The sequence below is a fragment of the Eupeodes corollae genome, chromosome 1, assembly GCF_945859685.1.
Source record: "Eupeodes corollae chromosome 1, idEupCoro1.1, whole genome shotgun sequence".
NCBI classification, from domain to species: Eukaryota; Metazoa; Arthropoda; class Insecta; order Diptera; family Syrphidae; genus Eupeodes; species Eupeodes corollae.
In genome coordinates, this window is record NC_079147.1 from 25500045 (window position 1) to 25572133 (window position 72089).

General features: G+C 33.7%; 2 protein-coding genes across 2 annotated transcripts in view; both read right to left on the reverse strand.

Moving 5' to 3' along the window:
* Nucleotides 1-679: 679 nt before the first annotated feature.
* Nucleotides 680-32457, reverse strand: LOC129954107 (bromodomain adjacent to zinc finger domain protein 1A). Its single transcript, XM_056067790.1, has 6 exons — nt 31813-32457; nt 14344-16909; nt 13225-14267; nt 12908-13080; nt 1683-2130; nt 680-1621 (listed from the first exon to the last, which is right to left on the reverse strand). The coding sequence occupies exons 1-6, from the start codon at nt 31941-31943 to the stop codon at nt 1534-1536; spliced, it is 4449 nt and encodes a 1482-aa protein (XP_055923765.1). The 5' UTR covers nt 31944-32457; the 3' UTR covers nt 680-1533.
* A 9426-nt stretch (nt 32458-41883) lies between these two features.
* The window catches only part of LOC129954247 (M-phase inducer phosphatase-like), a 556280-nt gene continuing 526074 nt past the window's right edge, over nt 41884-72089 (reverse strand). The window contains exons 6-7 of the mRNA XM_056068027.1: nt 42961-44301; nt 41884-42734 (exon numbers count right to left, since the gene is read on the reverse strand). Coding sequence (XP_055924002.1) covers nt 42461-42734; nt 42961-44301 — 1615 coding nt within the window. The 3' untranslated portion in view covers nt 41884-42460. The remainder of the gene's footprint in view (nt 42735-42960; nt 44302-72089) is intronic.

Here is a 72089-nt window from a genome sequence, read left to right on the forward strand (position 1 = left end):
ACACCAAGGGTAATTTGAATCTTCTGATAAGATCAATTTAGAACGGGTTCGGATATAGTTCGTTCTTCTTTTTTATTTTATAATCTTAAAACTGTAATGCAAGGGGTCTTGGGTTCAATGCCTGCCTGTGCCACCTTAATTTAAAAAAAAAATAACAATTTCACGGGTACTGCCTCTTGCGAGGAATTGACAAATCCTTCAAGAGTAATTCTTGTCATGAAAAAGTGCTTTCTCAAACTAGCCGTTCGTATTCGGCCTAAAATTGTAGGTCCCTTCCATTCCTGACAACAGTATTCGCACACAGGAATGGCTGAGAGTTGTAAGTCACTAGGCCCTGGTTCACAACGGACTGTTGCGCCACCCCATTTGATTTTGATTTTGAATCTTAAAACTTAACTATCAAAAAAAAAAAAACCTGAAGTCTAGTCGACTGTAGCTGGTTCATTTATAGGGAATCAAAAGCATTTTTACCGTCTTTGATTCCACAGCTGATGCACAAGACTTAGTAAAGGAAGCCTAACAAAACTTCGAGCGGACCTAAACCAACTTGGCATGCAAATTAGAAACGTCTAGTTACATACCAAGCTTTTGAAGGCAGTTCTCAAATTCAAACCCCATAATTGCAGGCGACAAAAACGAGCATCAATTAATCAAATTACAAAGCTTAATAAAAACAACATTTAATTTGGAGTTGTTATAATTATTATATTATTTTTATTTTACGTTTACTCGTATCATTGTTCAACATATTACATATTACTCATACATATCCACTAAATTGTGTTGTTGTTGTAGAAAACTTAATAATTCCTCAAAGTAAATTTAAACTTTAATAATAATCATCAAATCTATGATCTTCCCGAAACGGAACGTGTATAACTTTAGTTTTGTTTAAATCCAACCAGAAAACGTTTTATTTTTTTATTTTTCAAAAATATAAAACAAAAAGAAATTTCGAAAACATTAAACAAAATAAAAAATAAACTTAATTAATGTATTTTCTTTTCAACTTGGATAAATAGTGATCTAACTTTTTATCTACTCGTATGCGTTAATATGCGCTATAGCTAATTATATTTAAAAATCTTAAAACTATCAATTTTGCTCTCTTACGTAAGTTTAAGGTTTTTTTTTTTAACAAACATTTGCTGCACTCATACAAATAGTTTCTTTGAATAATATAATTATAATATTTTATGAATACGTTTTAAATTTAAAATTTACTATATTACATTTAGTGTGTCGTACGTCCTTTCTTATTGTTTATAGAAATGAACATAATATTATTTGATCAACATAACAAAATCTATGAAATAAAAATGCTTTGGATTGATTGGTTTAATATGAAATCCCAATACGAGCAATATTTATGTAGGACAAATGCGATTCTCAAAATATTGGATGTACATACATATATGTTTCAATTTGCATTGACTAAATAAAAAACATCTTGTAATTTTGTTGGGGCTTTTCCTTTTGGGTGTTTTCAGTGTTAGGAGAAGAAGATGACTCCATAGCACTGGGCTCGTTGGCTCATAATCGATTCATGTCACTCGGTTGAAAGGGTAGATTTCGTTCCTTACATTGCTGCATAACGAATTTTTCCAATGCACTTCCAGCTCTAAAAAATTAAATCATTCATCAGTAACAACAAAATCATAAATAGTTTTATTAAAACTTACTCATAAATTTCATTTCCCTCCTGATTGTAAATGTCACAGTTTTTAAAGACCAATTCAATGTCCTTAAGAAGTTCTTCGTTAATCGTATACTTGCCCATATTGAGCTTTGATTTGACTTTGGCAAAGTCCATGGGTTCTTTTATTATCGTATGATAATCAGGAACTTCAGAATGTGTGACGGGTCTTAGGAATGGCCAGGAGTTTTCATTTTTCATAATGTCATTTAGAAGTTCGTACAGCAAGGAGCTGTTTAGTGGAAGATTTTCGCCAGCTCGTCGACGTCGATTGTTGTTGTTATTGGAACGAATTGAATCATCAGCAGTTCCATTGCTATTGAAACTGTCGTGCATTGAATTGCGAACAGACGAACGCTTGCTACCGCTGCTGGTTGATGAACGAGCACGTTTGACTAAGGGTTGATCGGAGTCTTCATCTTCTGCCGATGAATCTATAATCGAAGATAATTCATTTCTTTAGAATGTTTGAAGTATAATTGGATATGTATTTTTCGGTCATACCAATTAGTTAAGCGAACATTCATAAATGAGGTTGATGAATAAGTTAACATAATTCATAACACAATAAAACTTAAACACAGTTGGTTAATAACAATGTGAATGTGTGAATGAAAAAGCTCTGTAGTGCTTTCTGTGTAGGAATAGCTAAATTAACAATAATTTGTATCACCTCTTTTCCAATTTCAAATTGAGTACAAATTTAAGTCACAACCGATTTAATCTTAATTTGTGAACAATGTCTAAAGGTGGCAATTCCGATTGTTGTATCTCACTTGGTTCTTTAATGTAATTTGATGTTTTTGATAAAGCACGAAATTACTGCTGGAAAGTAAAATGAAAATCTCTTACGTTTGGAAAATAGGGATTGGCGACTTGGAAGTTAGAAAAAGATGTATGCATCCTCAATAATCTTTCTAACGGTTTGATGAACAAATTCTACTGAAATCCCATGACGTTGACGTTCCAAACCAGGAGCATAAGCTTGCTGGTATTTACATTTAAATTATAGACTCTAGATCAGACTCGGTCTAGCTCGGTAAATATTCTATTTTCAAGCAGACATTGTGAGGAAAACTAAGTTCAATGGAATCTGGTAATAGACAGGTTACCTAGGTCGAATGGAACGGACAAAGGTTGTACAAGTGAGTATGATGATTGACAACGACGTTTCAGAACCAAATTACAAGTGCAATTTGGACAAAGTATCTGACTATCGGTAACTTCGAAGCTGACATAGGCACGTAGTACACTTGAGCAAAAAAAAAAAACAATTTATTTTAGAAGACAGAAGAGAAGACCATATCTCCGCTCGAAGAAAGGCGTATATAAAATAATAATATTTAATATATACAGAATTAATATTTACAGAATTAGTTTAAAAGATTTACATGCATGGGTTATAAGCCGTCTGCCGAAAATGCAAACTATATGAATTAAATAAATACGTTTACAGCCTTGAAAAAAAGGAGACCCTCTAAACTGCACCAACTATAGAGGAATAAGTCTACTTAACATCGCCTATAAAATCTTCTCTGCCGTAATATGTGAACGTCTAAAGCCCATCGTCAACAAACTGATAGGTCCTTATCAATGTGGTTTTAGACCAGGAAAGTCCACATTTGATCAATATTCACTTTACGGCAGATCCTGGAAAAAATTCAAGAACACCAAATCGACACCCACCATCTTTTCATCGATTTCAAGGCCGCATATGACAGCATATACAGGGACGAGGTGTATAGAGCCATGTCTAGTTTTGGCATCCCTGCCAAACTCATCCGTTTGTGCAGGATGACCATGGAGAATTCACGCTGCTCCATAAAGGTTGGAAACAACTTAACAGAACCTTTTGGTGTCAAAAAAGGCTTTAGACAGGGTGATGCGCTGTCATGCGATTTTTTTAACATCGTGCTTGAAAGAATAGTGCAGAGCTCACACGTCAACACTAGAGGCACTATCTTTCAAAAGTCTGTCCAATTACTGGCATATGCTGATGACATTGACATAATCGGAAGAACTCAGCGTGATGTCAATGGGGCTTTTGTGAGTATTGAGGCAGAAGCGGCAAAAATGGGTTTAACGGTTAATGAGGGCAAAACAAAGTACATGCTGTCGTCTAGAAAGGACATGCAACACCGACGTTTTGGTAAAAACGTCACCATCGACAGACGTAACTTTGAGGTAGTCAAGGACTTTGTCTACCTAGGCTCCGCTGTAAACGCAGAAAACAACACCAGCGCTGAGATCAAACGCAGAATAGCTCTTGCTAACCGCTGTTTCTTTGGACTAAGAAAGCAATTGAGTGGTAAAGTCCTCTCTCGAGGGACCAAAGTGTTGCTATATAAGACCCTTATCATCCCCGTCCTGCTATACGGTGCAGAAGCATGTACCATGACACAAGCGGATGAAAGCACCTTGGGTCGCTTCGAGAGAAAAGTTCTTCGTGTGATCTACGGTCCCGTATGCATCGAAGGGGAGTGGAGGAGAAGATGGAACAACGAGCTGTACGGGCTATACAGCGACGTAGACTTAGCCAGAAGGGTAAAAGTCCAACAACTGAGATGGCTGGGTCACGTAGAACGCATGGAAACCAATGCTCCGGCCCGGAAAGTCGTCGAATCCGCACCCACAGGACAGCGCAGTACAGGAAGACCGCGGATCAGGTGGCGCGCACAAGTGGAAGGTGACCTCACCCAACTTGGAGCGCGAAACTGGAGACATCTAGCTAGGGACCGAGCTAGATGTAGAAGTTTGTTGGGTGAGGCCCTAGTTCACACAGGACTGTAGCGCCACCTTAAGTAAGTAAGTTTACAGCCTTGGATTCGGCCAACAACCGGGAAAGGTGGAAACGCATACGAAACCCGGATTACGTAATTAATTTTGGTTTCTTTCCATTCATTGGCTTTAATCTGATTTGTTTTTAGTTCCCCTTAAACACTTTCGTTCGTCTAGAATTTAATGAGCTAAACGAAATTTCATTTGACAATTAAAATAAGATGTGGAGCAACCTTCAAAAAACAGACCACATTTGGAACTGAAGAATAGCTTGTAAAAAATGTAACCTGTCTCAACGAATGTGATCCGGATAAGCTTAAAGAATGCAAATGGAGTAAGGAGCACACATTCCCCTTTTCTGGGTGCCGGGCGATAGAGACATTCCAGGAAATTGCAAAGCTGACGAACTTGCAAAAAGCGGAACAACTTAACCTCTGTTGGTTCACAATGTAAATTTATAAAAACTTATGCTTAAGGAAGATACCATAGAGAAAACACACTTCAGGTGGAATAACAGCACCACCTAATTAGCGACAAAACTAATTTGGCCTAATCTTAGCGCCAGGCGCCAGATTGCACATAAGCTACGTTATAGGTGTCCAGACTGGGCACTGCTTAATAGGAAGGCATGCTATTCGACTTAGAGCCCCTGCAAATGATTTTTGTATGAGTTGAATGGACGAGGAGGAGACAATCTCTCATCTTCTGTGCACATGCCCTGCCTTATCACAAAGATGTAGAATCCACCTGGAGACTACTACTTCAACGATACCAGCGATCTAAAAAATCCTGACATTTGTCAACTACGCTTTATGCAACATCGTCATGTGATCTGGAGATAGAGTCTACAGTAAACCTATGTAACGTTATTTGACCCATAACAATGTTAAGTTTTGTTGGACATTGGGTCATGAAATTGAAATGAAAAATCTTTTAAAAATTATTGAATCTAATCCGGTTTTGTCAGTTTATGACCCAAATAAGCCTGTGATCGTGCAAACGGATGCATCTAAGGATGGTCTGGGTTGTGTTTTAACACAAGATGGTCATCCTGTCGCATATGCTTCACTCAAGTGGGCTCAAATTGAAAAAGAGCTTTTGGCGGTCGTTTTTTCATGTCAGAGATTTCATTTCTTTTTATACGGTCGAGATTTTATCGTTGAAAGTGATCATAAGCCACTTGAAGTTCTAATTAAACGCAGTATTGATGACGTATCACAGCGATTGCAGCGAATGTTTATGTTTTTATTAAAGTTCCCTTTAATGGAATTGATTTATAAACCCGGAAAGCAAATGTTGGTAGCTGACTGCCTTTCACGAGCGCAATTATAGGTGGATTCTGAATTCAGTGATTTATCGGGTGTAATACATATGGTTACAAAATCTGCATGTTTATCAAAGCAAAACTTAGATCTGTATTTATCAGTTTTTGAACAGGATGAACAATATAGTCGTATACGAAAATATGTTACGAATGGCTGGCCATTCAAATAACAAATATAAAGATGAGTTACATTGTGAAAATGGACTCTTATTTAAGGATCATGGATTGGTAATCCCGTCTGAACTACAAGAAAAAATATGTAAGATGGTTCATGAGGCACATTTAGGTATCGAAAAAACACTTTCATCGGCAAGAATGAAGTATTTTTGGCCGGGAATGTCGCAGCAAATAATAGAAATAGTTTCATCTTGTGATATTTGCGAAAAATTTAAAAGAAACAATCAGAAAGAACCTTTAGTTCAAGAAATATCACCAGAATACCCATTTCATATAGTAGCTATGGATTTGTTCATTAATTGATTCATATTCCAATTTTATCTTTGCGGAACAACTTAAAAATAAGACATCAAAGCATATTATTGAAGTAATTTTACGTTTACTCAACATAATTGGTTACCCTACAATTTTGAAATGTGATAATAATCCATTTAATTCATATGAATTTGAATTATTCGCAAGGGAATGTAATATAAACTTAAAATTTTCAAGTCCTCGGTATGCTCAAAGTAATGGACTTGCAGAAAAGGGTGTAGCTATCTCTAAGAACCTTTTAAAACGATGTATTGAAACCGGAAACGTTGATCAATTCCGATATAAAATTTTGGAGTACAATTCGACTCCTATTGCAAGTATGCAATATTCACCATCTGAGTTATTCCTTGGTAGAAATGCAAAAACAAAACAACCAATTTCAAACGCACTACTGTGCCGAAACAATGTAAGTGAGCAGATTGTTCAATTTAAAATTGAAACGAAAAAGCAAAAACAAAAACACTACTATGAACACCACACCACAAAACGCAAAAACCTTGCCTGTCTTAAATATTGGTGATCGCGTTGTTTTTTAAAAAAATGAAAAAGGGTGGAACTATGGCACTGTAGTTGGTATCGTAAACAATAGATCCTATATTTTAAAATACTGTTTTGATAATCACTATAGAAGAAATCGTAGATTTATTGCTAAGACATTTAATAATAACTTTGATACAAGTGATATGTTACTTGAAGAGCATATCAAAAGTCCTGTTACAAATAATTTAGAAAATTTGAAAGACATTAGTATTGTGCCACCAGTAAATGGTGTTAAAAAATATCTAAATCAAAATAAAGATATCAATCATAGTGTGAATGCGGATGAACCTGAACCAACGGCTGGGCCTATGAATCCAAATGATTCTAATCAGTTGACTAGTCAACCCGTCGGTGATTTAGGGTCAGAAATACCTGTAGATAATAAACCTGATGATAATATACTTTCGAATAATGAAAATTATAGTACACGCAGTGGTCGAATTATTCGCCCACCCACTCGCTTTGGTTATGATTAGTTTTAGAAAGTTAAAAAAAAGCGTGTAATAAATGTACAAATAATTTATGTAATAAATGTACAAATAATTTATGTTATAAATTTACAAATAATTTAATGCTGGTAGCCCCATCAATATGCTATTAAACTAAAATGACATTTGTAAGTTTTAGTACATGGAGTTATTGTCTGACTACCGAACAAGAAGGACGCCAATAAAAAAGTAAACAACCTGCGAAGAATAAGTTTTTAATTTATAAAAGCCCAACGCTTACATTACTAGCAATAAAAAGACATTGCATGAGTCCCTTGTTTTAGTACTCGTGGCCATAAGTCTTGGGTTCGATTCCTGCCTATGCCATCTAAAGTGTTTTTAACAGGTACTGCTTCTTGCGAGGAATTGACAAATCATCCAAGAGTAATTCTTGTCATAAAAAGTGATTTCCTAAGTTTGCCGTTCGGATTCGGCTTAAAACTGTAGGGTTACTTCTATCCCTGACAACTCGCACACAGGAATGGTTGAGAGAGTTGTAAGTCTCTTTGCCCTAGGTCTCAACGGACTGTTTCGCCACGCAATTTATCGTTATGAGTCCTTTTTTTTTTTTTTAAAAAAAAGCGATATTAAAGTTTAAATCCACATATTTTAATATTCGTTCAAAAAAGAATTGTGTCTCAAAAGCAGTTTCATAGGTGTTAAATTATGAATTGCTTTAAGTCTGAATACATGCAGCATTGCGTTTCATGAAAAAACAAATCAAACAAAAGTTGTTCATGGTTTCCTTGCCATAATTGTTCATGTAGCCAACATACCAATTGAGGAACGCTAGAATGACAAATTCAAAGTGCTTTGTAGTGCAGTTGTTTGCTGGAATTCTTTGGTAAAATAAACCTATTTCAGCTTTTAAAACGCAATCACAATTGAAACAACTGAATTTTTGTCACATTTTCTTTTTCCTAAACAAAAAAAATCAACTTTTTTGATCATGTTTTAGAGTTCTTTTCCACGTAGTAGGAGAAAATGTAAAAAAAAAAAAAAAACGAGGCTGGAAAACGAGCAAATCTCGTTAGACCTCAATGTCGATAACATTTAAATGTTGGTAAGTAAATTTGTCTGTTTTCTTTAGAAAGTTTTTCCCAGTATGGGAAACGCTGTTTGTTAATCCCGCTAGAACTCGGGAACGGTTAAACCGATTTCGCTAATTTGGGTTTGGGTTTTATTGTGAAAGTCGATAAAAGGTTTAAAAGCTGAATAAATATGAAAATGCTTCGGGTATGCATTCACGGGTTGCAAAAAGAACATACGGCACTGAAGCATTGGTCAAAACAGTTCGTAGAAATGTTCCACAATTTTCAAATCAACAAAAAAATATTGCGTACGACACTTTGATAGAAGCAAATTGATTGTTCGTTTGCACAATGGCCTATTAGAAAGATCTTCGTGACAACGAAAATATTTATGTCTGATTGGGCTATGATTCTGTTGTCAGGTTATTTTCGTCATACTTTTTCAGTTATTCCTGGATCAACTGTTGCTGATAAACTAAAAGAATGTCTAAAATAATCATATTTCTGGCGGTACGTAAAGTTATTCCAATTAACAACTAACATGCGAGTATTTTTGCAACTAAATGAAACTGAAAATGTGTTTGGGAAGCAGTTGAAAGACGTTGAAAATCATAAAGTGGCAGTTGGCACCTCGACCAGATTCATCGCATTACCCATCAAAAAATCAAAAGAGGAGCTTGGCTTGGAGAACGTTCAATATTGCCAGCAAAAAATTAAGATGCCGATTATCTCAACTTAAGCAGATTTTTATTCCGCGACAGTTGGATTAATTCAAATCAGTCGACACTGTTATGAACCAGGGGGGTCATTCCGTAAAACGATAATCGCTAGACGATAGCGTTTCGACGATAGTCTCACTTCACGTAAGACGATAATCGTCAAAGTGATATCGTCAAAACGATAGCGTTTGCACGATAGCTAAGTAGGTATCGTCTGCTATTAATTTCCATTGATAACTAAGCAAATCGAAGTAAAAAAATGTTCAGTGTAGTTTACTTCTGTTAAAAAATGAAAATAAAACCTCAAAAAATACAATGAATTCTGTTTCGAAGAAAATTAAGAGATGAATGGGAACTTCTATCTATTCTAATCTCTCTTAGTTGTTGTAAAATAAATAAAGCCAAGTTATGTTTTCTGTGGATAAAATGAAGTCTTCACTTCCTTCCCTTGGACCAAATTCAAATTGGGTTTATTACTGCAGCTGATTTACAAAAATATCAGACAATGGACAAACATTTTGATATTATTGTTTTATCTTCGGCGGCAACAAATTATAGCACAAAAAGTGACAATAACAATAAACATTACAAATAGGTGGCATGTTTATTAACAATACATTTTTTGCAAATTTTCTCATAGAGAAAAACCAAGTTTAATAACATTTTCAAGCTATTGAACAAGCATTATCTTTCGTTGAGTTCATTTTGACATTTTAGTCATAGTATAATATACTCAACGAACTTATACTGAAAACGATTGAACGAGACGATAGGGATAAAGTTACGTGAAGCAAATTATTGACGATATCGTTAATGATAATCGTTTTGACGATTATCGTTTCGGAAATTACGGAATGACTCCCCAGGATGACGTACTACGGAGTTTTTAAATTCACTGAAATTGTCGAAAATATAAGGGTCTATTATGGATCACAACTATTACAACTTAGTTGAGTTGTAATCAAGACAACTCTAGTTGAAGACAACTACAAAAAAAAATTCTTATTATGGGAGACAACTTTTTTCAGTTGAGTTGACCAAACTACTTTTGACATTGACTACTTTTATGTGCTTGTTTTTGTCAAAATCAGCTGTGTAAAGTAAAATACGTATGTACATAGGTATTTCAAAGTTTCGAATTTAGTGCAAAATTTTATAAATGTAAATTTGGAAGAAGAAAATTCCTTCAATGTTGCGCTGATGAGAAAAATTTTTGAGATCACACCAATCCATTGGAATTTTGTTATTTGTAAACATATTTTTTGTTGAGAAGTGTTTATTTAATGCCTTCGTTTTGTTGCAGAATTATAAGTTATTTTAGACTCAACAAATACGCATTTGTTAATGTGCTTAACGAAATCAAATATTATTTGAAACAACCACAGCGTTCCTCTGCAATTTTCCCAATTCTCAAATTGTGCACTGTCCTACGTTTCATGGCAGAAGGAAGTTACCAAAAGTGCAGTGGCGATGATTTTAATTTAGGCCTTGCTCAGCTAACAGTTTCGGTAGTATTAAAGAAGTGCTGGACGTAGTAAAAGAACGTTTCTGTCCACAATGGGTAAAGGCTCCAAATAGCACCAACAAAAATTTCCAACATCTCTATTTAAAAAGAAAACGTTACTACAGTCTGAATGTCACGATTGTTTATAGTATTTTTCTTTAGTATTTTTCTTATAGGAACATATTTTATCATCGACAGGTTTTTGACTACAAAATGAAAGTGCGTTTTATATATTCCGGTGATAATCTCGATTCATTCGTTTAAATTTAAGTGAAAATAAGGAAATGTTAAATAAATTTGATTAGAACACTTTTATTTTGGGCGATAATGGATATCGTTTAGAGAAACATCTAATGACTCCATTTCGATTGGCTGAAAGTGGGAGCCCAGAATCACGTTCCAATACTATACACGCACAAATAAGAAACATTATTGAAAGAACGATTGGGGTGATCAAAAGTAAATTCAGGTGCCTTCTATCAACCCGAGTACTGCATTTTAGTCCTAAAAGAGCTGCGAAATTTGTTAATGCAAGTTGTGCTTTACATAACATAAGTCAACATTTTCAAGTATTATATGTAGGTAAAATTGAAAATGATGACGCGATCGATTCAAATGATCATGATGTCAATAATTTTGTCCATGGAGTAACTGAATCAGGAGCAAAACAAATCAGAAACAACATAATGAGTTTATTTTAGTTAACGTATTTTTAATTTAAATACAAATTTTTGTACACACAAATGCACTGCACAACCGGTAAATATCAGTTGTTGAATTTTGAAAACAATCACAACTGAGAGACAACTCAACTAGCTTACATAATAGCCCGCACACTTAAAAATTCAACCATTTTTTAGTTGACTATTGGTTGACTTGTGTCAACTAGTTGTAATCGGTAATAACGATTTCCGGATTACAACTCAACTTTGTTCTTAGTTGTCTTAAATAATAGGCCCAATAACCTCACAATTTGTGTTAAAAGTAGGATGAGTTGTCATTATGCTGCGGTACATTAATTAACCTCGACTGTGCAATGCAAAGTTTCTCAAGTAATAAGTAACAAGACTAGCTGTGAAAAAGGTGATGAATAACTTCACTGAGGCACCAATCGTAAAGGAAAAATACAAATGAGATTCAATTTTAAACGTCTATTGTTTCTTATGTTTGGACTTTGTGATGACCATCAATAAATCGCAAATCCAGTCCTTGGAAGTTTGCGAAATCTACTTAATCGAGGGTAATATAAAAAAAAACTTAATTCCATACCGAACATTTCTGTTTTTTTTTATTACGGATTCCTTTTGCTTCTTTTAAACAAAATTTTATGACTTTTATTTATCGATAGTTCAAAATAAATTAGAAATTGTTTATTCCATTGTTTCACGTTTTTGTCTAGGGTCAGGATCAGAATCTCAAAAATTTTAATCCAGATAATCATAAAAGCCCCAAATACGTTAAACTGTGGAGTGAACGTTATGCCTGATTAACCATGCAAAGTACCTCTTTTCAAATAATGAAAAGTTAAGAAGAAATCATTACCGCCATCAGAGTATTGAAAAGAAACAATGCGGTTGGACTTGATGGTATTCCTTTAGAGCTCTTGCTTGCTACGACTTTTCCAAAGTTAAATCTGTGATGCTTTACTAGTGCAGCACTAGAAAATTCACGTGCACTGTAACAAAAGATGAAAGGTGCAAACCCTCATAAATAGATGTCTTTAAAATATAAGACCCAACCCGTAAGAGGAACTTCACGGACGTAACAAATTCGTGAACCTAAGACTCCTTTGTATAAGTTGATCTACTTATAAAGGTGCAACATACATTTAAAGTACCCTGTCAAAGAATGTAAAGATGCATTTTTATATACAGTGCGGATGTTTGGTAAAACAAGGCCATAAGAAAAACTTTAAAAAAACAATAATAACCTAACCAAAAAGTTGTGTAAACTAACCCAATTAAATTAATTAAAAAAAACATTTAAAGCCAATATTTTTCTTTGTTTCTTCTAGTTTTCTATTTTTTTTGTTTTGTTTTCTTTTTCGATGTTGTCTTTATTAACGATATAAAAATTTGTAAAAATTACGAGCATTATAATAATATAAAAAAATATTAATAATTTAAACAAAGAGTGTGTATAAACAATTATAATAATTATTATGGTAATTTAAAAGCTTATTATGTAACGATTACGGTATTAATAATTTGTTTTTTATTTTTGTAAATATGACAAATGATGTGCGCAAATATGATGATGAGCAAATAAACGGGGTTTGTTTTCTTTTAAACAAAAACAAAAAAAACTAATAAATTTTCTTAATTCTCAAACTCACCGTTTTGTTTGCTCTTGCGTTTTTTCATTGGTTCTTTTCGGCAGGTTTTGCAATTCCAACTATTGCGAGGTGCTCGTTTCAATTCTGCACAATCCAAATGATACACTGACTTGCATCCAGTACAAGAAATCTCGCCGCCATCATATGAACAGACTGCACAAATATCTTCCTCCCTGTGAGGATAAATTAAACAAAATTAAAAATGTTAACAAGAAAAAGAAGCTTGGTTTTGTTGATCTTCTTGACTCAGCAAACAATTATAACAAACTTAAGAAACGGTCAAGAAGATCGTCCAAACACACAACACAACTGCTTACTCGCTGGAACTTTCATCTTCCATGTAAGTTGATTCCCCAATCGTCTTTTCGCCGCACTCTGTTGTATCCATTTCTTGGTGCTCGTCCTCATCAGCCTCCTCTTCTTCTTCTCCCAGACCATTTTCCTCAGCTTGCTCCTCCTCACCGGCATCGTCGCCATCGCCATCTTCCTCATCATCCAAAACTTCATCATCGTTGTCCAGTTCTTCTTCCACTACTCCCACTTCCTCCTCCCTACTTCGCCTTTGCCTGCTCTGTCTACGACTGCTCGACTGAGAAGAGTCCACGCTGGCTTCGTTCTCTTCATCGTACATTATAAAAGCTCTCTTCCGTGTACTCCTCTTGGGTTCATTCGACAACCCCAAAGTATTGACACACTTCAGGCAATACCAGTTACCCTCAGGAACTGTCTTCATTTTCGGTTTCATGCAGAACATATGTGTACCGGCATTACACTCATCACAGAGTAACATCTTATCAGGATCCGTTCCACGGCGACAAATCGCACAGAGCGACTTGTTTGTGGATCGCTGCCACTTTATGGCACTATGCAGGATATTCAAATGCAGAAAAACTTGAGAGTAACTTGTAGAATGCAAAAGCGACACTTCCCAATCCTTAAGACGCTCCCGACCCTTCTCCAACAACGGCTCGGATTTCTTATCGTAGACGTTATTTTTAACACCGAATGGCTCCTTCATGAACTTCTGCTCAATACCCTGTTCGATTTGCAACAGAGCCGAGGCCAGATTCTTTACGCATTGGCGGAGTAAAGTAGAATCGTGCAGGGATATACCTTCGTCGGCGCTGTCTTCCGAATCGATTTCCAAAGTCTCACCCAAACTTGCGCCGGGATCTTTGAAGGGTTTCTTTATTTGGTCAGCACTCCAACCCCAGGCGAGCTCGCCTTGTGGATCGTAGGTGTTGTTTTGAATATCCTCGCGCCATTTTTCGATATTCTTTACTTTGAGTTTTCCCAAATCACCAGACGTGATGTCCATTTCCAGTTGAAGAATTCGATCCACGAGCATGGCATACATCACCTAAAAAGAATTAACAAATTCGTGTCAAATATATTTTGAGCCTACCTAAAATAAAAACAAGAACTAGAATACAAACCTCATTTAAATCGTGATCATCTGGGAATCCAAAATTGGCAGCATTGTACTTCTTCTTGGTCTCATTCTTTATATGCAGTTTGAATCGGGAAAATTGTGAGGTGTTATTCATGGACAACATGTCGGAGGGGCACTTCTTGGTGTGCCGCACAATTAACTCCCGCATAGTTATCAGATTATCCTTCAACTGGCTCTCCCGCTCGCCGAGGCTGTTCAAGCCATTGATGACAGCATCGATGTCCTCCTCCTTGAAAAAGTATGCCCACCTTTGCTGATCTGGATTCTTTGGGTCGTGTACAAAGCAGTTCTTAGGGTCGCCTGTACACATCAGCAGTTCGTATTGCGTGGGAGGCTCTGGCGGATTGACAACAGGATCTGGCTCTACCTCGCCGTCTACTTCCATCTTTGTGGCATCGCCATTAAGCTTGACGTCACCATTTAGGACAGCTTGATTTTCTTTGTTCTCCTTATTGTCTTGAGCTGTGGATCCATCGGTTGCGGCAGTGGCGGTCGTGGCACTACTGGGAACAGGTGTCTTGGACTTCTGTTGTTTCCTTTTCTTAGATTCATCGGCATAGATTTTTGTTAAATGAGTTCGGATTTCCTTTAGGCCCTTTGGACAACCCACCAGATGGGGGACGTTCTTGGGTGGGGTTTCCAGACACACGTCTAACGAGTCGAGGGGATGCTCAACAAAAACCCCCGGAATCGACTCAAGGACATAATACTTTCTGTAGGCGCGGTCTCTTCCCAGAAAGACCATGTAGTCAAACATACTGCTGTGGAGCTTCTCCAATTGTGTTTCGAATTTGCGCTTTTCGCGAGCGCTCAACGACAGCATCTCGGCAACTTTCTTGTTCAGCTTCTCTTCTAGCATTTTAGCTTCTGTGGGATTCTCTAGCGACTGGGCAGCATATTCGGCAACTAGCTTCTTGCGTTCGGCCTCGACACCAAGAGCACGCTGCCTCTCGGCGGACACGAGAGCCTTCAACTCTAGTTTGGCCTTCGCTGTGGCTTCCATACGCTCCTCGATGAGATTTATGGTCGAAGAGTAACTGAGGATCTGAGCTATGAGTGTGTTTATAATCCTGAATATCTCAAGCATTGGCAGCTGATAGATTGTGTACATCTTCAACGCACGCAGCACATGCGGTTGCTGCATCCGGAACACCAGGCCGGGGTCTTCGCTCGAATAGTAGCCGTTGCGGTAGGTTAAACGGTAGCGTTCCGCCCTCTCACTGACATTAGCCCCAGATGAGAGCAAATGTAGACGCAGTACCTCGCTGATGGTGTGAGCATCCAGGGGCAGTTGGTTGAGCTTAAACGAGAAATGACGCTTCACGAATTCGTGTGTTTCGGTGGCCTCATCGATGGTCTGGAACGGCTGCTGACCGTAATGCTTCACTCGGGCATACTCCACGGCACACTCAGACTCCTCCTCCTGCTGCAGACCGAAAATAGTGCCTACCAAGATCAGAATTATGTCGCTGAGAGGACCCACAACTTCTCTGGTTGTGAAGGCCCTCGTCAGCTCCAAGAAACTGATTTTATTTCTGAAGACGTTGTTGCCGCTGAGGATTGGCGAAAACGAATGCATGAACTCATTCACAACAATAGCATCGCCGAAGTATTTTGTGGGGATAGTTGTAGTGACCGTTTGGAACTTGGGCAGTGGTTTCTGGTCGAATCGCTCGAGGTCGTCGGTTTTCTTGGACAACACCTGGGCTTCCTCGTCGATCTTTGCCAGACGCTCTGCTTTTTTACGCTCCAACTCCGCCTGCTTTTCCTCCTTCTCCTTTCGCACGCGTTCCATTTCTTTGATTAGGTTTTTGGCGCGCTCCTCGCGTGCGGCTTCTTCCACAGCAAGTTCTGCTGCCGTCATGGGCACGTTGCCGGATCCATTCTTAGTCAAATACTTTGACATTGTCGACTGCTTCTTGTCCATATTTTTGATTCGACTGGGTTCGAATTTAGGCAGATTTCCAATGAATATCTTGGCAAATGTGAGTTTCCTATCGGTTATATATTTTTTGTAGGAATCCGGCTTGGGCCTCAGAATACCCTCCACCCTGACAACGTTGTCTTCGATGTACATTCTTAAGCTATCATGACCGAATGTCATCTTGGGCCGGCGAACATGATCATGGGGCATTTGATGCTCCGATCCACGATTCGTGCCATCGACTTTTCGCACCGTATACATTAGATGAGTGGGATCGTAGACGAAGCCTTCGGGTTGTGATTTGGAAGGTGATGTGGGAGCAATACTGTTGATTGCATACTTATTCCACGATGATTTGTTGAGAGTTGCTTCTACTTCCTCATTTATAAAGTAACGCGGGCGTATAAATTGATATACAAGGCGGCATAAGGTTTTCATAGAAGACTGTTGTGCTTGTTCTATCAGCAGCAACACTATAGGCCGCAGATGATCTTTGAATTGCTCCCGTTTTTTCAATGCTCGTCGTTCACTTTTTACCGCTTCCGCGTATGTTAGGTTTTCACGTTTTGTTACTTCACATTGCCAAATTGTGGAATTTATTACCATCACGTGACGAAAGTAATCTCTGAAAAAAATTAAAAAAAAACATTAATGTAAGAGTAAATACTAATATCAGGAGTAAAGAAGACTATTAGAACAAGTTTAATGTGATCTTTTCAATAGCATAAAATGGGACCAAATCGAATCATTTGTACTCATGCCATTGCCAATGGAATAGTATAGTGGACTTGAATAATCTAAGTGGATTAATTCTGAACTAAGCAAGTCTCAACTGCAAAATATCTTTATGGGGCGTTATTTGATACCATAACTTGTTGAATTTTTGGGTTATCCTATTTTCAGTTCATCTGACAGGAGCTCACCAAATTGAGTAGTTTATAGATTTGTATGTCTTGCTTCACAATGGGTCTAGTGAATTAAAAAGTTAAAGTTAGGTTTTGCGTGAATAAAAAGAAGATAAGCTGGAAACTAAAAGATGTATTCCAATAATAACTGTTTTAAAACTTTTAAAGCTAGATTAAAGAGGTCTTAGCTTGTTTTCCCAGCTTATTCCCTAAATTGTGTTATTAAAAACAGCTAGAATAATATAGCTTGAACTACAAAAATATCAAGGTTCTTGAATTCCTGACTAGAAAATTTTTAATAGTTTTTATTTCATGATTTCTCTCTATGTTGTAGTTGAACGGACTACAATGTACACGTGGCCAAAACAATTATGGAAAAGGCTTATTTCCATAAAAGATTTCTGTCGGGTCATGGGGAGATCGGAGCAAAAAAATACACGTTTCCTACAGCTTGTTGAGCTGTTGACTTATTATCTGGCGATCTTAATATCACTTCATTATGAGATAGCTAAGCCAAGGCAGACAACAACAGCAGCAACTAAATGAAAACTAAACACAATAGCTTAAGTGAAATAAACCTTCAAAGACCCAAAAATAAATAAGCTCTGTTTCCATTTTTGGATTTCTTTGATAAAAACTACAGAAGTAGTCTTTTGAGAATTGTTCTACGTTATATTGGAGTTATAGCTATAGGTCCTAGAAAAGCTTACACAACAATCCCAACTCAAGGTAATGATATAAAAATGATTTGTATCCGCAATAACATTGAAGCTGAAAGGTTCATCCGATAGAGTCAAGCTCGATGAACAGTGAAGGTATAAGCACAGATAATAAAAAATATACAGATGTCTCACCCTTATGGCGAGAAATGATATATGAAACTGAAATCAACCAAAAAAAGAGCTTTTTCAAAAAGTTCAACACATTCACTAAATGAATACACGAAAGCTATGTTACTCGTCTTCTTTCCTATGAATGAAAACTAAGGCAAAGAAAAATCTGAAATCATTTTTGTATGTTCTTTTCCTCTCATAATCCTAATGCACAGTAACACATAATACACCAAGATCATTCTTCGCAAATGAAAACATAACTGTTTTATTTTGATTTTTTGTGGTGAGGCTGGTGGTGATGCGTTGAAAATAGGTGCAGGAGAGTTGATCGCTTGTCGACGACGAGAAAAAAAAATATTTACAGTTGTCTTTGGAAATAGAAACAAAGCTAGGACAAGGTTGTCTTTATAGCTCGAGTTCTTATAATCGGATATTTAAATGCTAGTTGCGTGCATTCATATGGATCTTTTTTATAAATTCTTCTTTTTCTTCAATTTTGAAAAATCTCCACAAATACATTTTTCTGTTTTATATGTTTTTAAACGTAATGAAGTGTTGTTGACTGGTGTCAATTGGATGAGGAGGTACCTACATATGTCCAATGTACATGTATGTACCTCATTGTACATAATGTGTCAACAATTAAAATAATATTTTTTTTCTAGTAAAAAAAAACTGCTAATTATCGAAAACAATATTTTCTGTAAAATAAAAAAGAGTTGAAGACAATATTTTTAATTTTGAAAAGCTATTTGAGTCGAAACTAAATTTTTACGAAGTTTAAACATTGTTTTTTTGTTAGGTTTTAACATTTTTTTTAAACTTTCAGTTCTATTTTTCTCAAAATTGTATTGAGTCGCAAATCAAATTTTACAAAATTTTATTAATTTTCTTGTTTAGGTTTTTATTTTTTGTAAAAAAAAACTGTCAATTTGATTTCTCTCAAAATTTTTCAGAATGCTGAAAACAATATTCCTTATAAATTAAAATTGGTTGGAAACCATGATCTCAAATTTTTGAAAAGATATTTGAGTCGAAAATAAATTTTTAAAAGGTTTGAGTAATGTTTTCTCAGGTTTTTATTTTTTATAAAAAAAAACTGTCAATTAGATTTTTCTCAAAATTTTACCAGATATTAAAAACTTTATTTTTCGTTGCACAAAATTGGTTTGGAGATAAAATAATTTTGTATTCGTAAAATTTTCAAGGTGACAAATTTTTGTTTAGTTTTTTTTTTTTTTGATTTATAAAAAAACCTTTAGTTGGATTTTCTTAAAAAATTATATTTTTATCTGTATAACAAAATTTATTTGAAGTCGATATCTCTTCTGATTTTGAGCTATGGACGATGAGAAAAACGTCGCGAACCTACGATCGTGCGAACGTAAAACACAGAAACCACATCATCTGCACACTCACTTGCCCCTTCTTGCCCACACAATATTTTCATATTGCAATACACATACAACTTCTTCTATTCTCCTTACCGGACACCTAACATTCGACATTCACAAAAAACTAAAAAATAAGATCCAACATTATCATCCCTTTCTTCTTTTACGCACCAAAACGCTCATAAAAAAGATATACATTTGTTTGCAACGGACCAAACTTTGTTTTTGTATTCGTTGGCAAACAAAATGACAAATGAGAAGAGAAAAAAAAATAGCAAGGCAAAAAGAGCTTTCTCAGCTTTATTTTTAAAAGCTCTTGTCTGTTAAGGCTTGTCTGTTAAGAGAAAAAAATGTTTCATTTTTTCCTGCTGGGATGAGACATCTGTATAAATTTATTATCTGTGGTATAAGGATTTTCTTGGACTCATCCATCATTCATTTCTTTACATGAAATGCCATTGACTGAACAGATTTAATAAACCAAATCCTAAATTCGATTGTCTTAGCTTTTCTGCAACGGAAATAGCAGTTCAAGCTTAATCTTTGAAGTCAAAACATGCTTAAAAAGGTTAAACTAGAACTGTTTAGCTTAAGCTACCAGTAATAGCTATGACTAGATGGCTTTATTTTGATCCAAAAATAGCTTTAGCAAGATGCACAATAGCACTTTTTACTGATATTGACGGAGAACACAACTCAATTTTGTGATCTTCTGGTCCCAGGGTTCCTAAGGGACTCAAGGTAGTCATTTAATCAGATGGATTGAAACATAATTTGTATTTTTAGACATTTATTAGGAAAGTTTTATGTTATATTAAAATCAGGGAATAAAATTGAAAATATATTGGTCTTCATATGTCCATAATTTGACTAAGTATGCGAACACGCTATGAAGCGTAACATCAACAGCAAATAAGGCTGATACATTTCTAGATCAATTTAAAAGTTGTTAGAGCCGAGTTTTTTCAGAGTTGTATAAACTAGTCTTTTAGTAACTCCAGTTAAGTCATGACGTTGAGTTTCTTTTAAGTATTTTCTCTTCCAAAATAACTTTGACTTTTAACATTAAAGTGAAGTCATTTTTAAAAGTTATGATTTAAAGTCTATTAGACTCCAGTCTATTTGACTTTATAAAATCTTTAAAGTCAATTTTAAATGCAATTTAATTCATTTTTAAAAGTCAGTAATCTTTTGTTGGGCTTTGAAAGAGAAATTTAAAAAAAAAAAATATTAAAAAATTAAACTGAGATTAATGTAATTGAAAATCTATTATACAGATTGAATAAAGAAAAATATCCCCTGAAAAAGTAAGGAATTCTTACGAAACGTTAAAGGGAGAAAGAATGAAATCGTTTTTTATTTGCATTGCCAAACCAAAAAGACCAAAAAAGCCTATTTTCAACACAATCAATAAAACAAGTTCAAAGAATTGGTCAAACACAATCAACAATATAAAATGTTCAATATTATGTGGGGCCACCTTTAGAATCTATCACTGCTTGCAGATGGCGCGGCATTGATTTTACAAATAGATTCCCAAACGTCCTTGATTTTAGTTTTTAGTTCGAATTTATTGCTTGCACCATAAACTTTAAGTTTTTTTTAAATTTGATTGAGTTAGAGTTTTAAGTTGTTTAGTATTGTTGTAGAGCTGGATAAATTTAATTTTTCGGCAGATTAATGTATGTTTCGCTTGAGGATTTCAAGGTATTTATGTTTGCCCATTACGGTTTAGATTCCAATAGCATTATTCAACCTGCCCCTGTCTTATCGTAAGACAAATGTTGTTCTTTCTTAGCTCAGTATTGGGCTTTCTCCAAACAATTTGCCTACCGACAGATATAATAAGGTTGATTTTAGTTTTATCTATGAACGAAACATTATTCCAAAAGCTTTGTGGCTCATTACGAAACATTGAAGCAAAATCTAAAGGCTTTTTTTTGTTAACCATTGATAATAGGTTTCTTGCGTGCTATTCGACCGTAAAAATTAAAAAAAAAAATGAAGAACGTATGGTTTCTGTTAAAAATGTCCATTCGATGCGTGGCGCAATTCTCGATCTGAATTTTGAAACATTTGTCTTCGGGTTTTCTTTTATTTTTTGTATGATCAGTCTCTCATCATATTGAGAAAGACTTTTTTTTCGGCTCTTCCTACTGGATTCAGCAGTATACTTTCATATCCGAACTTATTAATCATTTTTTGAAGAGTAAAACAAATATTTTTCTTTTTACCTGTTACATAAGACAAAAAGACAAAACATCGTTTCAAGCTGCAGAATCGAGCAAGACGATAAAATTTTATTATGAAAATGAGTATTCTCTATTAGCAAAGATGCGGGCGTTGCGCCCTTTTTAAATGCTACGTCGACTATTTAACCTTTGGTTGCTAAATTCGAGTCCACCAGCTCAACATATCAGTTCGTGAAAGTGTGCAGCAAAATACGATTCAGTTCCACGTCGCTCATAAGAACTTGACTTGGCACGAACGGCTCCCGGAAATTACGCCAGAAATTTCCTAAACATGAAAAGGAAAAAACGCCAGAAATTTTATTTCTTTGCGTGGAGTTCGGCAAACGAAAAATGCTTTTGAGAAAATGTCTTTGGACCAACTCAAACTCTTCGAACGGAGTAACCCCAAATGCTTGAATCCCATAGCACATACAGGTGTTGACTGTAGCATTAAAAACCTTGAACTTTGACGAATGGTCAATATCGGGATTTGCAAAAAAAGTTTTTTTCTTGGCGTGCTTGGAAAAGTTTAAGTTATATGTAAACAGAACTCCTAGATACTTTAATTCACGTACACGTTCATTTCGTTCGATACCAAGTCTCCAGGCTTCTTCAGGAGCTCTTCTACATTGTCAGTTTTCAAATATCATTACTTTTGTTTTTTTGAACGTTAATTTTCAGATCCCATGTTTTACAGTACGACTGTAATTTATTAATTTGAAGTTGGATTGTCGGCTAGTAATATCAAATCGACTGCATAGAGCAAAACTTTGATGAGAGTTCTGGCAAAGATTACGCCACCCGGTAGTATATCAGGAATATCATCAATAAACAGAGCGAATATCAGAGGGCTCAAAATGCATCCTTGTGGAACGCCTGCCGTTGTTTCGAACCACTCTGACAGTTTAAATGCTTCCCATACACCTGCGTTTGAAGATTTCAGAAATAGAAAATACAGCATCAAAAATGTTCGTGGTATTCCCATATTTGAGAGCTTATAAATAAAAGCCTGTCTGTTTACTGTGTCGAATGCAGCTTTGAAATCAACGAAGCAGACATAAGTTTTTTGTTTTTTTTTCAATCTAATTCTAGCTAAACTAGTAAATACAAATATGTGATCCATAGTGGTGAACCCTTGAAATATGTTGAGAATTAGTTCTTTCAGTCCAGCAAGATAATCTTTCATAAAGAATTCTAGCAAATATCTTTCTAAGCGAGTTGAGAATGGATATTCCCCTGTAGTTCTCAGGATGATTAGGATCTCTTTTCTTAAATATTGTGAAAATGAGGGCTTTAGTATAATTTGAAGGAACAGAAACATTCGCATAAAGCCGGTTGAAGAAATCCTGAATGTAGGTCTTTAAGCTATAGCTAGACTATAATTTCTCTCCTTAATTTGTACCTTAGTTCGTTTGCTTCTAATTTGTCACCTATTTATTTTAATTCAAGAAACCGTTTTGATGATTATTTTTGGGCAAAAGCATTTTCAAAAGTTCGCGCAAAATAGTATTTTTTTAGAACTTGTCTTCTAGCACCAGCTTCATATTTAGTTCTGTTTTATTTTCCTGGGAAAAAAGGCCAAATATTTCTGGAAAACTTTCTCATTTTCTGGCTTTAAGCATTCAAATTTTGTAAACGTGTTCCCTTTTTATAGATATGACTACAAGAACAGAGTATATAATTTTTGGAAAATGGTACGTTTCAAAAGTTACAATGTTCTATGACTAATTTCTTTAGAAAAAAAAAACATTATAAAATGGAGAATTTTAAGTCGTATTTGTCAAACAAAAACGCAGTAAACTTTTGTTTATTGGTGAACACAAACAATTGTATAAAATATTGTGGTGGTAAAAAGATGTGGTGTACGCTTGTATATAGTGGAGATAACTATACAAATCCATATGCACAATTTCTTACATTTTTGCATGAAACCCAGCTGGAACCCCGCTAAGCTTTGTATATAATCTCTTAGGCATTTTTAGAAGACTGTTGTTTTTTACATTACATTACATACTACTTAGCTTGGAAAATGGTACAGAGTAGAGACACAGCGCCTTGAACGACTTAGACTATATAAGGTGATAACAGCACAAGACAGAAGGACAGAGGAGAAATAACAGCAGACAGAAAGAACACATAACAACAGCACGCGGTAGGTTTCGAGACGGTCCCACATCTGCCTAACCACGCTTACTGATGCTGGATTTCGGTGATCGATGGGAACCGAACACACGACATTAACACACGAAACTACGCTAAAACACTGTTCAAAATAGGGGATGGTTGGTTAAAAACCAATGCCGAGGTCTATGTGACACTAACGTAATTGCATATTGCAATTGGTTACCCTAATTTACAAGATGCATACACGACGATCAATTTCTCAAAAAGCGTTTCTAGCACAAAGAACTAACTCGGAACAGAGAACTTTATACCCAGTTGAGTTTCTTCACTCACTTCAGCTGTCTAGTGTACCCTGACATAAACTGTTTTAGACGTCCCGGAAATGATTATTTTAGATGCCCTTCGATTAAGTAACGCTACAACACTTCGCGTAATACAACGAAACATTATTAGTGACAATATCTTAATTAGCTATCGGCGTTGGAAAGGGTACAAATGTAGTTATGCCTCGAATCCCAATAATTTCTACAAATTTACGTTTCAATTCGCCATTAGTTAATTTCGCTATGAGAATTTATAAGGCTAAAGAGCAGCGTTTTGATATTGGAAAGCTTACGTAACGTAAGTCTACCTGCCCCGAGAATGTTTCTATGTGATATTTTGATTTTTTTTAACGCGCGCAGGCAAAGCCGCTGGTAAGAGTTAGTGGGTATATGATATTTAAAAGATTTCAAAACGGAGGTAAGCAAGTAGGTATGGAAGTCACAACAAGCAGCCCAATTAAGCAAAGGTAGAGCCATTTCGTCGCTTTCAAAAAGAATTTTCATATTAGAAACTTCATCAATATCGTTAAGGAATACCCTTCTGAAAGTTGACATTCTAAAACTGACCAGGGATGAACATCAACATAAAACGTTAATGACAGTTTTCATGTTAATCTCCGCAACCATGACCATAAGCACGGGTTTTTAATGAATCTGCGTTAGTATTATCGTCTTTCTGCTTTTCATTTGCATTAATAAACACACTACTTCAAGTCTGCTTTAGTAGGGTTTTAAATGGTCACCATTTTCATAAACGTTAGACAAAAATCAGAAAATCAGATGCGAAATTACCAAGATGTCAAAGGAAAAGAATGTATCAACTTTCTTAATCCTAAAGATCACCGTCCTCCATAAGAAGTAGTTTCCCGCTGCTTCTACAATCACAAAATATGGATGACGCTGATGTCATTTATAACCTTGTGCTTTTGTTCGGTCGCAAATCTGACTTTCTGAACATGTTTTAAGTAGATCTAAGTTAGGAAGACTATGCTGCATGATACCGTATCGTTCAATGTCCAATACATAATGCAGCGACTTTAGCTATATCATGCCTCGGTCTAGATCGATAGAATGGTTTTTGCTATAGGTAGAATGGAGTAAGGTATAAACGAATAATTTAGCTCGAGCTTAATTTCTGTCGAGAAGGAAGAGGGTTGTCAGTGTCAAAATAACATATAATTAAAACAGAAACCACTAGATGGTTTACTCTGTATTAAATGGAACAATACATCAAGTACGATTATGTTATTTATTAAATATATTTGTAAATTTAAAATATTCGAAACTTTTGTTTATTTGAGAGTTTTAAAAATGATGGCAAATAATTCGTAGGTTATAAACTTTAATAGATATCTGCTACAAAAACGCTTACATTTGGAAGAACCAGTGGTGGATGCCTGTTTGGTTATAAGGAAAGTATTAAACCGATATTTGCTGCAAGGATGTTTCGCCGGAGAACAACGAAATTTAATACCGTTTTACTTGAAGTGTAGTAATTGGAATAGAGACTTTACACTTTTTAAAAACTTCTTTTCTGAGTTCGCATCCACCAATTTCATTCTCGGAGGGGATTTCAATGTAAGAACAAGCACAAGAGGAATAGTGGACTTCAACTTGATCCCTACATCGTCGATTATGGAAAGAAGATATTCAAAAGATTCTACCTGTGACAGTAGCTGCACCAAATTTACTGAATTTCTTGATGATATTGGTGCATTTATTCATAATGGCAGAGTGTTTAGTGACTAAAATGGTGAATATACTTTTCTAAGTAGTAGAGGTTCTTCAGTGATTGACTACTGTTGCCCTTCGTACGCAATCACTAATTTGGTTGAAGATTTTAGTGTAGGTTGTGTAACCTTCTCAGATCGCATGCCATTTATTTGTTCCCTAAAATCTTCTTATTTCTTCCCTAAAACAGCAGAAAATACCAACCGAAGAGGTATATCTAGAATAAAATGGTATGACCAAAGAGGTGTTTTTTATTTCGTTAGCCTTACTAGGAGTCTTGAATCTGTTCATTCAGCCCGAGGGTGGTGGAATATTGCTAAGCAAATACGCGTACAGTCGATTAAAACCACAACGTCAATAAAAGTAAATGAATTTAAAATGCACTTTGAAAGCTTACTTATTCAGCAAGTATCTCATACGCTCTTCCCCAGCAACATGTTCCAGAGTTAGATTACACCATTGAGCTGCACGAGATATATTCTGCTTTATCTTCATCAAAAGATGTGAAAACTCCTGGTTTTTGATGGAATACCGTATGAATTTTATAAAAATGCATGTCAATCTCTTATTGAAGAAATACAGAAGTTATTCACTAATATTCTTGAAACTGCAACGCTACCATCATCTTTCAGAAAATCCATTATACCTATAACCCCCACTTTTTAAGAAAGCGAGATACAAATGTTGTGTCAAACTATACAGGACTTTCACTTCTCGATACGCCTTGTAAGCTGTTAATTCTCATGTCTCCCCCTTCTTGAAAATGGCATAAATAATCGATTTATTAAAACAGATCGGAACGGAGGCACCATCGTAGAGTTGGTCGAAGAACTTTGTAAAGTGGCGAATTTGGAAGGGATTCAGTCGACACCAGGTGGCTTCTTATTTTTCATTTAATCAAAAACTGTATGCAGTTCGTTCAGTGAAATTTGGCAGTCTAGTTCGTACACCCAGGTGTTTGGTTGCGCATAGCTAAACTCTAAAATGGTGGTATCTTTAATTGCTAACAGCTTTTTAAAATTATTTGCAAGACTGTCTTCTCCTATAGAGTTATTGTTTGCAGTTTTTTGAGTGCGTTCTCCTAGTTCCCTTACATTGTTCCAAAACAGCTTTTTAAAATTATTTGCAAGACTATCTTCTCCTATAGAGTTATTGTTTGCAGTTTTTTGAGTGCGTCCTCCTAGTTCCCTTACATTGTTCCAAAATTCTTTCGAGTCCTTACAAGAGATAAGTTTATGAGCAACAAGTAGTATGTAGTTGTTTGTATTGCGAGTAACAGTGCAGATACTGGGTTTTGAAGAAATCAGCGTTGATTGATCTGAAAAGCTTTAAAAACACAAAGGATTTCTTTCGTAGTCGCTTGCAGTCATTATCAAACCATCTATAACTGGTTCAGATTTTTGACATGTATCTATTTGAATGGCCCAGCTTACATAACATTCTCTTACTGAAAATGAGAGAAAAACACTAGACTGAACTTACAGTTGGTGCCGACACAGTCTCAATTTCACGATGAATGTTACAACTTGATGTACTCTGGCATACCAAACTACTCCAACTCACGTGATATGATTTCCATAATTTTTAAAGCTCGCTGATAGCTCCTTAATATCAATGGAAGAGCCTTTCAAGGAGATACAGATGGAATATGTAATATGGATGAATCGGAAAATACCATGTACTTTATTGGAGAACCTGCCCAGTATTCAAAACGTCCAGAAGAAAATTTCTTGGTAGCGGCATGCTTTCTCATTCTCAATTTTTCGACCTTTTGAATGGCTATTGAATTAAATATCGCAATCATATTATAAATTAATTTTTATAACATATTTATGTAAGTTAATCTACTTACTAAGCTTATATTTTTTTCAATTTCCTTTTTAACCTGACATGCAACTTAAAGTTATTGTTAAAACTAATTTCAAACCACCAATACTCATCCTTTTGAAAATAAAATTATATATCTATCTATCTATCAAGTACGATGCAGGGAAGGTCAGGTACGATTGGTCAGAGACAAGTGTTTTGTCCTTTGTTAAAACAAGAATTAAATACCCAATTAAAAGTATTCAAAAATGTTGCCCTGTTTGGTACAAAAAGTAATATTTTTTAAAAATTTTAATGAAGTAACTAAAAACACATTGTATCACAAATCTTAGTTTTGGAAATAATCACTGCTTAGTGGCATAACTTTTCTTTTTTTTTACTTGAATGATCAAATCATAATTTATGTACACTACTGGTCAAAAGTTTGAGACCACCTTCAAAGGGTTGGTTAATTTGTACCTGGCGCTTGGGTTTATGAATGAATATAGGATTTTTTTTTAACTGTATTGTTAACTTAGACCATTCATAAAAGGTGCAAGTGAAAAAACCCCAGATATTAATCCTTTTCTGTAAATTATGAGGAATTTTGTGAAAAAAAGGTAAAAAAACAGTATTGGGTTTTTGGCATCTATTTGGATTTCCCATGGTTTTTATTTTTTATGACTCTTTACATTCAATTTGGATTTTTTTTATGACTGCGGTAATATTAGAGGGTAAAAAAATGTACAATTTGAATACCTACATATTCAGGATTTTGTATATAAGGCTCGGTTTGATCCAATTTAAATTTATTTGAGACTGTGATCTTCTCCAGTAAACAAAGTGTGCATTATGGGAAAAGTTAAGAAATTAACTATTGAAACTCGATCTGCGATTATGACCCTTATTGGAGAAGGCTATTCGCAAAGAGAAATCGCCACAAAACTGAAGATATCCAAAGGAGCAGTTCACACGACCATACAGCGTTACTCTAGTACCGGCGGTTTTAAGGATTAACCGAGGTCAGGACATGCTAGAGTTACGACGAAAACCGAAGATCTGCATATCATCACCGTAAGCAAGCGTTCTAGGAAGAAAACAGCACCAGAAATACGAAACGATACAACGAAGGCTAAGGCATGCTGGACTTTCTGGGCGCGTTGCAGTGCGGAAACCACTTCTACGATCCCAAAACAAGATCAAACGGTTGGAATGGTCCAAAACCCGTAAGAATTGGACAGATGAAGACTTCAACAGAGACTTATGGAGCGATGAGTCCAAGTTTGAGATATTTGGCTCAAATCACAAAACGTACGTCAGGCGCAGTGCTGAATAGAAAATGCTACCAGACTGCTTGGCCCAACTGTGAAGCATGGAGGCGGTTGGAGTAGGAGATCTAACACGGGTGATCGGATGAATGGATAAAGAAGTCTTTAAAACGATATTGGAAGACCACGGTTTGGTATCTGGACTCCGATTAATCGGTGAAGGTTTTGTATTCCAGCAAGACAATGACCCGAAACACATTTAAAAACTTTGCGGGGATACATGAAACAAAAAGAAGATGAGGAAATTCTAAAAGTAATGGTATGGCCACCGCAGTCTCCAGATATTAACCCCATTGAGCTCTTATGGGAAGATCTTTGGTGTTCAAATCGAAATCCTTTATTTATTTATTCATTCATCTATCGATTCTCAATCTTACAGATTGCTTAAAACTAATATAAACTTAATTCATATTTACATTTTCACTTAATTGCAATTTAAATACATTTCTTTCAAGACTTATATCTAAATTAAATTTAAGTTCATTAAATAATTTCATACATCTTGTGAATGGTTCATTACAACCGTAATTATATCTATGCAAGGGGATATAAAACAAATGTCTTGATCGGATATTTCTTCCTGAAACATAGATATTTAAGAGATTTAGCAAAATAGGGCATTTTATATGGTAAGACAATATATCATATACAAACATCACACAATTTACAAGGCGCCGATTTCTCAGCGTAGATAGACTAATCAGCGCACATCTGGTGGAGTAATTGTCGAACCATAAATCTAGTGAAAGATTTTTGAACTTTTTCAATTCGATCTTTTGAAACTGTGTAAAAAGGATAACATACTACTGAAGCGTATTCTAAGTGTGGGCGGACGAGAGAAGTATAAACTGCTTTAATAAGGATTAGAAAACTCTAAGCAATTTCTTTTTAGGAAACCTAGCAATGAGTTTGCCTTTGCCACTATAAAATCTACATGAAGAGAAAAATTAAGCTTTTCATCAAAAACAACACTAAGATCATTTACTTCAGATCGTCTTTCCAATGCAGTGTTTGAAATGTCATAGTCATAAAAAATAGATGTTCTTGACCTAGAAGATGAAAAAATAGTACATTTTTTAGTATTAAGTACAAGAAAATTTTGTTTGCACCAATCTACTATTTTATTTAGATCGCTTTGGATATTAAGGAAATCATTTATGGATTTTACTGTAGAAAAAAGTTTGAGATCATCAGCAAATAACAAACCCGTTGCATATTGCAACAATAACGGTAAATCATTCACATAAACTAAAAACAACAAAGGTCCAAGATGGCTTCCTTGAGGAACACCCGATGAAACCTTTATTATTCTCAATGGATAGTCTAAAATTTTTACTATTTGTCTCCTATTGACTAAGTAACTGGAGATCCACTGCAGAAGGGTTGAATGAAATCTAAAATATTTTAATTTTTTTAAAAGCTGCATGATACAAAGGCTATCAAATGCTTTCTGAAAATCCATGAAGATAACGTCAACCTGAGAAGAAGATCTTGACAGAAATGTCCGGAATCCCCACATAACATCGAAATCTGCTCTTTGGGAATCTCTTCAAAATTGCTGGAATAATATTCCACAAGAAAAAATACAAAACTTGTAAGAAAATTGCCAGAATTGTAAAAAAAATTATTGAATTTAGAGGAGGGTTTTTTGATGAAAACTCAATTTAGAGCTTTTATTGGTTTTTTAAATAAATAATTTATGTTTAGTACAAAACTAGTTTATATTTTTCTATCATTTACAACTTCACTTTTTTCACGTATTAACTTTTTTCCTAAAACCCCACTTTAGGGGTTAAAACTCGATATTTCTCAAATTTCAGAGGTGGACTCAAACTTTTGACCGGTAGTGTAGGTACCTGTGTTAAATTTGTTCTAGGCAGAGTAAATAACTTTATGATTTTTTATATCTTTCTAATCACTTCAGATTCAGAATAAAATTATTCAACTATTACCTCCGTAGTTTGTATACTTTGTTTAAAGAAGATTTAGGCCGCATAGGTGCCCAATTATTTTATTTACTGTATAAAAATTTTAACCTGGCTTTGAGCTCATACTATCTATGCTTATAAAATTACACAAGTTCATATTGTACGAAAAGTTAGTTAGTCATGCAAACAATAAACTTAGATTATTTTTGTATAGCATGAAGAAAAGAATAAAAGACGACATCAATATTAAAAGATACGACACTAAAAAATGTGACAAGATAAAATGCGTAGCGTAATCCAACACCTCAGGCATCTTCTTCATCCAAAGCCGTCTTTTTTATTGTTTGCTCTACCCAAACAACAGTTTTTGTATACCCCAATACATTTGTGCAAGAAAACTCTGTTCATTTTTATAATGTCCTTCATATCCAATTACCCTGGAATGTAGCTCGATATTATCTTAAGGGTATAATGTTTCATCTAAAGAAAGCTTATTCTGAGTTTTCCCAAGCCCCAGCACTTTCAGGGGCCATCGGTACCAGACACCAGTGTACCAGATCAGCCTCGGGTTAGATGGATGGCAATGGCACAAGTAATAAGCATTAGCAAGGTAACCAAACCTGGCATCACCTTGTTATCTCTTTCTATTGCCCGACTTTCGGCACTTAGCACACACTCTACCTTCCGCACTCTCTCTGCCGGCTCACGAGAAAAAAATAAAATAATTCTAATACACTTCGCTTCGAATTCGAAGCCAAAACTCAACTACCCCAAAAACTAAAACCAACCATTGACCTCCTTGTGCTTGTTTCTCGCTGATGATGAGCATACATTTCAAGAAAGATCTAGGTTCCAGCGTCCTGGCATCTTGACACCACCTTACTATAAAAACTAACAACAAATCTTGTAGAAGAAGGATACTCACTCATAGTCGCGGAATATCTGCTTTGTGGTCTCGCAATAGAAGACCTTTTCATTGTCATGGAATGTGTTCCGCTTTTTGGAGTTATTATTCTCTGAGAAATTCTCGAATCCTTCACGTTTGCAAATCGGCATCTTGTCTGGAAGATTCTTCTCCTCAATCAAAATCCAAAGACGGAAGTTTATCCAACCTCAACCAACCGCTGATGGATGCTCTGCTAACCGAGCAGCGAGGTGGAGTCGCCAGAATCACTCAAGTCGAGAGTCAATAAGTTTTTTCTTCTTCCGTCGTCGTTGTCGTCGCCGTCGTTTCTATGCGCGCCAATCAAAGAATCCACATCCAGCAGAAAAATCAAAATCTTTTCTTTTCTTCTTTGGCGAATTGAGTTGCGACTTTTGGAGGGAATTTTTTTCTTTTTGTGTTTGAATTTTAAAGCTTTAATCTTAAGTATTTTCAATGTTTTAAGCAACAAAGTTTTAAAAGATAAATTTAATAATAAATAAATAATAAAAAATATATGTTTTTTCACTGCCAAACACCACAAAATCAGTTTTATTTTAATTGAATTCTTTTTCTTCGTTTCTTTTGAGCGAAAAAATAGCAGAAGAAAATTGCGAGAGAAGCACACGCGCGCGCCAACTATTTTTCGAAAGTGTTTGCCATCGCCTTTGGCGTTTAAAGCAAAAACACTCTAGTAAAGATATAAATCCTTCGTACGTATCACCCTCCAAAACCCATTTGTTTACATTGTTGTATTTGTAATGTGAACGAATTCAACGAGAAAAAATTGACGTGTTTTCTCGCATACATAGACACACTTCCTGAGGTTTTTGGGGAAATTTAATAAATAAGAGGAGAAATTACACGCACACTATGAAAAAGTTTATGAGGTTGATTTCCGGTTTAGCTTGTAGGCAAACCAAGATGTCTACCGGGGATTTATATCTTTATATAGAGTGTTTTTGGTTTAAAGCTGCTTGTTGGTAGTTGGTAATGTGTGTGAGAAAGAGAAAGTTATAAGAAGAAACGGTCATTAAATCGTAAATACGATGAGTGCGAGAGAGACCGATGTAGGCTTAGTTTTGACATTTGGGCATTTTTTGACAGACTGTTGGAATGTAATAGATTAGGTTTGTTCCGGTTAATGGAAGCATTCAGAGTTCAGATTAATGGTGTGCTAAAACTTGTACGAAATTAAGACCACGGCTTCATGTATATTTTTCTGTAACACAAAGTAGCAAATGGCCTTATATTAAATTAACATTTTTTGACTAATGACATACTGTATTTTAGAATAAGGAAATTTATTATTAACAGATGAAAAATAACCTTAATGTGGTGGATTTTATTTATTTGATGTATTTATCATTGATATTGTGACTTTAAGGTTTCGAAAATGATAAAAGATTATTTCGAACGCTATATCTCTGATGAAATTCCTATTGTGTAAAGTGGTGAAAACCGTAAGGCCAACATCTTAAATTGCGATGATGCTAAAAATATGTCATATGTAATTCAAAAAATTTACAACAATTAACATTTCTGTTTTTTTAAATCAAACAGAATCAAATATATGGCTATAATAATGAACATAAAAAAGGGGTTTTATAAATTAAATAGAAAATTTAAAACCATTTAGACAAATATTTAAGAATTACGGAGCTTGTAAACAGAAAAATATGGCCGAAAAGTGTTAGTCCCTTATAACAAAATGAAACAGAAAAAATTAACTGAGATTGTTCGGCATCGAATGCCACCTCAAGGTGTTCTCTGATGCGCTCCAGTATAACTTTTGCTACTATTTTGGCAACGGCTCTTCTTAAACTCATGTGGGAAGTTTTCGGAGATCCAGACTTCTTTTATGAGCGGATGGAGCAGTTCGCTTGATGATGTTGGCGCTGCTTTTAAAAGCTCTACGGAATTCCATTAAGTCCAACCGCTCTCTCTAATTGGAGGAATCTGGCATTGTGAGGACCTTCACTTCCTGCGTCCAGAAGCGTCCTCACATTCCAGAAAACAATCTTTGTCCGGGTACAATAGCCAAAAGTCGTCAACGAGTTACCATTAACTATCCGAGGCGTATAATTACAGTTTCCAAAGCGGGATGAAGTTCAGTTGAGTACGAAGAGTGCTTATCTCCGTAACCTATCCTGAAGAGTCAGAAAACTTCGCCCTTGCACTTTTAGCTTACTTAAGTATATTGGGATACATAAATCATTGCCCGGGGGCCACCAAGAGGAGGTAAAGCAAGAACTTCAACATGGCAACAAAGTTGCATTGCTGGCCTAAACAACGTTTTAGGCAATAACCAACTACCCGATTTGCCATGCCGCAAGAACCCCTTAACATAACTACTTGGATTCTTGACTCCACACACGCTGTAGAGTCGGGCCTTGGCTCGATGGCTCGGGCTCGTTGATTTTTGACTTGCTGAAAATCTAAAAGAATCGACAGAGCCAAGCCGAGCCACCTTAATTTACCCACACACGGTAGATTTCGGATCGGCTTGGGTCCATCTGGATCTGTCATGTATGTCCAGCCTAAGTATTTATATTTTTAAATCGCCAAAATCAAAGATCCGGAAGTTTCATGGAAGTTATGTTTTGAAGTCATCAATTTTTAAAAACCTTAATGTTAATAGAGAAACAATTGTGAAGACAAAAAATATGAAGAGCAAAATACATCCAGTAGCAATGACAAAAAAAAAATAAGGTGGAGCAACAGTCCGTTGAGAACTTAGGTCCTAATGATTTACAACCCTCAACTATTCCTGTGTGCGATTAATGTTGTCAAGGATGGATGGGAACTACAGCTTTAAGCGTAATTCGAGTTGCTTATTTGAGAAAGCACTTTTAAAGACAAGAATTGCTCTTGGAGGAATTGTCAATTCCCTGCAAAGGCAGTACTCGTGAAAAAACTTTAGATTGGACAGGAAGGGATTGAACCCAAGACCTCTGGCATGACAGCCCTACGCTATAGCTATCACGGGTACTACAATAGCAATATATGTATGTGACAAAAGGTCGACATCGACGTTCAAGGTGTTCAATACTCTTGTAAAGAGCTTGACAGAGAATTTTCAGAAACTAAGTAAGATACTAAAATAATTTAAATTGTATCTAAAACATAAAGGCACAAAATCATTGTACAATTTATTGTTTATAGATACAATATACGATATCTTGAGCTATAACTTAGTCTTAAAAATAACGTTTATGACTATTTTTAGCATTTTTAAAGAAGGCGAGATTCAAATTTAAAACATCTTAATCCTTAAAAACTTCATACATAATTGCAACAATCCTTACGTCAATTTTTACCAGCTGTCGCAAGTCAATCCTAAAGATTAACGACCTATAAGTCTATCATCGTTCCTTATTAAGACCTTGGAAGTATTGATTGATATCCATTTAAGGGCAAGTATTGATAAAAGACTTCTGTCTTCGTCTTAACATGCCTATACGTAGAGGTAAATCGGTGGAAACGGTCTCCCTCCCTCCATCATATAGAGTTTACTATGGTTTCTTCCCTTCACATCGAAGGTGCTTTTAACAACGTGGACACATCTCTGCAATCACATCTGTACTAACATCTCTAAACGTAGACAGTTCGCTTGGGGAGCTAATTTATTTAATTCTGACTAGCAGAATATTTAACTCAAAACTGGGCAACTCTTCTGGCAGACGATTCGTTAGTAGAGGAACACCGCAAGGTGGTGTTCTATCCCCTCCCTTCTAGAACCAAGTGGTGAATGAAATCCTAATCAGTCTGGATGCGAAGGGTTATACAGTGATCGCCTATGCGGACGACGTTTCTAAAGCGGTTTCAGAAAAGCATCTTAACACCTTAAAAGAACTTTTACAAAATGTCTTAGACAGACTAATACTTTGGGTTTATTGGTGTGGACTGGGTGTTAACTCACACAAAACCGATTAAGTCTTATTTTCGAGGAGATACAAAATTCCATTTAAAATTCTAAGGCAAGGCCAAATACATGGGTCTTATTTTAGATAAGAACTAAATTGGAAACGCTATGTACAGAAAAGAGTCAAAAAAGCTACTGTAGGTCTCTTTTCTTGCAAAAAAGCTATTGGTAATAAATGGGACTTACAACCTAGAATCACGCATTGGCTATACACATCGGTAATCAGACCAATTTTAATGTACGATAAGGCAGTATGGTGAATTACTTTATAGAAAGCTATAAACCGCGACAAATTAATTAAAGTCCAATGGTCAGCTTGCCTATGTATAAGTCTCTTATTCCACCTTCCCAATAATTGTAGCGTGTTCCAGGCAGAACTTTTAGTTATAAAAGAAGTCTTGTCCTGGGGCCTGATTATGAGATTCACGACGGATCGTTTTTAATTCGACCTTTTTAATTCGACTCGTGTCGTATTTCCTTATTAACGAATTCGCGGCGAAGCCAAAATGGTTCCTCCTATATTCCAGTGATTTGACACTGGAATTGGTCTGACGTTGACACTGACTTGGTCTGACTTTTCCTTTCTATATTCCAGTGATTTGATATCTTTTTAAAAATTTTGTTTTTTTATTTTATATTTTATTGTGGATAGTGAATAAATTATAAGAAAATTAAAATAAAGCTAACTCACATTTTTAAATTATTACAATCAAGAAAGAATCCACGAAAGTGAACAATGAACAATAATGAACACTCTTTCGCCTGTGAATCCGCCAAAAAAAGCTATCGGATTTCAACTCGCTAACGTACATTATGACATTTGAAATTCGCCTTCAAATTCGTCAATTGGTCGAATTCAAAACGAAGAACACGAAAGCGAAAGCAATACTTGAAAAAAGGCAAAACCCCAAAAAACTTAGTAGTTAATTCTATGTATGCGTGAAAACACGTCAATTTTTCTCAAATGGGTTTTGGAGGGTGATACGTACGAGGGATTTATATCTTCATTAGAGTATTTTTGAGCAAAACGATGCGCCGCGAATCCAATAATCAGTCCCTGGCAAAGAAAACGTGATATCAACATCTGATATCCGTATCTTCTCAGATATTCAGGCCGCCATCAAATCTCTTGGCTCTGTCTCTACAAACTCTATATTACCTCTAATGGAAATGGCACAACAGTTTAATATCCACCTTTGCTGGGTGCCGGGCCATAGAGCCATTCCAGGTAACTGTAAGGCAGATGAACTCGCCAGGATAGGTACAGTACAACCCATTCTAACACGTTTGGCAAATGCTGGCATACCAATTCCTACATGTAAACTATTGGTAATGCAGAACGCTATGAAGATTTAAGACGAGGAAGAGCAGGAACCAGTTCTTCACTTTCACTTCAAAAACGCAAAAACTATAATGATTTGATATAATTTTGAAGTTTGTTTTATATTCAAGTTACGGTGCTTGAAAATGAATCAATTCAAAACTTCACCTTAGAAAGGCTTATTATTAAGGCATTTCGAAATTGTTAAAATTTTGTATTTCTTAAATTCAATCCAAATTTGTCTTTTCTTTGCTTTATTTTTGTCATTCAGTGTCCTTTCCGTTTCCTTTTTTCTCTCAAAGTAGCCATACATATTGCAATCAATCAAACATAAATCTTATAAGTGGATCAATTTCATATAAGTATCCCTCAATAAAAACTTTGAATGTTTTCCTCATCCAAAATGATATCAGATACAAAAGTAATAACAAATTGCAAATTAAGAAAGTTAATGGTTGATATATTTTATAGAATTTCTATAGTTGGAACAATTCATTTTTCTTGAACAATTTAAAGAAAACAAAAAACTACAGTACAGTATTACTGTAAATTTCGTATTCGTACCCTGTTTTAATCAGTCAAAAAATGTTGCTTTAATATTTTGTAGCATAACCTTTGGAAGTAATTACAGCTTTTAATCGTCTTGGCATTGACCTTACCAATTTTTTAGTTGTTTCCGAGGTTATTTGTGTCCATTCATAGAGAATTTTCTCCTTAAGGTCATTTTTGTTCTTAATGATGCATTTGGGTATTCTGCGGCCCAGTTTGTCTTATAAATTCTTTATCGGATTAATGTTTCCTGATTGTGGGGGATTTCCAAAACCTTACTGCAACTAACTTCACACCTATTTACAAATGTCAAAATGTGAATGTTGGAAAAGTTTTAAGTTTAAATTTGATTTGCGTTCGGTTCGGTAAAATGTTTCATCATTGCGATTACTTTCTTGAAAGCGAAGATTAATATGAATCCGAAGGAGAAATATGTGTAACAAGGGCACCCTTAAGAGATTCATCCGACCCAATGAGCCTTTCAAGTTCCACGTAAGTAAATGAAAATCCATTTGTTCATACTGTGTTTAAGTAAATTCCTAAAATATTTTCAAGTTTCAAGCAACGTTTTCGTCTCAACAAGGAAGCGTTTAAATATGTATTGGATGAGATTGATCCACACCTTCCAAGTTTTAATTCTACATATGTATATACCAAATGTATTGAAATTAGCTGCAACACTTCGGTTTCTGGTAGAGGGCGGATATAATAGAGGAACCGAACAGAATTTCCTTGTTAGTATGGCACAACCAACTTTATCGGTTACCCTAGCAAACATTTTGCCAATAATGGAAAATATTCTGTGACTAAAATTTATATCATTTGCAATGACTAAAAAAAATAATAAAAAACACAATAATGTTTGACAGTTACCCGCCAAAACAAAAGCTGAACGAGTACTTGAAGGCACTCGTAAATAAAAATATGAGTATCGTTTTATTACGATTCTCGTTTCTCGTAATCGTAATTTCACAAATACTCCGTATTAAAAACGATTATCGTTTTTAAGAATAACCCCCCCCCGTACTAGATTTTCAATTCGTCTTCAGGATATTGATGTCGATCTTGTGATCCATAATTCCTTCAATTATGTGCAGTTTCCGAACTCCAGCTGCTGAAAAACAACCTTGACTCATTTCTGAAAACCGTTTTTCAGAAGTCAAAGTCTTTTGCTTGGTATTCTTTGGCGAATACAAGTCCGTTTAAGTATGATAACATAACTAATGAATTGTGGCACAAGTACGATAACTTTGGCGACAAGATATAATAACGGTTTTTGGTGGAGGGGCTTAATACAAGCATTTTTTACTATGAGAGGGGGTCTATCTCCCCCCGTTTAGGCGGTAAGGGCAATTTAAAAAAATATGTACATAAAATAACAGTAATACTTACTATTAAGATTTATACATAAAATCATCTAGTTTTCAGTTTTTGATCAAAAACAAATAAGAGCAATAAATTCTGATATAAAAACAGTGGTAATTAATCTTGACGTATTAAAAAATTACACTTTAACCCTTTTTTTTACTTTTTTCTTGCACAAATTTTGACTTTAAAACTATTTTTTTCAAAAACTATGCATAGTTTTGACTTGATTTAAAAACAAGCTACTAGACAAAAATGTTGGTTTTAAAAAAAGGTATAATACTTAATTGTTAGTATTACCGTTATTTTTTAATTATTTTTTTTCCATTTAATGTACATATTTTTTTAAATTGCCCCTACCGCCTAAACGGGGGGGAAATAGACCCCCCTCCCATAGTAAAAAATGCTTGTTTTTAACTGTTCTATACAAATCCGTCATCAAACTTTGTTCCCAAAGTTATCGTTCTCTCCCATGAACGGTTTTTTGCGCGATATTCTTCCGTTAAAACTTTGTGTCCGTATACAATTCCGCAACGTATCAGTGTAAAATTGCTTTTCTAGGGATTGGCTAAGATTCTGTGCCAATTTTGGTTCACTTATCTTTGGCTTTTTATATATTTCATGTACAATTATCCTCCTGTCCTGCATTTTGAAAATTCTTGTCGTATTGCGAGACAAGGTTTCAATCCTTTTTTCCTTAACAAGGTAATAATAGTTTGAACCACTGATTAACTAGAGATGAAATCTGTTTATAAGATTTACCTTCTTGGTGGTATTTTTTCGATGAGTTCTCGAAGTTCTTAAGGGGTTTCACTTGCTTTTTTAACATTGTTGTTGAATTCTGCGAAAAACCGTTTAAAACGCTTTTAAGAATTCTAAATAACTTCAGAATACTTTAAATAATATAACATGAACTGACTAAACACATTTGCTTCAAAAAACAGCGATACGAAAATGAAATGAATACACTGTATGTCGATATTTTGAAGTTATTAAACATTTTCGAATTCGATAAAAATATAGAACATGGAATATTTTTTTACGTACATATAAGACAAGTATACGCCATAGGGAACACGTGTTATCGAAAATTCTTCATAGTATGTATGAACACAAGGATGTCTGTGGTATATGTATTCTCTTTCTTGACATTATGCCCATAATTCCTTCATCTAAAAGGTCAATCAAATTAAATGTAAATGAATTATAAAAGAATTATAAATTAAGTGTTTCATCGAATCTTGAATTATAGCTTGAGTAGAAGTTTTGTAACTCATTAATGGGGTGAATATTTGTATGTGAGCCTTGTTTTAGCCAGAGCTTCTATTCAGATAAGTTAAGAATACTCGTGATCACTTTCTTTGTCTACAAATATTTGTGCATTTTTTGGACACTCTGTTCATAGTTATTATATTATTCAATTTTCATGTTTTTGAGGAAACACACTTCGGCTTGCGAAGAATTGTTGAGTCTCTAAAGTCTAACATTGGTATACTCTAAGTCATTACTAAAGCTTTCAAAAGCTCATATCAAAAACATTAATTAAACACGGTTAAATTTGTATATTTCGAAATGTTTCATTTCATTTTGTATTATTTTTTCATTCTTTTTTTTTGTTGTTATAAATTAATTACAAATAATTTATTTACACTAAAACTAATTTTATTAACATTTAATCGCCTTTTATTTTTCTTTCTTTCTTATTATTTATTTTGTTGTTTTTATTTTATGATGTTATTTATTTTATTTTTCTTCATTTTATATGAAAACGTTAAAAGAAAATTTTTCTTTATCTATTCTCAATAATTTTCTCTAAGAAAAAACAATTAATTACAATTATTATTAAAACTACACATACATTTAATTACACAATGCATTTTTTCAAATTGAATAATGATAAATTCAAAATTTAAAAAAAATTAAGAATTAATTTGTTTCATTATTGTATTTTTTTTGTTTTACATTTTGAAAGAACATATAGTTTTGTTTTTATTTTTGTTTAATTATGTTTTTAATTTTGTTCAGAAAGAAAGATTTTTCAATTTTACACAAAGAACACACAAATTGGAATTTATTACAAATTTATTTCCTCAACAAAAAGAAGAAGACAACACATCACTCGAAAAATAATGAAGACAAAATTTTAGGAAAAGGAAAAAACCAAAACAAATAAATTTATACATTTTCTTTTTTACTATTGTTTTCCAAAAAAAATAAAAATAAAATAATAATTTACACAAACAAAATATATATATATGTATAATAATATTGACAACGGTGGACAATAACAAAAAAAAGAGGCGCAAAAAATAATCACAGATTCAAATGAAATTAAAATAAAAATCAAACACAAATTCCAAAACCGCATGAAAGTGAAAACATTTTGTTTTTCGTGATTTTTGTTTGTGGTTTTTGTTTATAAGATGCGATGAAATTTGCCAACACGCTCAAAAAACAAACAATTATAATTCTAATAATAAAAGTAATGCATATAGGTCCCGTATTTAAAAAATAAAGTACTAAGAAGAATAAGATACAGATACAATTTCTCTGAAACTGACAAAATTAAAAAACTGTCCAAAAAATCCATTTGACTTGGTTTTACAGCTTGTGGATTGTATGTGGATCGTAGTTGTGTTTCTTTGTTTGCAGATTGAATTTCTTCGAAAATCAATCAAAAGATGTTGGTATTGGAAACAAAACTATCTGCAAATATGACGAATTCAAAGTATTTTGTTGTTTAAATTTGTTTTTTTCTTTTTATTTTATTGCATTAAACATATATTTCAAAAAAGCTTTGCTTTGAAAAAACATTCTTTTTCTTTAATATTTAAAAAATAAGCGTAATCGTTTTTCTTGTTTTTGTTTTTTTGAAGTTTAAAACTATATTTTTTTTTCTTTACAATTGCTTTGGGTTTTTGTTTATTTTTCTACTAAGATTTTGTACTATATATCCACTGGAAACCAAGCAAATTTAATTTATTTTACATGTTTTTTTTAAGTTTTGTTTTTCAAATCGATTTTTAAGAATTTTGAATGAGAATTTTTTCGTTGTTTTTTTTTGACAATTTTGTTGTTTTTTTTTTAATTTTTTGTTATAAATAATCCTAAAATAATTAGTAATGCACACATTTTTTGTTGCTTGTTTGTTTTTTTTTTGTTTACAAAATTTTACTAAAAAAATATAAATATATTAAAATTTCTTTATCATGAAGTCCGAAAAAGCTTTGAAAAGTTTTATTTCGTATTTTTTTTAAGTTGTTGGTGTTAATTCTGTTTTTTTTGTTGTTAATTTTTCATGAATAAAACTTTAATTTCTTATCGAAAATATAATTGTTTATAAATTAATTTAAAGAAATAATTATACACAGAAAGAAGAGAGAGAGAAGAAAATATAAAATTATGTAGTTTTTTGTTTGTTTTTGTTTTGTTTAAATAATTATTATAAATTAAATAGAAATACATACTAATAATAATTATGATATAATAGCCTACAGAAGTAAACGGGACCTAGATTTTTTTAAGCGACTTGTGGTACCACCTAAACCTTTAACATCACCGTTCCAGCTCTTTGATTTTGCGCGGAAATGTCTGTATGCCTCGGCGTAGGAGGGTTCTAACATTGGCCGGTATGCAATTGGATCACAAAGCTCTGAGTGGTTTTCGTAAAATTCTTTATAACCACCATGGAGGAGATAGATCTCTGGATAGTGTAGGGCGGGATATGAGTTACGTTCACGATCGTTATTACGAAGGAAACGGGATCTGGAAGGAAAAAAAAGAAAAAAGCTTATAAGTAAAAGTTCAAATATATAAGTTCTATAAAAAAAGCTGATATACAATCTTTAGAAAAGCTTTCGAAAAACGAAAAAGTTCAATACAACTTTCGAAAGCTCTTCTATGTATGATAAAGCTTTGAAGAAGCTCATCAAAAGCTCTCTTAAAAAGCTTTCAAAGCAAACGATAAAAATAAATACTTTTGTATACTTACAATTTTGGTCCCCGTTCAGACGAGAATTCACAATGGAATACAAGTATATGTCTCTTTGGTCCATCAGCTTCCACAGCTGTATCAGTCTTTGAATTTATAAACTCCTCCATAATCTGCTCCTGGGTGTACAAATTCTTTGCTCCCCGAATATGACCACCCTCGAATTCATAAGGATATCGGCAATCGATGATCTTATACGAAGCCACTGAATCCTTGTAGACTCCATTTACTAAATTAGCCATCGTATGACTTGAAATCGACTTCAAATCTCTATGACGACCATCCATGAGGGGCAGGCAAAAGGGTTTACTTAAATCTCCAATAAGATCTGGATCCGATGAGGATCTCGACAAAGCGCTCATAATATCGGCATCATTCATCGACACATACTTCCTTAGAACGGGTCTAGCTGGTGCTTCGATTTGTGTTCCAACAACTGATGGCAATAGGCCATGGCCGGCGTTCTCCTTTTCAGCCGAAGCAGATAAATAATCGCCCTTGTAACGCTTTGTCTGTACTGGACTAACTGTGGTCGATGGTGGATCGGGACGTTTAAAACAACGCTCCGTAGCCAAACGCGATGAATACGGTGTGGTATTGAGTGAAGGTGATTGATTGTTTGATGTCAAAAATGAAATCCTATCTTGTACTGTTCTCAGAATCTCTGGGGTCTTTGGTTCGAATAATGAGGTGCGTGCCCTATTCGCCGAGCTATTATTTTCGGTCAAACTCAAGCATCGTCGAACTGGTGGGCGCTTCATTAGCTCAGGGCTGGTTTTTGTGGTCTTAATGTGTCCACTTATCAATGAATTAAGATTACTTGGGGCATTGCCATTGCATTCATCATCCAATGATTCCATTTCAAATAATTCCATATACTCATCGTCCATTGTGGATTCCATTGAACCCGAACTCAGACTGTGGAATATTCTGAAGGATTTAGCTGATGGTGTCATAATTTGTCCCATTTGTGTTAATGATGATGATGATGCTGATGGCTGTTGCTTATTTAGGCGAGGTGATGGTTCCAGAATTTTACGACGATTCTGTTGTTGTAGCAATTGTTGTGGATGTTTGTCAATTATTGTCGATTGTACAATTTGGAAACGCTGCGGACTACCTTCCGGAGAAAGGAGTCGATCTTCATCCATGAGCAGGGTATTGGCTGTTGGGCTGGATGATGTGAAGGCATGTTGACTATCGTCATCGTAAAATGTCAAGTCGTCCATCATGCCTGCATTATGCATTGGATTTGTGTTATTGTTGTCCATCATGAAGCGACGTCCTCCAACACCATTACTACGTTGGAATGCATTCAAATCGAAATTATTTGAAACAACACTGCAAATAGAAGAAAAAAAGGATATATTTAGACAAAGTTCATTAGAGGGGAGAAGTAAGAAATTTTACACTTTTCAAGGATAAAAATATCAGTCACAAATTGTCACTTCAAAAAAGTTCACAAAAACTTATGGAATGTCATATTTTTCAAGGATACAAAATGGGATATAAAAATTGATTTACATGAAAAATCCAGGTATGGTGTGTTTAAAAACAACCAACAACTTTAATCTTCTCCTAAAAGTATTTCTATTACTACTTGTCATCCTGAATAGGAAGGAACGAAGCTACGAGTTTATATCCGAAAATGCGCGAACGGGAACGTCCTTCTCAAAGGACATTAAAAATAAAACTATCGTCCTAAACATTGTACAGTCACGCTGCTACCTATACTCAACCTACTCAAAATGTGTTACACCATCGACAAACGACACTATATCCATCCAATCCAACCACCATCGCATTTATTTGTAACACCAGCCTTAGTCAGGCAGGCAGCCATCCAAAAGCAGCGCCAGCGTTAAACTCTGGATAGAGTATAGGCATAGGGACAAGTTCATTAAACTCAATCAACCATCCATCCAATTCATCCTGATGGCTTGCTATAGTAAAATCGAATCGAGTTGAGTTTTGAAAATTTTGTTGTAAAATGCACCTCTCGCTTCTCGATCACGACTTGTCCTAGGACAGCGGCAGAGAGATATTTATGTTTTCTCTTCCCCCGAAATATACAGTTCCTCATTTTCAAATATATTATTATACAAAATTAAACACCCGGACATTTTTTTTTTGGTTTGTTGTTGTATTCAAAAAATACACTAAAATTGGAATAGAGAGCTCTAGAGCCAGAGTTAGCAGCAAGCAAGGCAGCGAAGGCAGTAAAACTCAGGGGAAACATAATTTTTTGAAGCCCCTTTTTTATACCATGATAAGCAAAGTCATAGCATAGGAATAGTGGAATAGTGTGTATGTGTGTATTTTGAAACCCTCCCTAGTTTTAGAGATCCATGAACTCGATTTGACTTGAACACGACAAAATGCACGCAGGAAAAATGTATTAAGTTTTTATACCACCATCCATCCATCCAGACCATCAGAAAAGAGGGTTGCTATTGATGCATTTCAAAATTCCGAACGACGAGGGTAACAAATGAACAGATGTGTGGTGTTGTGCTGAAGGAGAGGAGAGTTCGGTGTACTCGTTTTAATTGGAGAACTACATAACATTATTTTTTAAAAATAAATGAAAACAAAAAATTGGGGTCTTGTCTGAGAGAGCTGCCCTCAAAACAGTCAAGGAATCCCCCAAAAACGTAAAAATTGTAAAATTTACATATAAGTAGATATACAAGGAAGTCCAGCGAAAAGTTTCAATACAAAATATCTGTCTGACTGTCTTTTCCTTTACATGAGGAAACTGAAAGGGCACGACAAAAAACGGAAGGTAAAGGTTTTCTGCTGGGAATAATGACCCTAGCGGATGTCTTATTGTTATTATCATTTTTTTCTTTTAATTTCTTGGCACACGTTCTTGGGACAGACAATACAATACGAAAAAAAAATTTCAGCTGTGTTTTTTGTATGTTTTTTCTTTGCCTCTCTTCTTAAAGGAATATTGTCATTTTTAAAGTCCTGTTTTGGAATTTTAAAGGAAGACAAGAAAAGGACTTATTTTATTAGGTCAGGTCGGTAACAACACTGCCCGAAGCCTGCAATCGAAGGTGTAAGAAATAAAAGAATACAAATTAAGAAACAGAAACAAGACACATGGTGATAAAGTGTGCGTTTTTTAAAATGTGACCTTATTGGTAATGAGGAGTTGACATTACAAATTTATTCGATTTCCGTGGGAAGGAGAATTTTTTTGAACATTGACATTGAAAGAAAAAAAAAATCTCACAAAATTTAAATAAATATAAAAATTATTTTAAAAGAGTTAAGTTCAGTTAAAATGCTCAAAATCTTCATTTTTTTTTTTTGAAACTGTTGAAAAATCAAGTAAGAATAAAATAAAATCTTGGAATGGTTTTTTTTTTCAAATTCTTAGTTCTACTTAGTTCAAAAATTACTGATTTCAATTTTTTGAATCAGTTTCTTTGATGTTCCACAAGGCTGCATTTTTGGTCCTGTTTTATTTAATATCTCTTCTTTTTCTCTATTTTCTGATAGCTAATTGTTTAAGAATAAAGAGATACAAAAAATCAATTCTAAAACTTCCTGCATTCAAAAACCATTATATTAACATAATTTAGCCGTTACAAAAATAATATACAATTCCCTCATTCCAAAGAGTAGGCATTTATGAATCAATTGAAAGAGAAAACCCCCAGTTTCTATACACTATGAGGGCAATCGCCATCACCTCATTCACCATCACCGTCCTCCATCATAACCATCGTGCTACCAGAAGTAAAAATCTGAATAAAAAGCGAAATTACTTTTGAGACGACTTTCGATTTCATTTGAAACCAAGAGTAGCGATTTTATAAACCAAGACAACGAGCGACGACGCGGACGGCGACGATGAAATAAAAATAATAAACGAGGCACTAAAAAAAGCCGGCAAGAATCGCAGTCAATAAAAAAAGACGCGAAAAAAAACGTTGCACACAAAATAATCTTATGAATGTGCGAATTCATGAAGACCTGAAGACTCGAAGAGTCAAGCTCAAGAATCATCATGGGAGTCTCTTATATGATGAACAAAAAAGGCTATAAAGCTATAACACTGCTGGCACACTGATTTAATATAACGGCATGGAGGCTATAGTAATAATATAAATAATTTCAGTGATATAGGTTTTTTCTTTATAGAGCGGTAGATCTCTGGACTTTGACTATAGAGACGAGATTGAAGTATCTTTTTAAGTGGCCATCAGTAGTAGTAGAGCTTCTCTCTGTCTAGTTTTTGAACTTGGGCTATTCATGCGTCAGATTACGGGTAATCGACTGGCTTATAGGTGGTTCTTGAGAACTACAAACAAAAATCATTAACTCCCACTTATTTTTCCTCCGATTCACTCGGACACACGATTTTGTATTATTCATTAATTAGCACTTTTATTTTTTTATTATTTGTTGATGTTTAGGTAATCCAGGTTTTTTTTTGCAGGCTTCTTTGTTGTGATTTTAATTTATTTTTAATTTTTCTTTTTGTATTTATTTAAGGAAGTAAATGATAATTACCTTGTACAATCCATCATATCGCAAGTTTCTTCACTTATGCTTTCCCACAACATTTTGGCAGAATTTGTCTTATTTAATGATTTTTAAGATGATGATGAAATTCGAAAAAACGTAATTTTTCGAATTATAATTTGATGATGATTATTTTTTGAAGATTCAACAATTTTTAAAACAAATTGTTTTTATTTTAATTTTCAAAACATAATTTCTATTTTTTTTTTCTAACTTAGTCCACACACAAACACTTTGTATCCTTTTTGTGTTGCAGTAGGTTATCCTTGCAAAAGAGTCTTTTTTGAAACAAACAAAATAACAAATAGATGAAGAAAATGTTCGCACAAAATTCTTAATTTAAATTTCTTTTTTTAAAAAAAATATAGAATCACTTAAAAATATATTGCATTTCGGTTTTCGGGTTAGATATTTAAAATAATTTATATTTTTTCAGAGTGTCCTTATTATCATTTTTTGTCCTTAATTTTGTTTTATTGGTTTAAGTACATTTAAGGATTTTTCGAATATGCACTGATTTTCTTAGATAATCATATTTTTCTCTCTCTCACTGTGATTGTTTTTGAATATCCTTCAAGTTTGGTTTTTCTTTTTTAGAATTTTTTTAATCGAATGCCACAAAACTTCTCCAAAATTTATTAAAAAAAAATAATTCTTTTAAAACAAATATCCTGAATTAAATAGTGTTTTTCCTTTTTATTAATTTTAAAGTTTTAGCTTAGAGAAGAGAGGGCATTTGCTACAGAACGATAACTAAACTCGAATGACTACGGTTTTAAGAATACACTCGGCTTTTATCGAAACTCGCACTTCCATAGATAGGGGTAGGGGTTTGTTGGTAATCATTTTTTGTGTCATAGTGTGTGTGTGCGAGTATCTGTGTAAAGTATCTGCGAGTAAACTGTAAAGTATCTGTGTTAAGAAGAAGACGACGAAGAAGGAAAAGAAGAAGACAAGAAAAAAACTGTATCTCTCGTGTGTGTAGAGGGAATTTGTGGGGAATGAGAGAATGTAGATTAAGAAGAAAAATCATATGGTTTCTCCTTGTGTTAATGTTTAGTCCTTTTTGATATTATCCTTCGCCTTTTCCTTTGAAGCATGGAACATATGATTTTTGTTGCTTTTTCGTATTCTTTCTTTCTTTCATTTCATTCTTCTGCTTCTTGTACTTGGTCTTTTTTATGAATTGTTTTATTTGTTTTCTTCTTTTCATTTATAGAATATCGAGAGCCAGAGCGATGTTGAGTGCACAAGTGTATTTTTAAGATGTATGTTTTAGAGGTATATGTATCTGGAGTCTCAACCCCTTCGAACGAAAGATATTTTATGAGATGAGATTGAAATTTTTGTTGTTGGTTTCTTCTTTGATTTTGCTCTCATACACGGTATCTTTCTCATAGGGATAGGGATATAGGGACGTAGGGTTTTTTTCTTTCTTAAGAATTGTGTGAAATATTATGGAGGAGAGAATAATATTATCATCATCAACATTTTAAAGAATAGAATGTGAAGAAAGAATTGATTTTTTTTTCATTTGTGTTCTTCTTAAATTCTTGGCTCAAAAGTCAGCTGAGCGCGCAAGAGGCGAGGACGACTTGTAGAGTGTGTTAGTTATTTCTTCCTTTTTTGTTTTCTCTGAAACTTACATATGGAATATTTATCTTTAAAGATAGTTTGATTTTTATTTTCTTTTCATTTCATTTTATTTAAAATGAAAATTCAATATTATGTGCCTACCAACCATCGTGTATTATCTTGGTATATAGGGAGTAGAAATATTTTAAGGGGCAAATCAATAGAAGAGATTGAAGATTGAACAAAAAAGGGGATACCTTATACCTATCTACATACATAATTACCTAACTATAGGCATTCAATAACTTACATATGTATAAGAAATAATTACATAAGGATTCTGTATCTATTTATGTGAAATATGTTATTAATTAGGAGATTTAAAACTTGCAACAGGTACATTAGATTCCTTGGAAAAACTTGATTCCTTAGATGGACAATCAAGTGGAATGTGTATCTGGAAGGTCCAAAATAGAAAGTGATAAAGTGGAAAATGGGGGATTTTGTGTCGTTATTATTATTAGTGCTTAGATGTGTTTAAAACTGAACATTTGTATAGGTAATTGTAATCGACAAATCAAGATCATTCCAAGAATAGAGATCCTACCTGACATAACTATATTGGCATTGAATTATTAGGTATAAGCAAATAAAAAAGTACTCAATAGTCATTAGGATTTCTTTATTCTAGTTTTTAAATTTAAATTAATACTAAATGGTTAATTTTTTAGAAGTTTCCTTACCTAAATTTACCTATTATAATAAGTTCAATAATAATTTATTCTTTTTGTTTGCATAAACTGCTCGTAAGTACCTACAAACTTTAATGACTTAGATTTCACTTATTTTTATTATACTTAGAAATGACTTCTAAGATTGAAGGTAATGTATGAAACACAATTTAATTAATTTATTAGTAGCCTTCCAAATTTACTTAATATATCTCAGGTTTTATTTATTTCTATTAGAGTCTAGGAATTACAAATTTTAAAAGAGTACAGGATGAGAATAATACATAAAACCTTAATCATATTTTCCTAAGGAAAATGTCCAATTTTTTATTTAGCTGCCTTTTTTATAATGGAATATGTTATATATACAACGTGTCAGGATATTTGTGCAAATTAAATAAAAATCTTTATATTTTTGACTTAACAGAACCGTTAATAACAGATTTAACTCGTTTGCAAAGTTCTTTATTATTTGGCAACGAATTTTATAATTCTTAAAATGTTCGTTCTTGTTGATTCTCAAACTTAACTAAATACCTAAGCAGAAATTCCTATCAATGTCATAGCTTGTTTCTCCAAATTGTACAGAATAAACATGACTATCTTTGAGCATATAATAAAAACCACTAGATGGCTAACGAAACGAAACTGGACCCAGATCATACGAATACAAAGGCATATGATATGGGTATCAAATGAAAGCTTAGACCAAGATGTAGCTGAAATTGGGCTTTTGAAGATATCGAAAAGTCTGAGCGTTGACAGTTGAATTGAGACAAGTCTAAAAAATCTGATTTTTTTGATGACACAAATTCATTACTATTCCTTTAGTCTTTATTTTAGATGCATAAAAAGCCATTTTCGAAGAAGAATAAGCTGCATGATCTGATATATCATAAGTTTTTATTAAATATTAATATTTTCCATTGTACGAGCAATGGGGTATATGGATTTGGGGCTCTACGTTTTTAGTAAACGGCACTTACATAAAGTCGTTTAATTTTTAAGGGATTTGATTTGTACGAACTCGGGTTTAATACCAGTCTTTTGGGGAATAATACCATTAAACAATTACAGGAAGACTTTGACAAATGGGGCAGGGGTATTCTTCTTCGTGTATATTATTTTTGGTAAAAGCAATGATTTTGATTATAATAAAATAAATCACTAAATACTGTTTTTGAACGCAGAACATGTTTATTACTTTTAACGCACGCTTTTTGCTAGAAACGAAAAAACACATTCATTTAAGCTGAAAGGTGTCTGTGTACACGAATTTATTTAAACTTATGTATATTTTATTATTTCCACAAATTAAATAAATTATAAATGACAATAGTTTGTATAAGGGCTAGATTCGAGAGACAATCATCTAGTTTAGCTTTTTAAATGGTTTTCTACTTTTGAATTTCATATTAAGTCTTTAAAAACGTCGAGACGGGGTATCAAAAAATCAAAGTTCAACAGACCTAAATTTCAGAAAAGCAGAAGTCATACAAATGTATCGTTTTATGATTGTTATTTTAATAAAATATTAACAGGCAGCACTTAGCTCAAATCCATTAAAATTTTCAAAATTATGTTTTAGTAAATATTTTACTACTAGCAAACAATTATTAAAATTCCTCTGCCAAAGCTAAATATTAAATTTTGTGGAAAACATGCATGCATTTTTAAGTTTATTTATTTAAAGTAAGAACAGTTTTGATGTTTTTACTATTTTAAGTAAAACTTTTTGACATATTTCAATAAGAAAACTAATGAATAATTTCAAAGTAAATTGTATTTTATTCAACGTAGCACTTGATTTTTATTTTTTAGTATTTAATTTTGAACATATACTTACATATATCTTAAGCATATACATTTTTATCAGTAATTAAGTGTACATTTAAGAGACGGTAATTGTGTCATAGATACAATTAATAATAAGGTTATTTCTCAAAGCATACATTTTTTTATTTTTGAGCAAAAATTGATCAAGCAGATGAGAATTTATAGGACTATTTCCAAATATCGATTAGGTATGCCTCTCTAAAGAACATTAATGTCATAAATTCTGATTCGAATCCAATTTAATATAACGTACGATTTACAAGTTAAAATAAAAGACAAACTGAATACCTAACATAGAAAATTATATTTCCCTTTGTCAAAACATCAATAATGAGGTAAACTGACTTGCATCATTCTAAAATGAATAAAACATTTATTTTTAAGGGATAAAACATACATATAGTTATTGGGAAAATCAAATCATAAAACATCCTTTTTAATGACGTAAGTAAGTATCTCTAATGACGTTTAGTTAAATAAAAAAAAGAACCAACAAAAGTAATTTCAAAAAATGTATTTACCTAACGTAATTATTTATATTGGTAACATTTGTATAACTTTTATGATTTTAGATTTGTTTTTCTTTATAAAATTACAGCGTGTTATAAAAAAGGATGCGAATTCTATAAAAAAAGTTATTAATGTAGGTAGATAAAATACAAGGACATTAAGTCAAATTATTAAAATAAAAACAATAAGTAGGTAGAAATTGAGTTAAGATTTTTTAATATCAAATACTTGACTTTGTGAACAAAAAAAAGGATTACTTAAACACCTTTCTAATTATTTGTTTACAATTTAAGAGAAGAACAAAGTCCTGAACAAGGTCGCAACATAATACACGTGTAGATGGGAAATCATACAATTTCTAATCACGTTTGTTTTTGACAAGTTGCATTTCATCATTGCATTGTGCTCTTTAGAAAAAAATTCAATTCAATAAAGAACATTGTTTTGTTGAAATTTTACATTTTTCTTTATTTAAATTTTACATTTTTCTTTTCCACAATGTTTTGAAGCCTTGCACCTTCCAATTCATTCTAATCGCACTTAATTGAAATGAATAAAAAAAAATGTAGAAAGGAAGACATGACACTTTTTCACATTCGTAAAAAGTTCTTCTTTGAGACGCCTTTGATAAAAGCAAATGGAACTTATTTTTAAATACTTTAATTATATTTTATAAAATATTCTCCAAAAATATAACTTTACTATTCATTTCCATCAATTCCGGAAACATTTTTAAAGCGCATCGAACTGACCATCCTCCAAGGGGAAATATAACCACGTGTCCCCTACAGAAGGCTTCTAAGTGATTCAAACACAAACTTACCTTTGTGACAGATAAGTGGTAATGCAATATAATCTTTCCAAACTTTGTTATCGATTGAGCAGTGCTATAGAATGCGGCTTTAGCATCAAAACTGGTATTCTTAAATAGCTTCATAATTCACATCAAAACTCATTTAATGGACACTTCACGAAAATGGACTCTGAATTTTCTTTTGAAGTCAAAATGTTCAACTTCCTGAACATCTCAAATTCCAAACAACTTGAAGATAGCAATTTTTTGACGTTAGGCAAAAAGAAACTGGTTACACAGACTCAATGAACTTAAGAAGTTAACATCAAAACCAATATTGTCTTATTGTTTGAAGACAAAATAATACGCAGTTATTCTAATTTCATTAGTATCAAACGGAAGAAACCTTACGCCAAAAATTTTGTAAAAATGAAAATCTTAACGACAATGTCTGAAAACAATTTGAATACTTTTTTTTACAAAATCAAATGCATTTGTTTTGCTCGAAGTTTTTGAAAATATGTTTTATGTTTGTTTGCTTGAAAAATATCTACATACTTACCTACAAACTAAAACCACAACCTACTACCTTTATGGAGACAAAGAATAAACTTAAAACCCACAAAGAAGAACCTACAAATCAAACTCTTCGAACAAAGCATCATTGGTTTAAGGCAAAATAATACAACCTACAAAGTTGTGTTTTTATTCACTAGCTTTGTGTTTCACATTCAAGGTCTCCCAATACCTTCCTGCCATAAGCTATTGGAAACCTCGTGTCGTGAATTCTCGTTTACTCACTTTGTAGTATCGTTTCTAAAGACACATGATCGCATGGTCACATTCATTCCTGAAACAGAAAAAAAATAACTCTTGCTCCTAGACATGGAATCCTAGAAATCAAAGAAAACATCATTGGGCTTTGGGCATATAGTTACCTAGAGGGAGCTCTGCAAATTTCATAAAAGTCACATAACTGAAAAATCTGAAAGAAAAACAAAACATACATAATTTGATAATTTTTGAAAATATCAAAATTCCATCAACATCAGACCTAAAGTTTCTCAAAGTCTTCATTTTACAAGATTTTTGAAAAACTATCTTTGAAAATTCTGAAAAAACGAACAAGCATCCATATATCTTAGCAAACGCGTATAATCCAACTTTTGCTCGAGCTCAAAAGTTTCGTATTTCTTGAAGAAATAAAATACATAGCACCACATTTCACGATCACCCCGACCGAGAGTGATCTTCACTCGAATTGAGTTCTACAACGATTTGCGCGGGTCTTTTATACTCTCAAGCTCCAACAACTTGATATACACCGCCACTGGCTGATGAGCTCCCCCCAAAAAGCTATCCACACAGCATTCCTTCAGAAATTTTTAACCGACAAAACGAGAAACACAAAACGAAACAACAACAAAATCAACGACAACGACGACGACGACGGATGAAAAAAAAAATCAAAAGAAAACCAAATCAAAGAAAGAAACGAAGCAAAGATAAGAAATGAACACAGAATACAAAAAAGAATAAATAAAAATATATAAATATGTGTACCTATAATGTAAAGGAATGCCTGTGCCTATGGCCTCCCTCCTTATCCGTTAAAATATCACGGCGGACAAGAGAGGCGCAATGTTGGCGCGTTAACTTAACGTAGACGTACAACACAAAAAAGCCGGTCAGGAAAAAACCAACAACACCAACAAGAAAAAATCAAAAACTAAAATAACGATCGATTTGGGCTTGAGATTGAGATTCTCATTCTCTTCAAGAAAAAAATCCTCTTATAGGAGATATGCGGTGTAGACTGTAGGGTATTATCTCAAGAACTTTAAACACATAGCTCTCCTTAAAGGAAATGAATAAATTATTATCAAAAAGTAAGATACGCTGGTTTTTTTGGGGATTATTAGAAGGCACGCAACCGGACGACAAGAAAACAAAAGACCCAAAAATAAAATAAGCCCAAAAAAAAGTTTAGATCAAAAGGTTACTGAGCTTCAATAGGCACAGTTTCAGAGCGCCCGCCTAAAAAAACCCAAAATAGAAAGATGCTCCAGAGTGATCTTCATCAGCGAAGAGGAGGGGCAGAGGGGGATGTCTCTTTTTCTTAAGTGATCATTCAGAGTAGGTGCCTACATACAACTTAAATTTTAAATTAACTTCTATTGTAGATTCAAGATATTTATCTGTGCGTCGTTGTTTTCGTCGTTGTCGTAGGATAGGAATAGGAATATATAAAAAAATGCGTAAGAAATGTGTCACAACATGAGGCACCATATTAATTGATTCTAATAGATACAATAACCAAAAAATTACCGCAATGACCAAAAGACTGACAAAAAATAGGGGTCAAGAGTTGGATGCCTCCAAAGAAACAAAAACAAAAAAGAATAGATTCAGAACTATTAAACGATTTGATATGGACTTTTATAGAAGTCTAAATCGTTGTTATTATATGGTAAAGATTTGCAATAGGTATAAACTTACGTACCTATACAGATACTTAGTTGGGGAAGGAAACAAAATCAGAAGCAGCAGATCTTGAACTTATGCATATCGATCTACAAGTGCATTGGAATTTAAGAACGACTCGTTACACCTTCTTTATCCCTATTTAAAAAATAAGGTTGGTATCTCGCGATATCGATTGCACATTTCAAGGTTTTACGTTTTACAGGGTGTAAGGAAGTTGCTTGGAGGTTGGGTTTTTCTACTTTCTTCAAGTGAGTTGGTGAGTGAAGCGCTCTATTAAATAAAATAAGTCAATTGAAGTGAGTTTGAGTTCGCAATAAACTAATTTTTACACAAGAATTTTCAACAAGAATTTATGGAGATATATGTGGCTTTTTTAAACAGAAGAAAGATTCATTTTGTAAAATTGCAATATTGTTTAACTTCCGAAAAGAAGGCACAACGAAAAAAGCATTTTTATAAAGCTTTATTTTACTTTTATTGCACAGTTTAAACGAAGAATGTATTTTATAAGAGTTATACATTTTTTGATTAAGAGCTTTGAGGAGAAGCTTGATGTTTGATAAACTTCGAAAATGAAAGTACTCCATTAATTTTAGCTGACGTTTTGAAAAATTAGAACACTTTTAAAAAGAAGCTATGAAGGGAACATTGGGGAAGCATCGTTTAGTTCCCGTTATCTCTTTTTCTCACCTGAACAAAAGATTTTGGGATAAGTTATAACTTCGGTGAACTTTTAAAAAGAAGTTACAAAGAAAATACAAATTCTGTAAAGCTTTGCTTGAACTTCAATGCAAAATTTAAACGAAGGATGGCTTTATAGAGAGTTGTATATTTTTGAATAAAAGACCCAAAGAGAAGCTTTATGTTCGATAAACTTCGATAAGAAAGTCCATTACAAATAGGGCAGAGTGTGCACTTCTCTACTTTCGACTGACATTTTGATAAAAAGAAGTTATATGGTGAAAGAAAGTTATTAGCTTTGTTTAATTACGGTACGTTGTAATCCATTTTTCAACTGAAGAAGGAAACAAGAACAAGAGAAGAATAAAGCTTCGCTAAACTTACAAAAAGAAAGTGACAATCTTATAAAGATTTGATTAGGGTTAAACTAATTTACATCTTACTTATCAATCACAACTCAAGAAACAGGCTTTTTGACAAGTTGCAGAGTAGATTTGCTTTCAAAAAGAAGCTACCGAAAAAAAAGAAGTTCTATAAAGTTTAGTTCGGGCTTTAATGCAAAATTTAAGGGAAGGATGAAGCTATGCAGAGAAAAAGTAAGGAAGTTAGGAAGAAAAGCAAGAGCTATTAAGATAGCTTATAACTTCGCTGAACTTTCAAAATAAAAACTAATTATATGAAGATTTGACTGAGCTTCTTTAAACGTAGGAAGTTTTTTGAAAGTGTTGTAAACTACCTTACATCTTACTTATCATTCATAATTGAAGAAAGAGGCTTTTGCTTTCAAAAAGAAGCTACCGAAAAAAAGAAGTTCTATAAAGCTTAGTTTGACCTTTAAAGCTTATTTTAATGGAAGGATGAAGCTATGAAGAGAAAATGCTAGGAAGTTAGGAAGCTTCGTAAGTCTCCATTTTTAAAATGAACAAGAGACATTTAGATAAGTTATACTTCGCTAGTAGTACCCGTGGCATGATGGATAGTGTGTTGAACTGTCATGCGAGAGGTCTTGGGTTCGATCCCTGCCTGTGCCACCTAAAGTTTTATTTACGGTTACTGCCTCTTGCGAGGAATCGACAAATTCTCCAAAGTAATTTTTGTCATGAAAAAATGCTTTCTCAAACTTGCCGTTCGGATTCGTCTTAAAACTGTAGGTCCCTTCCATCCCTGATAACAGTACTAGCACACAGAAATGGTTGAGAGTTGTCAGTCACTAGGCTCTAGTTCTCAAACGGACTGTTGCGCCACCCTATTTATTTATTTATTGAAAGCCCAAAAGTTGCTTTGCGAAGACCTAAAAGCTTTAGATTCTGCAAAATTTTAAACATTTTGGTTGTACATTTTGACAGTTTTCGTGCTTTGTTGAAGCGAGTATCGTTCTACTTCTAGTAATAGTGTAGTTAGTTTTGACTTGACGGCTACCAACATGACAAAAACCTCTTATTAAAAACCCATTTTTAAGGAAATTAGAAATGTTATAAAGTTTCTGAAAAGCTTTAAACTTAATTGTTTGCAAATGGCTAAAGAGTCATTCTGACAGATTTACGAATTCATTGGAATTTTACAAAAAAAGGTTATAAAGCTTCGGTTAAACTTCCATTAACAATTTAAACGTATCTTATTGAATAGTGATGCTGATCCGACTTTTCTTCCTTTAGGTAGTCCCACGAGATATCCCCATAACACCCTGTATAGCGTCTGTGTTTAAAGACAAAAAATAAAATAAATAACTAAAATCATAGTCTCAATCAGCTGAGAAGTAAAAAATAAACATATGACTAAAATGTAATGTGGAATCAGGGAACTGATATTTTCTTGTGTACACACAACAAACTATATCATAGCAAAAAGGACAAAATTACTTGGAAGCAATGAAGAGGAACATGCCGCGCCAGCCGCAGCGCAAGGGACAATCATTTGCCACATACGTAGTTAAATAAGGCATATAGGTTTATGTAGGTTTAGGTCTATCTATGTATCGTCAAGCCCAACAAGAATGTGAAGATGATGATGATCTTGGTTAGGTAAAGGTTTGGTTTTTTTTGTCTGTTGTCTTGTGTCCAGTTTCTTTCTACTCTACTCCTCGTAGACCCAATATCCATAGAAGTCAACTTCGATGGGGGTATTATAGACATAATTTTTTCTTATACATATGTAGGTAGGTGTTTATTTGGATAACACGAATAGGCAATCGATAGTGAAGTGGCGATCGAATGGATTACAAAAAAATTAAATAAACGTGTAAAGGATCGAGATCGAGAAGAAGGTAAAGTCTAAGTATAGGGTTTAGGTTGAGAGTTTGGATCTTCAATTATATTCAGCCCGATGATCAAAATTGTGTTTTACATTGCGTATCATCTACATGTACCTTCTTTGAATTACGTTCTTACTAAAACTGGACATATTGAAAAGCTTTTTAAAAACTAATAACTTTTGTTTTGTATTTTGGGATAGCTTCGCTCTCAGATGTCACATTTTTTTAGAGAAAATATTCCGAATTATGACATTTGGTTGGAATACAATTGATATGAAATTTTATTTCAAGGACTCTTAAAGACTATTTTTAAGCATGAAAAAAGTACTTGTTTGTCAAATTAACTGTCCAGATATGTATTCAAATTTTAGTTCTTTAATTTTTCTGCTACCATCGTATTGTATTGAACTTGGAACCTGAGGTTCTAGAATAAAGAAGAGTGGCGGAGACAAAACGAAAATGAAGCATATTGGAGCTCCCGTTATAGATATTATCAATAAGTCACTCCGCTAAAAAGACAGGTTAGTCTTTATATTTGAGTTATGCTTGTAATAATAAAATGATGTTTACTATTCGCCGAAAGGGACCGTCCCTTCAATTTTGTCTAGAGGCTTTCGCCCTTCCTGTTCCTAAGTTCGAAATAGAGGCAAATATCGAGACCAAAGATTTTAAAACTCAGGAACCCATTAAATATAAAAGTTTCATCATCATCAGCTCGACAACGGGTGTTTTTTCTTAGCTTCCATAAATCCATCCCTTCACTAATCCCATTCGAGGTCTCAAATTATGCAGTTGGTCATCACAAGGTTTTGAATAGTCAATCACTGTCTGCTACAAAGAACCTTAGAACTGTAATACTCGCGCCTATAACAGTGCTCATAAGTACATACTTGGAACCTAGCTTCGGTTGTACTGTCCAGCCCAGAGATTAGTTCTTTTGCCTAACTACGCGAATGTGGAATGCTTTTTCTATCGTTACAATAGCCAGGAATTTAAAAGTAATACCCATCGAGACCTTCTATCAATAACTCCTTTTCTTTACTAATGCTGCCTTTTTGGCAAAACAAAACATAGTAAAAACCGATTGAATGCGCACTCCCATTAAAGTCTATAAAGCTTAATTTTTGTTACAATATCTTCTACGATTTGTTTTGTTTGACTGTAACGTCCCAGAAATCGTCCTTTTTCACATATACTTCTAAAAGATTGCAGAACTTTTAATTTGTTAGGGGGACAAAACGCCCATTTATTCGGCTTAATTCAAGCTATAAACTTTACCTAACCTAATAATTAATTAACTTATAGCTAAGGATGAGGTTGGTAAAAGTGACAGTTTTTGAAACGATGTCTTAGGCAAGAAGTGCTTGGATTGTAATAAAAAAAGTTTTCATTTTAATTGTCATTCCGTGGCATGCGAGTAATGGGTTTATTTGAGCCATAAGAGGAGCGGTGGGTGGTGAGCTAAAAGAGGTGAGTATTTTTCAAACTACGGGAGTACATTTTAAGGAAGATTGAGCTACAAAGATTAAAACAATTAAAAGACCCAGAAATTAGAAGACTGATTAACACGATGTCTGATATCTGTTAACGCGTTCTTCTATAGTCTTGAGATTAATTTAGGGCGTTCTTAATATGGAGGAAGAATCAGGTGATCATGTCAACGTAGTCAACGTTAAACAATTCCTTTGAGAAACATTTTAAGTTGGCTTTTATAGTATTATATCATCGCCACAACAGAGTTAATAGGTTGATAATGGTACTTATGGCTCTAAGCAGGTTTTCTAACATCAGACTGAGAAACTGTCGAATTGAAGTTGCATATGGTAAGAATTTTTATCGACGTAATGGACTTAAAATGTTTTGTCAAAAGCGTTAAAAGAGATATGGGAGTATTTAAATATCATACCATTCCAATGGTGAGGATAAAAAGCAGAGAGCCTAAATGTCTACCTTGTGGTACGCCAGAGTTAGCAAGAAAAGGATGCAAACAAAATCTCTTTGGAGTGGATCATAGGCTGGCGGAATAATTGGACCGTATTTCTTCAATTATGGAACGAATCCCAACGTTACGTTGCTGTGACTTGTGACCGCTACTGTACGATGATATCGAACTTTCTTTTGCAGAAAATAGAAGAGCTTGACTTGTATGAAATTTGGTTTTAAAAAGACGATGCCACATAGCCATTGAGAGGCGATTTATTAGAACAGTTTATGTCACGTTTGGGGCTGGTAAGTTGGACGCCTCGTGCAATTTAATGCCTCTAGACTATGTTTTGTGGAGCTCTGTTAACCATTTGCATCCAAGTGCTTTCGCTTTAGAACCACTGAAATGATAATTTTCTGATATGATTCTAGAAGTTTCATTTGTGAACAAATGTAACTGACACCTTCGGGAACAAAGGGTTAAGGCTCGTGTCTATAGCGACAAGCCCACTTTCATTGACTCACTAATAGAAAACATTGAAGCATTTATTTTTGGTTCTTCTTGTACAAAATGTTAGAAAAAGTAAGAACAAATTGAGCGGATGAAGCTTTGGTCAACATTTGCATTAAATAATCATCAAACATTAAATTATATCGACAGTACTATCGATTCAAGTAAAGATTTTATGCAATTTTTAGACTTTTTTAAAAGCTAGTTGCATTGAAAATCCAAGACATTAAAATATTGTCTCATAACTTTGTAAAATTCTTTTTCTTTTTAAATTCTAGAAGTCCTTAATTTTTAACCTGATAAGAAGAGGTTTTAGATGGATTCCATGATTAAATGGGATCCTCGTAATAGGATCACAAATAACTTCCATTGGTTCGACTTCCTTCTGCGAAGGATTCAAAAGCTGTGGGGGAGAGAGAGGTGGTTTTCGGGATCAGTGAAGGATAAACAATAGTAATGCATTCTTATTAATTGCCAACTATAAAGTTCGACTCATTCAAAATAAACTCAGAAACTAATACAACATTTGAATAAGCGCCTAAAAAGCTGTCATTTTATGTACCTATGTACCTCGTCTTAAAATCACCAACTTACACAATCAAATCCTTTACCTTAAATAAATAAACGTTATTGTTTGAGTCTTACTGTGACTGACTTTATTCTTTGGTGTCCTTCTTTGACATGCTCCACTATGAAAAAGGCATATTTTCGTTTCCCTATTTCTTTATGCTAACATCTTTCCTATAAGTTCGCGCCTTAAAGGTTTCCCAATAACCTTTTTTTTTACTTTACTTTTCCTATTTGATTCGAAAGAAAAAAGTAATAAAAATTCCAACACATGGAAGTGCAACGATGTCTTTCTTGAAAGTAAACATCATAAGAATTAAGGACACCAAAAAATAATAATGTATACAACCTACCTACCTTCTAACAGTCTTACACCCATACAACGAGTCAAAATGTTATGTGTCCTTATTTCTGTCAGAATAGAGAAATAAGTGTATAAAACAAAAACAACAACAATAAAGGATACCGTTTTTCTTTTTCTCTTCCTTATAGTCATTCTCATTCTCATCCTCTCGTCCTAAGAAAATGGCACGAACTCAAACTCAAAACTCAGCTGGAGAGTTGTACGACCTTGCAAAATCAGCTGATCAAAAGGACATTCACAGATAGGGTGCAGTTATTTTAAAATGTGATGGTGTTTTCTATTTCTTGTCCTTTCTTTCATTTTCCTCTTTTCTTTGAATATTGTCATAGTGTGGTGTTTCAGACCAAAAGAGGGGTGATAGAGGAGAAACAGAAGAAACGAATTCTGTTTTCTTGAGACCTTCTTCTGTGGGTTATTGTTGTTTTTCTGGGTAAAAATATTGGAACGTGTTATATGCTCCTGCTCCTGTTGCAGTGATTATCGAAGAAATAGGCACGACACGACGAGGACAAGGAAGGAGGAAGACGATGACGATATGGCGCGAGGATAAGAAGTAAGTGTACATAATACCATCGTATACCTAGACCTTCAAAAACCAACAACAGTTGGAAACGACAAACGTGGTGTACTTTTGACGGAGGGGGTTCGCGCCAAAATATTTATGAAATCTGGATCTTTTTCTATATGTACCTTCAGGACTTCACTACATGTGGTTTACCTAACCCGATGAAAGAAATAGGGAAGAGAAATGAAAGAACATACAAATAAAATATTTATCTTTGGTTTTGGTTAGAGGTTGGGGAATTCAATGTCCAGTCCATCGATATTTTTCATTTTCTAATCAATTTTAGAAAATCTGTGACTTCGTAGGATTTCTAGACGATAGAATTGGTCATTCCTGGATAGGAACTACAGGTAGTCGTGCCGGAGCTATAGGAGCTCTCTAGATTTCTATCGAGGTGTTTTTTATTTTTGACAGAATCTTCTTCACGTAATCCAATTTTTTGAAGGATTTCGAAGAAATTTACGTAATTTTAAATGGTGTCGAGTGATTTCAATCTTTTAACTGTTCAAATGAAAACCTCTCATCCTAGCTACCTAAGTGACTATTTATTTTTGTAATTGTTAGGTTTAATTGATTTCGCAGAACTACGAAGATTTTTGACGTTCAACAGGTAGTTAGAAAATCGCGGAAATCCATTCATATTTAAATATCATTGTAAATATTTTGGGAAATTCAGGAATTAAGAAGGCAGAGGCAGGTGATGGAAATACCAGTTCTCTGTGATTTTTAAAAATTTTACTTCAAGGTACATTAATGAAGTTTTACTTAGGTAGATAGGTAGGTGCTCTTCTTATGGATTTCGAAGAAAGCTATGAGTCCTTTTTCGAAACAGTGTTTGTTGTAAGAATAATAACAAAAGAAAAGTCAAAGGAATGAGCTACTGTGTTATTAAGAAGTTAGGTTAGTATAGGTACCTAAATCAGTAATGGACGGTATTGGTAGGTTCTTGTTGCAAAATGTTTAGACATTAGAGGACGAATGTTTAACAATTATGATTTAAACAGGTTTTTAAAATTACGATTTTGTTGTTTTAATAGTGTGGTGCGACTTAAAAGGCTTTAAATACTGGAAATTGCAGTTTCTTTATTTAATATTCTAATCTACCTAATATCGATAGTTCGGATTTTGAAGCAATATTCGAGTTGGAATTCGAATAACTTAGCTGTAATGGATCAAATTTAGAATAATTGGCATAGTGATTTTCGTTATTCTCGATAAGGATTGTAAATGAGTGATCGAAATTACTTGTAGTAATCCTTTGAGTACGAGATTTAGCATTTTTTAAAAACTAAATCCAAAATTTGTATGTTTTTGATTAATGCGACTTAAGACCATTAGTTTTGATTTTATATAGTTTTGAATATCAACACAATTTGATCCAATTTGAGCCAAGAAAAGCTTCAATAATTTTTCAAATCCATTTTTTTTTTAAAGTAGGCTAGAAAATGTTGTCTATTGGTTAAACAAAATACGGATTGCTCTGGTCGATAAGGTTTTCTTCACGCCAATAAAATTATACTTTTTCAATGTCTTTCGACCGCCTTAACTCAGATTTGACTTTAAATTAATGTACCACATAAGGTTCTTGAGATATTACTTTTTAAAATTCGAAAAACAACGTATATGATGCTTTCTAAGGGTATTTTAATTTATAAAGTAGCCTTTTTTCAATAAAATCTGTGATGGTTTTCAAAATCTTGAATCCCTTTCTTCAATATTCAGTTTAAATATTTATATTATTTTCATATGATATTAGAAAAACCTTCATAAGTTGTTAGATTTCACCTGTTTTACAAAAAACCGGGAAAAAAACGCTAAACCATTTGTGCTAGAACGGTTTTCAGCAGAAAAAGGCAAAACGAATCTGTTGTTTAAACAATTCTTTTATGATAAGTTTTTGAAATATAGAAAAAACTAATGTTGAAAACGTGTTATTTTGGGGGTGCTTCAGCAATTAGTTAAAATTAAATTAATTGAACTCGAAACCAGCACTTTTTAGTGCTTCTTTAGGGAAGTCCAAAACGTACTTTTTGTTTTCAAACTATGAATACATAAAACTCAAGGTTTATTCAAAACTTCAATCCTTTATGAAAAGTTGACGAAACAAATCAATAAACTTAACATAATTTGTAAATCCTAGAGTCTTTGCGCCAGTACAAACAAGACAAAAATATTGATATTAGAACCGCGTCAAAGATGAAGGCTCCCAGAGGAAAACTGGTCCCTAAACAACGCGCCGATCGAGGTCGTTCATTATTTAAAATTCTTGGTGTTTTTCTGTCGTGTAATCTGATTGTTTCGAAACACATGAAGTACAAATGGCAGTAAATCCTATCCTTTATGTAATTCAATTTGAATAAATGGCACAATGATGTTATCGCCAGAATTGATGGAAATATTTTCAGTCGACATCTAACAAGAGCTTCAAAACAATATCAAGAAATGTGTATAAAGGAACCTTAACCACCAAATAGCCTAATTATTTCAGCAACGAGCTTTATTATCGAGCTATTAGTTATTAGTTATATTTAGAGCTCGTGTCGAAATCATGAATCTTAACTATATGTCTTAACACATATGTATTTCTTTGCCTTTACTTAAAGAGATTTGAGATTGGAGATCCTTAATTGAGATATCAGATCAGGTACGGATTAATAGGGGGGCTAGGGGGGACTGCAGCCCTGGGCCCCGCGGAAACGAGGGTCCCATTCTATTAAGAAATTCAAACCATAAAACCGCGATAATTAAACTGTTCAATCTAATAAACCCCGGAAATAAAAACCAACATTAGTTGACCCCACAAAATCCAAACTCGAAAGCTTTATACTTCCAAAACGTTAAAACCATATAGCCCAACATTCATTGAATCTAGTTGGTGAATGTAGCGTAAATGATAATATTCATTCAGCGAATTTTTTTAATCTTTTACAAACATTGTTCAATTTTTTTAGTTTATCTGCACATAGATTGAATGTATTGCAAAACGAAAGTGGAAAAGTTACGAGTTTGTCCATAACTCGATGGTCGAAAAGAGCAGATGCCGTGAATGCTCTAATGAATTATTTTGCTTGTATTTTGAATGCGTTAAGCTGATGATCAAAAACAAAAATTAGAAACTAGACATGAAGCTACATCTTTAAAATCGAAAGTTATTAAACTTGAAAATGTCTTCCTAGCGGTATTCTGGAAAGAGATTTTAAATAAATTTGACGCCACCAGTTCGTATTTGCAAAAAGTGGAACAAGATTTAAATGTAGCTTAAAAAATGTAATTTAAAAAACTCGAGTTACTTTTCCACAAATTAAAATAGAATCGAAAGCCTTGAGCAAAGAAGTTAATCAGGACTTTTCTAATTTCAATAAAAGAAAAATTACAAAAATATTGAATGACAGTGAAAAAGAAAAAGAAACGCTCTATGGATCTGATAAGTTTAGAACTGGCACTTTTTATGTAAAAATAGATAAATTGTTCACAGAAATGCACAAAAGGATTGAAGCTTACACTTACATCACTGATATCTCCAGATTTTATTGCAATAATTTAAGTATGAGGGAAAATAAAGTAAAAATAAAATCAAAAAAATTAGTAGAAATTTATCATAAAAATTTACAAATTGAATTGACTTACGAACAAGTGTTGTCTTTTCAAGTTCAAAAAGAAAAAAGTAAACTTATTTTACCATTTTTTAGATGACTGGAAGGTATCGTATATAGTTCCGATCCATAAATCAGGTCCTAAGCAAAGTGTTTCTAATTATCGTCCAATAAGCAAACTTTCAAGTATCAATAAATTATTTGAAAAATAGTTTACGTAAAGTTATCCTTCATTGTTCGGGAGCTTATTTCCCCACCTCAGCATGGTTTTGTTTCTGGAAGGTCAACTACTACAAACTTAACAATATTAACCAATGGTATAGTAAAAAAACGTTGAAAATGGTTAACAAAGTGATGTAATATATACAGATTTATCAAAGGCGTTTGATAGGGTAAATCACACAGTCTTAATAAAGAAGCTTGGGTTTCACTCAAATATATTGAGATGGTTTGAATCTTATATAGAGGGGCGCACCCAATATGTGCGTATTAATAACATAATATCTGATCCCATAATTGTGAGTTCTGGAGTACCTCAAGGAAGTCATTTAGGTCCACTTCTTTTTCTGCTCCTTATTATTGAAATTAGCGATTGCATCAAATCTTCTCATTGCCTTATGTTCGCCGATGATATACAAATATTTCGATGCATTAAATCCGTCGATGACTGCTATCTCCTTCAGAATGACCTAATTATGGTGTAACTCAAATCAGTTATTTCTAAATGTTGCCAAATATGATTTCCTATCTTTTCGCCGAAATTTTTCACCTATAAACTATGTTTATAACATTGATGATATTCCACTGCAAAAAGGTTACAGACAAAAAAGACCTAGGTGTCATCTTTGATCCTAAGCTAACGTTTTGCCTTCATATTGGTTTTATTGTTGCGAAAGGAAATTCCTTACTCGGTTTCGTTTCACGTAACTTTAAGAAATTTTCAGACCCTTATACGCTCAGAGCATTATTTTTTCCTATGTAAGGCCGGTTCTTAAATACTGTTGTGTAATATGGAACCCCTACTATGCTATCCACTCAAATAGAATTGAAAGAACCCAAAGGCGTTTTACCAGGTTGGTCATTTATAGACTTTATTGGAACATACGAAATGCCTATTATCTACTCGGAGAAAATATTTTGGAATAATTTATATTAGAGACATTATTAAAAATCAAATAAATTGTTCTTTTCTTTTGTCCAACAAGAGATCTTCGAGTACATAGTATATTTTTTGAACCTTTTCATAGGGTAAATTATGGTCTTAATGAGCCAATAACAAGGTGCCTTAGAGAGGCCAACTCAGTTGCTAATCTTATTGACTTCCATAGCAATATTAGTCGCGATACCTTCAAAAGTCTTATTATTAATTTATTAACATTTTTAAACTCTGTTGGTTAGGTGTTTTATTATTTGTAAGTATTTAGTTATTTTTAGGTATTTATACAAACTTGTAAGGTATCGCATGCTGCTTATAATTCAATCAGTAGTCTTTAAGATTATATATTTTTTTATTTAAAATGTGTATCTGCTTGATGGAAATAAATAAATAAGAAAGATCTTTCTCAGTCCTTAAAAGAATACAAAACATGTACCGATCTTCGATGTTTAATTAATATTATCATCTTTAACTCGTTTAGCAAACGAATCCGAATTATTAAGATCGATTGGGTTTAATGATTTGATTCAAGATTTTGTAAAAATGAAATTGAGAAATAAAAAATTGTTTAGTAATTATTATTTATAATGTATACTTACTCATTCAATCTAATAAATCCTAATTACTACATAATTTGTTACTCTTCATTTTAAGAGTTTTTAATAATCAAAAAGAAATGGTCGGACGGTTTTGAGTTTATGGTTTTTGGATTAATTACAAATTGGGTTATGAGGGTTTTACGCTTTTGGGTTTTCAATTTTTTATTGGCGATTGCAAAATGAACACATTTAATTTTGCAAAAACGTTAAAAAGGGCCCCTGATGAATAATTAGCCCCGCGTTTCAAAAATTCTTAATCTTATCGGGGGTTCTTAATCACTTGGGGGATAACTTGTTGGATTTTAGATGAGTCAACTTTTAGGCTCATCGTCTCTGAGAGCGTGGACTCCTAACGCCCCGGGTTATTGGGTTGGCTCGCTTGGAGTTAAGGACGCTTTGGGTTATTGGGTTTTTGTATATTTTTAGGGGACCTCAAATTTGAAATAGCCCCGTGCCCCCATTTTCTTTAATCCAGGCCTGTATTGGATGGTTAACCGTTTACAGATACTGCAAACATGCTCTTAATTACAGAAACTATGTACCTAATTATTTCAATTGAAGTTTCAAACACAATTTCTAAATTCTTTTTAACTTTTATACTTAAAATCGATATAAAATAATATTTTATGTTATTTATGCCACGTACTTATTCTAAAACAAACAAATATTGTATATAACTTATATTAAAGGCGAGATCAAACTTATGGTTTAAAAAAGTATCGTTTTGTTTATGGAACATAAAAAAACGTAATTTTTTCGACCAGTGCAGTTTGTGGGATCTAAATTCCGATGTTTTTTTTGTTCATAGCTCCTGCGTTAAAAAACTAACTAAACAGCATGAGTTAATTAAGTTAATTTGAGACTATCAGGACAGTTCCTTTGTCGAAGAATTTTTTTTTTTTAATTTATGATGGAATGTTCTGTTGCCTGCATTTTTACTGCAATTAGTTTAAGTCTTTGCATAAAACATTCTTCATAAATTAATACGCTTATGTAACGGAATTTTCATATCTTTCCTAACCAAATTAAATTGGTTCTGTTTTTTGTCCAATTTATGTTCATATATCTTTTACAATTCCTGTATGGTCTTCAGTCTTTGTGCTATGATGCTCTGAAGAACTGAAATAAAAGACCCCCATCATCATCACGAGTCTGTCCACAGCAGTCCACTACACATATCTGTATATGCAACAAAAATAATGGCAACATATTAGATACCCTCATCCGCACTTGTTGTGTTGTCTTGTTTGTCGTTCCGCGTTGTTTTTGTTGTTGTTGTTGCTGATGTTTAACTACGAAGCAGGCTATAATAACTCGTAGTTCATACTTCATACCCCATCATCATCATCAACATCATCCGTCTCCAAGATTCTCAAGAATTCTCAGAAGCCCAAGAATAACAAGAAAATAGTCAACAATTTTAATGTTGCTTTCATTCATGGACGCCTGGGTTTTCCGTTGATAAGATGCCATTTAAAGTAAACAGCAACAACAAATAAAACAACAACTTTACTTAGTTTAGAGAACTTGATTTAAACACAAAAACATAAGCTCTAAGCCTTGTTATCAGGAAGAAAAAAAAGAAACACACCGCAGCATCAAAGCATTTCAAGAAATTAACGAACTTAATCAAAACAATTCCTTTTTTTTGTAACCCTTCACAGTCTTTGGAGGCTTTAAAAATAACAACACACACATTTTTCTTATCTTTCAAATGCATTTGAAATTTAAGTCACGAAATTTATAAAAAAAAGTTCTGTTGGGACCTAAACAAGCATTAAAATGTAAACCAAGACCATATTTTTTTCTATCATCAGGGCAGGAAGCATAAATTTCGATAAGAGTTCAATTACACGACGCGAACCTTGACTTTTCTTTAACAAGAAACAAAATTAAAAGACATTAAAAATCAATATTTATTTGAACTGACGAGATAGAAAAATTGTATAGTTTTTATGTTGGGGTTCGAAAATTGATAGAATCAGTTTAGGTGTGGTGTAGAGCGGGAGGAAGGGGGTATTGGTAGAAAATTGATAACAAGTTGATTTATAAAAGATTCCTTTTTCTAGCTTAGCTTTTAAAAGGGTGTTTTAGTCTAACCTGTTAGGATTTAAATTTCAGAAAATTGATTAGGGTCTTTCTTGTAATTGGGCGTTGACTTAATTGTTCAGCACTGTCATCTTTTGACATTTTGAATGCAGCGTTTTTGACGTTTATATATATAAACGACTGATTACATATCGAACCTTTTCTGTCAATTTATCATGAGCGACATTCTGTAGTATCAAACCTCTCGTCATGTGGCAGCTAAGGTAATGTGTAGTAGTTAACCTTCGTTTGTAATTTCTACTCAATTTTTTTCAAACCTTACGATAAGAGCTTGATATGGCGTTTTCTTTTTCGAGCCCAAAGGTAGAAATACATATACAAAACTTTAGACGAATCCAATCGATTAAATTTGGTTTCAGCCATTTCAGTCCTTTTATTGTGTTTTGTCTTCAAATATCTAAAAGAAGTACTGTCAACTTGGCCAATTGATATTGGCAACATATTTTTTTGATTAACTGATATTTATCCACTAATTTCCACTTAAGGTAAAGGATTTTTTAGCAATCGAAAAACGCGTTAATATTAATTAGAACTTACCAACAAATCTATAACTCAAACCATTTTCGCGTATAATTGTGGGTGACATAACCAACTAACTACGGTAAAATTGTGAATACATTCGGGAAGAGTGGAAGCTTTACTGATGTCGTAAGGTTTGCTGTGACTGTTTGGTGTGATTTAGGTTCTAAAGGTGTCTTTCTTCGACTTCGAATAAATAATTTAGACAGTTACTGTCAATTTGGAGCGATACAGTGGAAAAACAAATAAAATCCAACAAACTGATCATTCTAATAATCGAAACTCTTGACATATTGAACATTAAGAAAACACCCTTTAAACAAAAATTGTAAAATGTTTGGAGTGTAATTTCGGAATTTATTTATGTGATTAAGTAAATACGTTTATGTTCAAAAAGATGTTTGTTTTGAAGCAGCTTTTTTCTAATCGATACAGAAATGGTCTTACTTTTAAGTAAATATTGGTTTAGGAGAGCTTGGCAGTAGGTTTTCAAGAAAGTAGTAATATTTGAAATGAATTCCTATATTCTTAGGTACAGTTAATTCGTTTGTATTACTCCGAAATTGATAGACCTTATCTCCTAATTAAAAGAAATATTGTGCATTAGAACTATTTATAGAAAAGCGAAAGATTTTATGTATTGGTGGTCCTAACTTTGTTTGACATTTATTTGTTTTAGTTTTTAATAATTGAAATTGGAGATGTATTCAATTGAGAAGAGCGTTTAGATTGCTTAAGCGTTTTGGTTCAATGACTAAATGACGATTAATTAAATAAATAATAAATTAGGTTTCGCAACAGTCAGTTTGAGAACTAGAGCCTAGTGACTGACAACTCTCAACCATTCCTGTGTGCGAGTACTGTTGTCAGGGATGGAAGGGACCTACAGTTTTAAGCCGAACGGCAAATTTGAGAAAGCACTTATCATGACAAGAATTACTCTTGGAGAATTTGTCAATTCTCGCACTTCCATCATGCCACGGATACTACATGACGGATAATTGTGATTGAATAATTTATGAATAAAAGGAAGAGAGTTGTAGACAAAACGGAGCCCAACAAAGAAGAAATTAATCAATACCAAAAGCACTCATTTTTGATAAGAGAGCTGAATGCCGAACTCTATCAAATGCCTTTGAAATATCAAGTGCAATAATCTTACTTTCTCCAGAACGATGTAAAGATTTGTTCTACTGTTCGGTGAGATGAATCATGGGATCACCAGTGGACCTATTGCTACTAAGGCCGTATTGTCGGTCACTTAAATATAATTTCTAGTGAATACTTACACTGCTAAGAGTTTTGTCATCTTATCGCACCTTCAAATCACTCACCTTGGCTCTAAGTTCTAAGATTTTTAACCCTTTACCAACATTTCAAAGAAAGATTGATTCATGTAATATTTCCCTAAATTACATCGATGCAATTTATCTCTTCAAAAAGTGTAAGTAATTTGATTACATACAATATCTACCCGTTAACTGACCAGCACCAATCTATCAAAATCAAATCCTTCGACACGTGCTTGACCTATGCTGCTGTCCATCTTCTCCTAGAGTGATGACCATGAATATTGCTCTCAAGATGCAACATTAAATAAGAAATTTTCCTCCTTACCCTGTGTTTTTTTATTTTTCTATTTTTGATATCACAGCATGCAATTAATTGATAACAAAGGATAATTGAAGACATCATTCAGCCCTTTATTTTTTTTTTTGCCAGAGAGCTGAGATTCCTCATATATTAGGTGGATTTTAGAAAAGACATCAGTAATAATATCACTTCTATCCCACGGTTGTTCAGGCCCATTGCCCACAAAT

Coding starts and splice junctions, on each gene's coding strand:
- LOC129954107 (XM_056067790.1), bottom strand. CDS start 31,943: ATGCCGATTTGCAAACGTGAAGGATTCGAGAATTTCTCAGAGAATAAT. Junction 14,268..14,343: donor ATGATCACGATTTAAATGAG/GTTTGTATTCTA, acceptor AATTCTTTTTAG/GTGATGTATGCCATGCTCGT. Junction 13,081..13,224: donor GAAGATGAAAGTTCCAGCGA/GTAAGCAGTTGT, acceptor TTATCCTCACAG/GGAGGAAGATATTTGTGCAG.